The 64,677-nt window shown below is 52.5% G+C and overlaps 4 protein-coding genes across 9 annotated transcripts; 2 read left to right on the top strand and 2 right to left on the bottom strand.

Annotated features, from left to right (window-relative positions):
* Window positions 1-11,466: 11,466 nt before the first annotated feature.
* Window positions 11,467-16,981, top strand: Pla2g3 (phospholipase A2 group III). Its single transcript, XM_036201139.1, has 7 exons — window positions 11,467-12,051; window positions 13,103-13,235; window positions 13,483-13,617; window positions 13,905-14,188; window positions 14,917-15,046; window positions 15,170-15,286; window positions 16,014-16,981. Exons 1-7 carry the CDS (start codon window positions 11,538-11,540, stop codon window positions 16,225-16,227), a joined length of 1,527 nt encoding a protein of 508 aa, XP_036057032.1. The 5' UTR covers window positions 11,467-11,537; the 3' UTR covers window positions 16,228-16,981.
* A 671-nt stretch (window positions 16,982-17,652) lies between these two features.
* Window positions 17,653-28,917, bottom strand: Inpp5j (inositol polyphosphate-5-phosphatase J). 2 transcript variants are annotated; one of them, XM_036201393.1, is made up of 13 exons: window positions 28,426-28,613; window positions 25,696-26,843; window positions 25,306-25,419; window positions 25,072-25,180; window positions 24,776-24,892; window positions 24,313-24,488; window positions 23,821-23,932; window positions 23,569-23,678; window positions 23,251-23,434; window positions 18,862-18,999; window positions 18,633-18,710; window positions 18,400-18,504; window positions 17,653-18,223 (listed from the first exon to the last, which is right to left on the bottom strand). In XM_036201393.1, the coding sequence occupies exons 1-13, from the start codon at window positions 28,528-28,530 to the stop codon at window positions 17,717-17,719; spliced, it is 3,003 nt and encodes a 1,000-aa protein (XP_036057286.1). In that variant the 5' UTR covers window positions 28,531-28,613; the 3' UTR covers window positions 17,653-17,716. The 2 variants fall into 2 exon arrangements, with proteins under 2 accessions (XP_036057286.1, XP_036057287.1); XM_036201394.1 differs by lacking the exon at window positions 17,653-18,223 and adding an exon at window positions 28,854-28,917 and having other exon boundaries at window positions 18,428-18,532; window positions 28,426-28,627.
* A 10,152-nt stretch (window positions 28,918-39,069) lies between these two features.
* Selenom (selenoprotein M) lies at window positions 39,070-41,515 on the top strand. Its single transcript, XM_036201079.1, has 5 exons — window positions 39,070-39,290; window positions 40,466-40,501; window positions 40,691-40,725; window positions 41,002-41,080; window positions 41,161-41,515. Exons 1-5 carry the CDS (start codon window positions 39,162-39,164, stop codon window positions 41,317-41,319), a joined length of 438 nt encoding a protein of 145 aa, XP_036056972.1. The 5' UTR covers window positions 39,070-39,161; the 3' UTR covers window positions 41,320-41,515.
* Window positions 41,516-41,682: 167 nt separating this feature from the next.
* Window positions 41,683-64,468, bottom strand: Smtn (smoothelin). 5 transcript variants are annotated; one of them, XM_036201466.1, is made up of 21 exons: window positions 64,325-64,386; window positions 62,586-62,691; window positions 57,825-57,973; window positions 57,417-57,510; window positions 57,246-57,324; window positions 57,069-57,154; window positions 55,867-56,202; window positions 55,711-55,783; window positions 55,070-55,141; window positions 54,494-54,988; window positions 54,164-54,336; window positions 51,118-51,270; window positions 50,959-51,034; window positions 49,840-50,004; window positions 49,681-49,743; window positions 49,406-49,490; window positions 47,492-47,665; window positions 47,204-47,321; window positions 46,239-46,390; window positions 45,266-45,334; window positions 41,683-42,001 (listed from the first exon to the last, which is right to left on the bottom strand). In XM_036201466.1, the coding sequence occupies exons 2-21, from the start codon at window positions 62,634-62,636 to the stop codon at window positions 41,851-41,853; spliced, it is 2,814 nt and encodes a 937-aa protein (XP_036057359.1). In that variant the 5' UTR covers window positions 62,637-62,691; window positions 64,325-64,386; the 3' UTR covers window positions 41,683-41,850. The 5 variants fall into 5 exon arrangements, with proteins under 5 accessions (XP_036057359.1, XP_036057355.1, XP_036057356.1 ...); XM_036201464.1 differs by having other exon boundaries at window positions 41,939-42,001; window positions 45,170-45,334; window positions 64,325-64,468; XM_036201462.1 differs by lacking the exon at window positions 45,266-45,334 and having other exon boundaries at window positions 64,325-64,468.
* Window positions 64,469-64,677: the final 209 nt, after the last annotated feature.

The raw sequence follows: 64,677 nt of genomic DNA, 5'->3' as shown, positions 1-64,677 counted from the left end.
GCTGGTCTGAGCCTACTTTAGGCAACTCAGCTTGTCTGGGCATGTCTCTCAGCAGTCCTTACTACTTACATACACTTGGGGAGGGAGGGGCCTAGTAAAACTGGTCAGTTTCAGGGACTTCCTGAAGCCATTGAATTGTTTACTTTCAGAGCTTAGTGAACTTCCCTTAGTGAATGTTACACTTGCCCTTAAAATAGCTTTCATTTCCTCTTGCATATCTTAAGCATTAACAAGCTTCCCACCAAAAAGGAAGGTTTTCATCTCAGTGGAAGCCGTGACACAACAGAAGAGTAGACTTCTAGACTTCCCCCATCACATGCTCACAATATGATGTGCTGTTGCCACAAGCCCAAAGTAACCAATGGACTGAAGCCATGAACCAAGACGAAGCTTTCCTTCTTTTAAGTGATCAAAAACATTTTGTCAGTGGCGGGAAGCTGAGACCTCAGAACACAGACGGAAGCATTTCAACAATACAATACATCATAGGTACTCAGTCAAGGAAGTGACTATCCCAAGGCTTTCCAGTGACAGGAAGGGACTGGGTATCTGTAGTTGGCTTTTTTTACCCTCTGGGGGCCTGTCACTCAGCTCTCAAGTAAATACACTGAGACTTATTCTTATTAATGTCAGGCCTTAGCTTGACTTGTTTCTAGTCAGATTTTCTAAATTAAATTATCCTGTTTCTTTTCTTTCTTTCTTTCTTTCTTTCTTTCTTTCTTTCTTTCTTTCTTTCTTTCTTTCTTTCTTTCTTACTTTCTTCCTTCCTTTCTTTTCTTCTTCTTCTTCTTCTTCTTCTTCTTCTTCTTCTTCTTCTTCTCCTCCTCCTCCTCCTCCTCCTCCTCCTCCTCCTCCTCCTCTTCCTCCTCCTCCTTCTTCTTTTTAAATAGGGTTTCTTTGTGTAGTCCTGGATCTCACTCTGTAGACCAGGCTGGCCTTGAACTCACTGGCTTTGCCTCCCACCATTTCTTTCTAACTATGTTTTGCCACTGGGTTTTTTACCTTTCTTTATTCTATATATCTTTCTTTCCTTCTTGCTCTGTGTCTGGCTGGGTGGCTGTGTGGCTGTGTGGCTGTGTGGCTGTGTGGCTGTGTGGCTGTGTGGCTGTGTGGCTGGGTGGCTGTGTGGCTGGCCCCTGGCATCCTCCTCTCCTCCTTTTCTCACTCCCTTGCTCTTCATTTTCTTCCCTAGATTTCTCCTCCTATTTATTCTCTCTGCACGCCAGTCCTGCCTATTTCTCTCTCCCGCCTCGCTATTGGCTGGTCAGCTCTTTATTAGACCAATCAATCAGATGTTTTAGACAGGCAAAGTAACGCAGCTTCACAGAGTTAAACAAATGCAACATAAAAGAATGTAACACATCTTTGTATCATTAAACGAATATTCCACAGCATAAATGAATGGAACACGTCTTCAGCTAATATTCCCCAGCAGGTTTCAGAGCTTTATTAGACCCCTTTAGCAAGCAGGTACCTTCTGTGAAAATGGAAAGAGCTCAGAGTCTGCAGCCCTGGGATCTGGGCCTCCGGTCATTTACACTGCCACCTTTCCTTGCTCCTGCCCTCAATGAAGATCTCATTTCCCAAATGCTACATGACAACTAATGAACTTTACTCCCACCCACATCAGTCCTTGAGCCTATTATTATCTCTGTTTTATTATCAAAGACGAAGGGAAAAACTTGTACTCAGGTCAGTGAGATGGCCCAGCAGATAAAGGCACTGCTTGATGAGCTTGACACCTTGAGTTTGATCTCAGAATCCACATAGTAGAAAGAGAGAACTGACTCTCTCACGTTGTCTTCTGACCTCCATGTGTGAGTCACGGCATGCTCATGTGCCTCCTCCCATGCACATACACATACTAAATTACAAAAAAAAAAAGTTAAATTTGAACTCAAATTAAGGCCTACCTTGGGCTTATTTCCACCTGTCGTTATACTTTGTCCCTATACTCTAGATGACCTGGACCAGCGGGTCATTCTTTAGTGACAGGGTCCTTAGCAGGAGGACCAGGGATGAGGAAATAAGGAAGATAGGAAAGCTGGGACCAGGAGGTCTTGCATAAGCTCATAGCTTATGCCAAGCAAGTTTATTCATGCCAAGAAGTACAACATCTTATATGTGGTTTGCTGGGGGAAATGAGACGCAGTCAGCAGAAAGCCGTCAAACAATGGGACAAAGTTAGCGATTTTGCACAAAGGGGACACAGGATATCTCAAATGTGTCACAGACCACACACTTAACTGCCTTGGAACTGATAATCACGGGTCTTCAAGGGGTGGTGGGGGTAGGGGTAGGGGGTGTTCCCAGGATCTGAAACTACAGCTCTCCCAAGGCCCTGGCCCCCAGACACTACTGGTTCTGCAAAGCGTGTTCCTGGTTTTAGGGGAGGGACCATGTTCCTTCTCTACATATCAGGGCCTTAGGGAAAGCCTGGCTCCTAATACCTGATACGCCCTAAGTGTTGGAGGGTTGATGCGTCCATGTGTGGGTCTGCTGTGGTATGTGTAGGTGAATGCGCATGTGTCCCCACGGGTGTGGAGGCCGGTGGTTAATGCTGACTGTCTTTCCTCGGTTGCTCTACACCTTTTCCCCCCCCCCAAGATCTTTATCTTGTGGTGTGTGAGTGTTTTGTTGGAATGTATTGTAAGTGCATATCTGCTGCTTTCAGTGTGAGCATCATGTAGGAGCTGGGAACTGAACCTGGGTCCTTTGCAAGAGCAGCAAGTGTTCTTAACTGCTGAGTCATCTCTCCCCAGCCCCTCTATTTTCATATTTTGAGACAAGGTCTTCCACTGAACAGGAAACTCCCTGATTCAGTGAGGCTGGCTGACCAATGAGCTTCAGAAATACACTGGTCTCTGCCCTCCATCCTCACCCCAGTACTGGGGTTACAGTCATGTGTGGTCACGCCTAGCTTTTTACCTGAGTTCTGGGGGCCCAAACTCAAGTCCTCATGCTTGTGTGAAAGGCACTTTACCAATTGAGCCCTCCCTGCCTCGTGCCAATGCTTCAGGAGTTTCCAGGTAAAAAAATCAACCTAGAAATATGACAGTTTTGTTTCTTCCTTTCCAAAATTTATATTAAAACACTTTTCTATGTCATTGCATTGGCTGAGCCTCTGCATTATCGTAGGCACCCATGATATATTCTCATTTTATTATTATTATTATTATTAATTTACTAATTTACGTATTATATGTATGGATGTTTTACTGGCATGTATGTCTGTATACCACTTGCATACTTGGTACCCACTGAGACTAGAAGCAGGTATTGGATTTCCCAGAACTGGAGTCACAGACAGTTGTGAGCTATCATGTGGGCGCTGGGAATCAAACCCAGGTCCTCTGGAAGAGCAGCCAGTGCTCTCAATCATGGAGCCATCTCTCTAATTCTGTGTTTCCCATTTCAATAGAATGTTTCTGTGTTAGTTACCTATTGCTATGTTTAAAAAAGCTCTCAGGGTTGGGGATTTAGCTCAGTGGTAGAGTGCTCGCCTAGCAAGCACAAGGCCCTGGGTTCGATCCCCAGCTCAAAAAAAAACAAAAACAAAAACAAAAACAAAAAAAACCCCAAAAACAAACAAACAAACAAAAACCTCTCTTAGCTGGGTGTGGTGGCACACACCTTTAGTTCCAACACTAGGTAGGCAGATGCAGGCAAATTTCTGAGTTTAAGTCTAGCTTGGTCTACAGAACTAGTTCCAGGGCAGCCAGGGTTACACAGAGAAACTCTATCTTAAATAAATAAATAAAGGAAGGAAGGAAGGAAGGAAGGAAGGAAGAAAGCTCTATATATTATATAAAGTATCCATAAACTTTTAAAAAATCACCCCATTTTATGTGTCACAACAAGCATAGGTTGTGGATGGATTAAATGTTATTTGAATTCATACACACACACACACACACACACACACACACACACACACACACACATACACACATCCCATTGCCTAAAATGCTTGAATCCATATCAATCCCTAGCACCACCTCCAGCACCTACTGGGTGTGTGTGTGTGTGTGTGTGTGTGTGTGTGTGTGTGTGTGTCTGTCTGTCTGTCTGTCTGTCTCGGTGTGTCTCTCTGTGTGTTACAGTTTCTGAAGTTCAGGAATTCAAGTAGCTTATTGAGTGGTTTTGATTCAAGACTCATGAGGTTACAGTGGTAATGTCCGCTATGTTTCTCCAAAGATTTCAGATGTGCAAACGGCCAGTAGGCTCTGGGAATATGCTCTGCTTCATAAGCCATCAGGGAAATGCCAGTAAATGAGATTCCACTCCACAACAGGGTAGTTACAGGGGTAGACAGCAGCTAGTGCTTGCTGGCAAGATGCCAGAACTCTCATAGGCTACAGGTGAGACCATAAAATCATATAGCCACTTTGGAGTTCCTTAAAATGTTATATAGTGTGACTTGGCCCAGCAAGTTCACTCATAGGTATATATACCCAAGAGAAAGAAATAAATCATATACAAGCTTGCACATGAACATTCATGGCATCACTATTCATGTCCACCAGCTGACAGATAAACAAAATGCGGTAAATCCATAAACTAGGATATTATTGAGTTATAAAACGTCATGAAATGGGGCTAGAGAAATGGTCCAGTAGTAAAGCGCACTGACTGTTCTTCTAGAGGACCCAGGTTTGGATTCCAGCACCCACATAGCAGCTCCTAACCATCTGTAATCCCAATTTCAGGGGATCTGATGGCCTCTGTGGGTACTAGGTACACATGTGGTACACAGACATACATGCATGCAAAACATCCATACATAAATATAAATAAAACTTGTAAAATTTAAAGGCATGAAGTACTGTTGCATGCCATACCATGGACAAACTTTAAAAACATGCAATTGAAAGAAGCTGGTCATAAAACACCACACGGAAGGCCTCTACATGCAGCCATTCTCCACACTGCCTAACAGTGGTGATCTGCAGATTCCCTGGCGGCCCTATAAAGAATGGAAGGCCTAGAGAGATGGCTTGCCGGGTAAGAGCTCTTGTTGCTAGAAGACCTGAACTCAGTTCCCAGCGTGTCAGCTAGCAGCAACTGCCCTTAACTACAGCTCCATGGGCTCCAACTCTCTCTTCTGAACTCCAAGGGAAACTACATTCTTGTGCCCAACCCTACCCCCTATACACATAATTAAAAAGAAAAACAAAACCATTTATAAAAAGATTAAAATTGCCTAGTGATTTTGTACTCACGGTGCAGGGCACAGTGCATGACTCATGTTCTGTGGTGACAGTGGTACAAAGAGCCACCGCACCACAGGTTCGGAAAGTAGAGCGTATGCAATTATGCATAGTAAATAGCACTGGATAGTTAATGACACATGGCTCTGTCACTGGCTTATATATTTATCGTTCTATTTTATTGCTATTTTAAAGTATACTCTTCGCACTTACAAAAATTTTACTGTGAAAGCAGTATGCCTGTTTCAGGAGTAGCAGCCTCCTCAGCCTCACTGAAGTTCTCTCCATGCATCCAGAAGTCACATCAAGTGACTGACTCAACTCTTTCAGTTTGTGCAAGCACACTCTATAATGTTTGCACGATGACAAAATCATCTAACCAGGAATTTATCAGGACATACCCTAGTTGTTAATACAGCGTGACTGGCCATGGACTGGAGCATGGACTAGATAACTCCATGGAGACATAAAGTTGATTCACAGTCACTGTGTGCTAGAAGGAGGCTGAATAAACCATTACAGGGTTTTTCTTAGAGATTATGAAAATACTCTGGAATTAGTGGTGCCGGTCACACAGCTATGGACATTGTATACTTTGTTTTATTTTTTTAATATTTATTTTGCTTTGTTTTCTGAGTCAGAGTCCCACTATATAATCTAGGCTGACTTTCAAACTCATAATCCTCCTGCCTCAGCCTCTGGAGTACTAGGATTATTGGTGTCTGTGCCACCACACCCTGGCTAGTCATTGCATACTTTGAGTGGATGGGTTGAATGGGTATTTGAATTCATAGATACACACACACACACACACACACACACACACACACACACACACACACACACGAGGTGGTGGGGAGGGAGTTGAATTCCTGTGGAACCTGAACTGCTTCAAGAGTGGTTGGCTCACAGACCTTTCAGTTCGCCTCTCTTCACAGGAGCCTTTTCACAGGGCTGCCCCAATGACAATAACAGGCCCTGCTTCCCAGCGGGAGCGATTCCGGAGCAAGGAAAACAGTACCTTCTCCAAACTGGGAGATTGTCACTTCCAGCACGTTTTACCTGTCAGAGCAAGTCACTGAGTACAGCTTTTACTCAAGCGGGGGTTCTAGGCGCCTCCTTCTGAAGGGAGGAGTTCAAAGAATTGGTGTGCATATTTTTGAACCATCATGGCTTCTAGTGGTGCTCAATGAGGTCCATTGGTTTCTATAATCTCTTACTTCCCCTCATTTCTTGCTTTTTAAAAAAAATTTTTTTTTTCCGAGACAGGGTTTCTCTGTGTAGCTTTGGAGCCTGTCCTGGAACTCACTCTGTAGACCAGCCTGCCCTTGAACTCACAGAGATCCACCTGCCCAGCCCAGTTCTTCTTTCTTTCTGAGACAGGGTCTCATACAGTCCAGGTTGATCTTGAATTTGCTATGTAGCTGAGGAGGGGGAGTTCCTGGTCCTCCTGTCCCTACCTCCTGAGTGCTGGGATGACGAGCATGTGCTACCACAGCCGCCTGCGGCCTCAGATCTACTGTGTTTCTTCCCATTTGCTGAGCTGTCACGTTGGGCCTCATTCTTTATTTCCTCACACTTGGAGCTGGGCACAGTTGTGGTCAGGAGTGCAAGGGACCAACTCCCACCTGGGAATCTTACAGGTGTGTTCTCTACCCAGCATTCCTTTCTCTGGGGCCTGAGATCTCCTCCTGGCCAAGATTGTCCTTTAGTTCCCCCACCCCCTCTCACTGGTCTCTGAGAGAGCAGGTGACTGACAGCCTCCACTGTCAGAGACCACTGTCTTATTGGGAAGCCTCCAGCTATTGGCAGAACAACTGGGTCACTAGGGCTGGGCTGGCTGGGTCCAAATGGGGCTCCTCTACAGGAAATCTTCACACCAGTGCTTGTTGGCTGGCTTAGACCTGAAAGCCTCCTCTTACCTCCCTTCCCATAGATGTCAGAGCTGAAACATGGCTTGAAGGGTTCCCCTGCCCAGTTCTACATCCTCTCCTTTTATCTTTATCCAAGTATTTCCTCCGATAAATCTCTTTTGCTTCTAACTCGGTCTTGGCAGCAGCTTCCGAGAGGAGACAACAGACATTAGGCTCCAGCCCCTCTTCCACTTCCAGCCTCCATTCTCCCAGGGGAACATGCTTCCTACTCCCTTCCCCCTGAGCTTGCTCCCCCCCCCCCACCCCACAGCTCTCAGAAGCATGTTCTCTCCAGGGTCTCATCCTGTGCCTGGCACACAGGAAATGCAAAGACTTTTTTGTTTCTAAGTGAATTGCATGCTCTGAAGCTGGGCACAGCCCGTCCCATTCTCAGAGCACAGAGCACACGGCGCCTTCTGGGTAAAGCTGGGAGTGCCAGCTCTGAAGGCCAGAGTGAGACATCATTCAGACTAATGGAGAGGAAGATGCTGAGGTTGGGAGACTGGGGTTGGGAGGGGGGACAGTGGAGCATCTTCAGGTCCTGGGAAGGTGCACGCCCTCTATGTGCCAGATGTGGTGTGCACTTGGGAGGCCATAGCAGATGGATCTCTGCAGGTTGCAAGCCAACATGGGCCATTCAGTGACTTCAAGGTCAGCCTGAGATACAATTCCAAATCCTCTCTCAAATAAAATAGAACAAAAGCCCCAAAGATACAAATAATAGTGAGTAGCAGAGAAAAGCTATATAACCAACACATTGGGAAGAACAGATAAAAGGTTCAATTACCCCTAAATTCATCTTTGAGTGCTGAGATGAGCTTTAGGGGTTTTGGGGGGGAGGGGGTTTCCAGACAGGGTCTCTCTGTGTAGCTCTGTTTGTCCTGAAACTCACTCTGTCGACCAGGCTGGCCTCGAACTCACAGAGATTCCTTCTGCCTCTGCCTCCCAAGTCTGGGATTAAAGGCGTGCGCCGCCACTGCCCAGTGAGCTTTAGGTTTGAAGTGAGAAAGAATTGGATTAAATTAGAACAAGAATCTACATGCAGAATCTAAGCAATCCTGGCTGTACGAGGTGGTCCAAAGAGGTTCTTATTTGTTTGAGACCAGTTCTCAGGCGACAATCCTTCATATCCAAGGTGCAGCCTTAGCAACATAGACAGTCACCCTCGTTGGCAGGGTGGACTGTCCTTCAAGGATCTGCTGTTCCCGAATCTAAGGTGGCTGCAGGTTCAGGACAACTGGCACCCAGGATAGGACCCTGTAAAAAGTAAGATGAAGTAGGTTGCTCTCTGTGCCTTCAGTCTTGAAAGGGAATGAAATAGGTGAGGTCTCTCAAGTTTCTGGAAGGCCACTCCATGAACGATCAGCACACCTACGTTCAGAGGTAGGCAGGAGACACGTGGGGACTGAAGGCAGAGAGACTCTAGACTCTGGTCCTGCTTTTACCTGTAGTTACCAACGCTCTTTTAGCAAAAACAGCCCCTAAGCATCTGTTACAAAACGGAGCTGGAGATTTTGCTCAGTCGCAGAGTGCTTGGTGAGTATGTGTAAGGCCCTGGGTTCTAGCCCCAGCACCATAAAACAGAAAGGGGTGGGAGAGAGAAGAGAGAGGAGATGGAAAGGAGACCAATCCAGAGACAAATGGAAAGAGGTGGAGAGATAAAGTCAGGGAGATAGGAAGATGGGGCTTGGGGAGGCAGAAATGCTAAGACTTAGCTAGAAAGAGTCCACAGGCAGATGGGGATATGAGCGAGAATCCGAAAGCAATGGAGTAAGGGAGCTGGAGCACAGTGTGCACGCTGGTAATCTCAGCATTCGGAGGGCTAAGGCAGGAAGATGCCGAGTTTGATACTAGCCTGGGCTATTTAGCAAGACTCCACCAAAAAAGAAAGAAGGGGAGCGGGAGAGGGTGACATGACAGGAAAAAAGGCTGCTGGTTTCTTGGACAGACATCCATTCCTTATCCCCCACGAGGCCCGCTGTCAATCATGGTGGCAGAGGCTCAGAGGAAAGCATACACCCCTGTCCTCTCTGCTCCTTTGGAGCCAGGTGTCCTCTGAGGGACACCCTAATGGGACACAAGGTCCAGCTCCTGTCTGTAGACTGATGTGGCCACCCAGGTGGAGTAGGAAGAGAAACACAGTGATTGCTTGCCTTGATGCCTGTGCCGCCCCCGCCTGCCTTCTCGTGGGGCCGAGCCAGGAAGAGATCTCAAAGATCCTCCCAACTATACTTCTCTGCAGAGGAGGGACTCGGGGACCTAGATAAGGCAAAGTTCCCCAGTGAGGCTGTGCCCTAGCCACAGTCCCACGGTCCCCGCCCCAAATTGGGTAGCTATAGACACAGTGGCCCCGCAAACCTTAGGGTTGGCTTTCTCTTGGTGAGCTGCTTCCTGCTACCCTGAAGGCCTTAGTGAGTGTTTTGGATGGCAGACGCTGTGCCTACACTAAGAGGCTTGCCAACATCCTATAGGTATGGGGTTGCTCTGGTTATGCAGAAGAGGAAATCAAGGCTCAAACAAGTTGACTTCTAAGGCTAGGGTCGCACCATCCCAGCTGGGTCTGTCTGATCTTCCCAAAGCTGAGCTCTTGATATGACCACTTCCGGCCTTTCCAGGCGATGGGGGGGAAAGGGTTGGAATGTGGAAAAGGGAGCTGAGCTGGAAGTCAGGCCCCACGGCAAAAGAAAATAGCACAACAATGCCAAAGTTTTTCCCAGAAAGGTTCCACTCGGCTTGTCTGGGTCCCTGCCCTCTCTCCCTCGCTGCCAACACTTCCTCTGCTCCACACCCACCTTCTCCACCTCCGGAGAGGGGTTTGGTGTCTCGGTTAGTCACACCCATTCTCTTTTGACTGTCCTCAGCTATTTTCCCCCAGGTCAGTGCTGGTTCTGAAGCCACAAAGATGGGACTCATGACTGGGAGTCACTCCCATGAAGCAGCACACTGAGCTTCTCTTCCCAGAACTCTGACTCTGCCATGCGGGAAAGAGTGGGAAGGGGCTGGAGGGGGGCTGGGCCCAGTCAGCCCTGATTCCCAGCCTTTAAACCCCCTCAGCCGGGGTTGGGGATTTAGCCCAGTGGTAGAACGCTTTCCTAGCAAGCGCAAGGTCCTGGGTTCAGTCCTCAACTCTGGCAGAAAGAAAGAAAGAAAGAAAGAAAGAAAGAAAGAAAGAAAGAAAGAAAGAAAGAAAGAAAGAAAGAAAGAAAGAAAGAAAACCCTCCATGGAGCCTAAATGCCATTTAAATTTTTATCATCCTTTTGGAGCTTCAGTTTCTATCTTTTTTTTGGGGGTGGCGTGTTGATACTGGGTCTCACTATGTAGTGCTGGCTGCCCTGGAATTTACTCTGTGGACCAGGCTGGCCTCAAACTCAGAGATCCACCTGTCTCTGCCTGGTGGGATCAAAGGTGTGTGCCACTAAGCCCAGCTGAGCTCAGTTTTTGTTTTTTTGTTTTTTTGTTTTTTCTTCATCTATATAATCTACTCTCCCCAGTAGAGAGACCTATGTCTTCTGGAGGACACATGATGCCTTCTGGGTCCCCAGGTGGTCAGACTCCTAGAAAAGAAGCCATGCAGACCTGGCCCTCTGGACTATTTCCTGCTTGTCTAGGGACCCCGTCTCTCAAACCCCCAGTGCCAGCTCTGTTCCAGGCTGTTTTCAGGCCCTACTCTAGCCGTGGGTCTCAACCGTCAGGCAGGAGTATTGGTGTCGGAGCAGATCTGTGCTTAAAGTCCCAGAGGTCCCAGGGGTCCTGTGGCACTCTCTCTGGAGTATGCCAACAGTCTTTCTGAGAAACCAGGACTTGGAAAGAGCACCAGCGTCAATCTTCCTTTCTCAGAAGACTTGGGAACTCCCAGGGTGGGCCCCAGAGCCCCAACCCTGCCCTCACCTCTTTTACCCGCTCCGGCTGAGTGAGGTCCATGGCCTCTTGCCAATCTTGTAGACTTGGGTGTGGCAGCCACAACTAGGTTAGGAGGACAAGGACAGGTTCCCGGGGTCTGCTCTAAGTCCCTGCTCTCTCCTCTCACTCCAAAAGAGACACAGCTTCTCCTCGGCTTCTTTTCTCCATCCCCCACCCTCACAGCAGCAAGGCTTGGGCTCCCACAGACACATCCTTACAGGCTGGCCTGGGGCAGGTGACTGGACCGCACTGAGGGCAGGATAAATGGAGGCGTGGGCCCAGCAATGCATTTCTCAGCCAATCAGCAGCCTGCCCAGCCGGTGGATTCGGTTACAAGCCCAAGATCACCCCACACTCCTGCCTTTCCCCTCCTCCCGCAGCTCCATTCATTGGCCCGACAGACACCCAGGGCCTGCTGGGCATTGCTTCCGATCCAGCCTCAGCAGCTGCCTCCTGGGTTGCCAAAGGCAGGCATCCAGGGGGCTTTGTCTGACCAGGCTGGCCTAGGACAGAATGGGGTTTCTGGGGGTCCTGCTGGGGGTGCTGGCTTTCCTAGGGGTCGCTCCACGAGGCTCCTTCACCCTTCACTGGAATAGTACCTCCTGCTACTTGGTCAAGCCCATCCCTGGTAGCCCTCCGGGCTCCCTGAGCTTCTTGGGCCAAGATGCCCAAGGCTTGGCACTATTCCAGGCCCTCTGGGATGCTCACTACAGGCTGAAGGTATGTATCAGGCAGGATGAAGCTGAGCTCATCAGAGCTTTCAGGGCCCTCTGTACTAGTGAGTCCTGGAGGCACTCCTTCATCCACACCCCTGGACCTGAGCTGCAGAGAGTACTGACCACTCTGCAGAGCCAGTGGGAGGCCTGTCAAGGGTCTGAGGCTAGTCCCACAGGAACCAGGGAGAAGCGAGCAACAGGGCAGAGTGGAGCACCTGACGGAGGGCATGGTCGAAGGAGGAGAGGCTGGACCATTCCTGGCACGCTGTGGTGTGGAGTTGGGAACTCTGCTGAGAACTCCTCAGAACTGGGTGAGACACAGGGTTGTATACATATATGGGGGTGGGGTGGGGTGGGGGTTCGTCCTTAGAGAAGTGCCTGCCCTTTGAACCTCAGTTTTTTTATCTGTAAAATGGGGGCAAGCATGGGTAGCTCTTCACGGCGCACACAAGTGATGTCATGGATGGGAAAGGTCTTACTCAAACCCCTCATGAATCACCATCCAAGGGAGGAGGCAGGCTGGGAGGATCCTGATTCTGCTGGTTCTAAACAGTCTCTACTCATGAGGTACTTTAATAAAAACAACCCCGAAGACCTGGGTTCAGGCTGCAACTCAGCATATTCAAACTGACATTTTTTTTTTTTTTTTTTCCAAGACAGGGTTTCTCTGTGTAGTTTTGGTGCCTGTCCTGGATCTCACTCTGTAGATCAGGCTGGCCTCAAACTCACGGAGATCCACCTGGCTCTGCCTCCCGAGTGCTGGGATTAAAGGCGTGCGCCACCATCGCCCAGCCAAACTGACATTTCTTGTAGCTCCAAGTTCTTATCTGTAAGATAAAGGGTCACTTCCCCTTTGGGACTGCTGTGAGCTTGGCTTGTGGGAAACACCCAGGAAGGGCATTATTGCTTGGGCCGTGGTTGTCTGCTGTGTATCTGCACACAGCTCTGGTGGAGGACCTGACCTGAGTGGGCCAGGATGGCATCTTAGCCACCCGGTGTCTTGCAGTACCAGGGAACATGTTGCACTCCACCTGTCTGTCATTCCATTACACACACTTTCATAACTTGGAGTTTTATTTGGGTGTGAGCTGGGGAACTCTGTGAGTCGGCTCTAGTTCTGAGGAAGACGTGTCCACATGCTGGCGTGTGGGCTTCCTTGCACTAGGAGGCTGCAAGCCTGGATGGTCTTCTCTGAAAATGTTGGAACTATGAGTGTCATATATCCGGAGAACAATTGGCCTGAGGCCACCCATGGGCTGGGATGAGAATGGAATAAACTCTGCCTACCATGGCCAGGTAGGCAGAGCTGGTGCATGGTATCCAGGACCCTGCTCTAGCTGGTTCCCTCTTCTCTCCATGCAGGTATGTTCCACGGCCCTGACCTCTGCTGCCGGGAACACGACCAATGCCCACAAACCATCTCACCTTTGCAGTATAACTATGGCATCCGAAACTTCCGATTCCACACCATCTCTCACTGCGATTGTGATGCCAGGTTGGCAGCAGAGAGGGCCTGGGGCTCAGGGGCAGAGCAGAGTTATCCAGTCCTTGGGTATAGGGACTAGGAATCCAGAGAGTTCTAAAGAGCAGAAGCTGGGGGCCCTTCCTCTTCCGACCACCCTCAGTGCAGGTGGGCAAAACTGAGGCCCCAAAAAATGAATGTTCAGCTGGTAGTGTGGGCTGCAGAAGGTGCCAGGAGGCTCTCTGGGGTCCTGGGACCTGAATTCTGGTTCTGCGGGCAGGTTTCAGCAATGTCTGAGGAGCCAGGGTGATTCCATTTCTGACATCATGGGCGTGGCCTTCTTCAACGTGCTGGAGATCCCCTGCTTTGTGCTGAAGGAGCAGGAGGCCTGTGTGGCATGGCACTGGTGGGGAGGGTATGTGGCTGCCCCACTTGAGTCCTTTCCCAGACAGCAGGGCAACTTGGGCTCCAAGGCTAGGGAGGGAGGGAGGGAGGTTTGTCCTCTAGGAACCATGCATTCTGGAGTTTGTCCTTTCTTTAGCGCAGGGCCTGGGGTTTGGACCCTTCTGGGGTATGTCATATCTCACAACCCAGTGGGGTGGGAGATGGGAATGGCAGAGATTTAGCCTCTGTAGAGATGACCCTGGGGGCATTGGGAACGGGAATTCTGGGTCATCAGTTGCCTCAAATTGCCTCCTTCAGGTGCAGGGCATATGGCTCAGTGCCCCTTGCTCATCTTCAGCCCAGGACCTACTACAATGCCTCCTGGAAGCCTACAGCCATCTCACCTACTCCCAGCCCCCAGAGTCCAGCCCCCAGCCAACACTCCCAGAAGAGGCGCCCACAGCAGATACAAGCCGGGCACCAAAGCACAGCCACCACCACGGCCTTCCAGATCCCTGCAGTCTCCTCCATGCCTGATATGGTCCCCAGAGCCCAGCCAGGAGTTCCCCATCCAAGCTATCAGGGTGGCCCAAAACTTCAAGGTGAGTTTAAAACCAAGCTTTAGGGGCTGGGGTGAGTGGGTGTTCTTGCCTCTGCACACAAATGTAGGTATTGCTTCTTTTCTTGTTCTAAACACCTCCCAGGGCACCCCAATTTTCCTCATCAGATTTATGATAGCAAGGGACTTCCATGTTCCATAAGTTGGGTCATGCCACGTCCTGTTGAGTCCCTCACCTCTCACAATATTAGCTGACGAAATCTCAACACTCAGAACCCTCAGGGCCTCTGGATTCTACTCTCCAGTTGAACCTTCAGCTTTTCACAAACTACATTTGCTTCCTCAAATGCCCACTGCAAGGGTTAGATGTACCTGGCTGGATGAACCCAGGGGCGAAGCTTTGCTCTACAGCATGCCTGGCCCCGGGTTCCATGCGTAAGCCTGAAAAATACAAAGCCGAAGCCCCCACAACGTACTCTGACCACCACGCTTTGGCACATGCTCTCTTCCTGTCGGAAGCCCCCTCTCTCTTCCTCTCCCAGACTCGGCTTCCTAGTCTCTATGTCCAGGAAGCCTTATCTGGGATTTCCAGACAGTAACTGTGCATGGGGTGGGGGTAGTTCATTTTATGTGGGTGACATCCTGTAAACAGAGGGGAGGAGATGAAAGAGGACAGTGTAACTGTACTGGTGTGTCTCCTGGATGGTGGCAGGCACCCGGGGAGGCCTCCCTGCTGGGCCAGGCTCTCTTTATGACCACATCTGCCCCCAGGTGCTCACCGAGTCTGTCGAACCCTTCGACACCTAGACCGGTGTGAACACCAGATCAAGCCTCAGGAAACCAAGTTCCATCTGCTCAACGGAGCCCAGATGCCCCTGTTCCATTGCAATTGCACCCGCCGGTGAGGCCTGCTGGGGGGTTTGGGGGGAGGGCGGTGTGGTGGGGCGGGGAGCTGCCTGCTGCCAGATTGTGCAGAGGCACCTGGCAAGGTTCTGGCACGGCCTGAGCCTGCATCTACCTTCAGCCTGGCTCGTTTCCTGAGGCTCCACAGCCCACCTGCAGGCACCAACAAGGTCTGGGAGCTCCTGGGAACCACCTGCTTCAAGCTTACCCCCCAACTCGACTGCGCTGAAGACAAAGGGTGAGCCATGGCAGAGACAGGAGGGGTGGGGGGCCTTTGCCAAGGGCTGGGTTTGCCTGTGTAGAGACCAATTGTGTGCCTGGGACAAGAGGCCTGGGAAAGGGTCAGAGGGGCTCTGAGCTCCATTTGTCGCTGTTCTTTAGACTCATGCTGCCCCGGGCCCAGCTCTGCAGCAGGCCTGGGTGGGTGGGGGATGTGTGTGTGCCTGGGCTCTGAGATTTAATTCTTGTATATCCTTGATAAGCTGATTCACCTCTGCAATCCTCTACTACTTCCTCATCTGTAGAGTGGCTGTAGGAAAGCCAGGTGTGGGGTGCATGCCTGGAGTGCCTATACTTGGAAAGCCAAGGCAGGAGAATGTACTTTGAGGCCCAGCTGGGATAGACAGCATTTTTGAGACCAGTCTAGGATGCACAGAGAGATCCTGTCTCAAACAAACAAACAAACAAAAAGATTGTGCAAGACAAGGAAATAGTGGATGTGCTGTATATAGCTCAAGACCTGCTGGATACATGAGCTGGGGAAACTGAGGCTCAGTTACTGGCTTCAGTATGGAACCTAGGCCTCTGGGTACTAGCCCAGGTTAATTCTGCCTCTTCTGGAAATAGCCATGCCCTCTCTGGCTTGCTGGTGACCCTGGCCTCACACCTGCTCCTCTCTGGGCCTTGGCTCCATTTTCCAAGCAGGGTGGGATTCTGCTGGCTTTGACCCCTTCTCTCCCCTGCAGCTGTTCCAGAGACCACAGGGCCATCAAGGTGTCAGCTCGGCACTTGCGGAGGCTTCAGCAGAAACGGCTCCATTTCTGGGATAAAGGCACAGATGGGACTCTGGCCTGGCCTCTGGAGCCTTCAGGGACCTCCAGGTCATTCTACAGCCAGTGCCTGCAATTAACCCCAGCAATCTGGAGAGCTGGTGGACAGAAGAAATTCCGGAGCTCATGACCTCAGGCTAGCAGCCTGGGCGCCAGCCTGGACCTCCTTCCTGGCTTTGCTATGTTCTGGGAGACTTGGTCTCTTCTTTGAGGAACAGCGTGGCTCTCGTGGACAACAGGAGGCTTGATAGGAGGAGCCTCAAGGCCCGAATGCTGGGCCATATCTGCTGTACTGGATGACTGGGAGCTGATGCTACAGCTACTGTGCCTGGATGTGGTGTTCAGGAGGCTCTTTCTGAAGTCTTGGGTTTAGACCTTGCCAGGCAACATCATACACAGGTGGAAATGGGGGACCAGAAGCAAGTACCTGACTGTCCCTGTTGCAAAATTAACACGTCTTGAGACCTGCCTCGGGGAGGGAGCCTCAGCACCTGGCTGTGAGGCCTAGAGCTGCAGGTAGGAAAAGAGAGCTACAGCAGAAATACCCGGATGTGAATCCAGCATGGGGAACATGCTCGGAACTCTCCTCACTGGAGACCCCTTCTTTTAATAGCTTCTGGGCCCTTCCTAGCCTGAACTAATATTTCTGCTCTAACTCTCAATTGAAATCTCTTCTGTGCCCTTGAGGAGTTAGGACAAGGGACCTCCTTTCTCCACCCTGAGCCTTAGTTTCCTCCTCTGAAGAGAGGAGGGGTTTTGTTTGTTTTTGTCTGAGCCAGGATTTAATTGTAGCCCAGGCTGGCTCTGGCTATGTACACGAGTATAACCTTGGACTTCGGATCCACCTTCCTCTACCTCCAAGGGCTGGGATTACAAGACTAAGCCATCACACCAAGTTTTATGTGGTACTGGGGATGAACCCAGGGCTTCAACCCTTCAACCTGGGGTTGCTAGGCAAGCATGCAACCAACTTAGTTACACCCCCCAGCCTGAAAAGGGGAGCCGTAAAAATGAACTACCTCATAGGGTTGCTGAGGAGTAAGTGAATTAATAAACACATCTACAACCAGTAAGCATTCTCTTCTTCTAGTACATAGCCAGAGTTTTGTTGTCTGCTCTTGAGACGCTGGCCAGACTTCTTGGAGGCTTCAGTTTGCCCATCTGTGAAATGGGTCTAAGAATGGCACTGAGCACTCAGGATTATGGTGGAGATGAAAGGAGATGGCATGTTTCCATACACAGCTGGTGCCTAATATATGTTAGTTCTATCACTCCCTCCATCTTTAAGTCCTACCACCCTCCATCTCCAGACTACTCACAAGTCAGGAAGCAGCCAGGAGTGAAGCCGGAGAATTTAATTCCTAATGGATGACCCCCAAGATCGGAACATCTGCCAGAGTTTCCCCCCACCATCCCAGATGGGGGCCCAGGAGAGGCTTTGCCTATTGTCACAGTTGAGGTGGTGCCAGGACTGAGTTTGGGGAGCCCCAGTTGGCCACTCCTGGCCAAGACAGAGTGGCGGGTGTGGTTGAGGGCTGGAGCAGCAGCAAGAGAGGCAGGCAGGTTTGTGGAAGATAGGGGCGGAGTGAGGCTGTCCAGGCCCATCTGCCTAACTCATGTCAAGGCCCCAAGCCTCCTTCCTCTAGCCCCAGGCGGCCCTGGGGGCTGGGGGACAGGCTGTTGGGGTCAGGGACCTCCCGGTCAGGTCCCCAGGAGCCTCCGCCACCAGGGTCTACGGTCTCCAGTCGCAAGGCTGGAAGCAGGCCCAGGCTTCGAGGCACAGCCGGTGGGAAGGCCCAGGGGCCAGGCAGCCCAGAGGGCCCCTCCTCACTACTCCCGCGGCTGCCACTGCTGTGACCCCTGTCAGGGGCTACCCGAGGCAGCTGGCGGCTCTGGGGTGAGGGACTACGGCTGCCACCCCGGCGTTCCCGGGATGAAGGACGGAGAGCCAGACTCGGGAAGCGGGCTAGGCCCGGGCTGCGGCTGCGGTGTCTCTTGGACTTGCCAGGGCTGGGGCTGCGGGACTTGGGTGCCAGCAGCTCCAGAGTGCTGTCATCCTCGCCCTCCGAGCTGGTGCCTGAGCTGTCGGTGCTGCTGCTGGCTGATTCTGAGGTAGGCAGCGAGATCTGGAGAGAACATTAGCCACTTGGGGCAATCCCACTCTCTAAGCCTGCCCACTTCCTCCCTCGGTGTTGGCAGACCAGGGGCGACCGGTCTGAGGTCACAGAGCAGAACACAGAAGATGTAACATTTGCCCAGGACTTCTCTGAGGTGCTTTGGCCCTGGAGTCTGATCTGTTTACCTGAAAGGGTTCAGTGACGCCAATGAGGATGCTGTGGAGATGGCTATAGTACCCCAGGATGAAGTCTCCGTGGCCCTTGGGCAGTGATTCCTCACTGAAGGTCACCTGGTAGGCACAGGGGTAGAGGCCCAAGCTGGGGCCAAAGGGTAGCCTCAGGACCCCTCCCCCAAGCCGAATCCTGGTGTCTCCAGGGCAATGGGGCCTTTTTCCAACCCTCCTCTCCTTGTAAATACCTGGTAGATATTCCCATCGACTTCTTCATGTTTGGCCCAGACATAAGCCACGTAATCCTTACAATGGCGGAAACCCACCTAGGAAAAGAGGAACCAGGGACATTAGGTTGGGACAGCCTAATGCCAGCAGCCTCCCAGCAGAGCATCAAACACGCACAAGCCAGTGATACTCCAGGATGGCTGCAGGCCCCCTCCTTCCTTGAGAGCCCCAGACTCTTGTCCTTCTCACCCGGTACAAGCCGATCCAGTCCCAGGAGCTCCGAGCAAACACTGTTTCCATGCGGTACCTCACCACAGCCTGCTCCGGCCGTGCCCATTCATCCGCTACCTCCAGCCGTACCAAAGGCACATCATCCCTGTAGGCAAACTGCCCAAGCAAGGCAGGGACAGAGGACAATGTCAGAGGAAACCCTGTAGCATCTCACATACCTAGGGCTCTTGGGTAGTGACTCATGCTTGTAATGACGGTATTACTGGAGGCTGAGGCAAGAGGGTTTATAGTTTGAGGACAGCCTGGGCAACACAGCAAGTTCTAGGCCAGAACGGGCTATATAGTGAAACACTGTTCCAAAAACCTGGTAAAAACTAAGCCAAACCCAAACAAACAAAAATTCCTGCCTTCATTCTGGGCCCCTTTTGATCCTTAGCTTTCTTAGGAAGCAAGTGGAACACAGCTCTGAAGCCAGCCAGTTTTAGATTTGGCCTTGGCTCAGCCATTGTTGGATTATACAATGGGTCACTTCCTTAGCTTTTCTGAACGGCAGGCCCTTGTCCATAAACTCAGAGGCCCTTGTCTAGCTTTAATTTTTTTTAAAAATTTGCTTTATGTGTATGAGTGTTCTGCCTGCATAAGTGTCTGCACACTATGTGTGTGCCTGGTGCCTGAACCTGGAGTTACAGATGGTTGTGAGCTGCCATGTGGGTGCCAGGAATTGAACCTGGTTCCTTTGAAAGAGCTGCTAATGAGTACTTTTAACCATTGAGCCCTCTTCAGGATCTTGTTTTATACCTGGGACTGTACTACTACTGATTCCCTGAAATACAATTTGTGAGTGCTCACTCACTAAATAATTTGCCTAAATGCTAGCAAGGGAGGCAGGTAAAGTCCTGTGGTACATGAGATTCCTGGAGCCAACGAAGGCCCAGAAATGGATGGTTGGAGACCTCAGTTCATTTTCCTGCTCTATCACTAAATTGCTGTGTGACCTAAGACAAGGCCCTAGCTGTTCCCAAACTCTGTTTCCCCATCTGAATTTTACTATTAAGGGCCCGCTAATAGCGGCCTTTGTCGTCAGTCCATGAAGATAAATTATAATCACGAGTGTTTTCCCCTAGGACCAGCAGGACAACCAGGAGAGTCACCTGGATAGGTGGAGTTTTTGCAGTGGCAAGCAGCCAGAGTACTGGCCACCTGTGTCCCTAAGAAAGAGCTCAGGCGGTGCCAGCCTCAGGCCCTTGTCTGGTCCCTGTTGATCTGGTGTCAGGTTTCCTTCCCTCAGCCTCTGAGCCTAGCTGTTCCAGAAGAAACCAGTACATTCTTTCCCTGTCCCAGGTTCCTAACAGAAGGGCAGGTTGAAATGTGCTCCAATGTTTTACAAGGTCAAAATCCCTACAGAGGCATAGAGGTCCATGTCCATAACCTTAGCACTTAGGTGGAGGCTGGTGGATCAGATTCTCGGATGTCCTTGGTTGGAGGCCAGACCAGGCTATAAGAGACTCTGTTCTCAAAAAGACAAGAAAAATAAAACAAACAAACAAACAAATCCCCAACCAACTAAAAAACAAGTCCTGTGAGATGGCTCAGTGCATAAAGACGATTTATCCTAAGGATGACCTGAGTTAGTCCCTGGAATCCACATTTGGAAAGAGAAAACCAACTCCCAAAAGTTGTCCTCCAGCCTCTTCCAGGGAGCACACACCTATGCACATAAATAAATGTAATTTAAAAAAAAAAATCAAAGCAAGGGGCTTGAGAGATAGATGGCTGAGTGGTTAAGAGCACTGTCTGCTCTCTTCCAGAGGACCTTGGTTCAATTCCCAGCACCCAGATGGTGGCTCAAATCACCTAGTTTCAGAGGATCTAATTAATACCTCTTCTGGCCTCCACAGGTACCACCAGGTACACAGAAACACACACGACCAAAACACCCCTATGCATAAAATAAATAAATAGCCTCAGTTTCTCCCATCAGTAAAATAGGGAGGAGATGCTGGACCTTTCAGAGCCTAAGGCATTCAGGGGTGATGTATGTACACAGCCTAAAGTGTAGAAGATACCTGGCAGGTAATTTGGGGTTTTGTTTTTGAGACAGAGTCTCAATATATTCCAGGGAGGCCTGAAACTCACTGTATAATTCAGACTGGCTTTGAACTTGAAACTCTTCTGCCTCGGCCTCTGAAACACTGTAATTAGAGAAATTCGCCACCGTGCTTGGTTCAGTTGTAATTTTCATTGTTGTTTGACCCGGCTTTCACGATGTGGCCTGGGCTGGCCTTGAACTCTTGATCCACCTGCTTCACTATTCTGAATCCTGGAATGACAGGTGTAGGCCACCAGCCCCAGCTTACACCAACTTTTTAAAAAGCTATTTTCTTTTCCTTGTAGTTCTTTTTGCAATGCTGGGATTGAACCTGGTGCCTTGCCCATGCTGGGGAAATGCTCTACCACTGAGCTGCACCTCAAGCCACAGGAAGGATAGGGTAAAAGTGCTGGGAACCTCCAGGTGAGGCCTCTAATTCAGGGCTGGGGTGTGGTGGCACATGCCTATAACCCCAACACTTGGGAATCCGAGGTAGGAGGGCCATGAGCTTGAAGGAGCCCAGTACAAAGCCAGAATCAATCTAAAAACAACAGCAGCAAAAGCTCCCACCCCATCCCTGTCCCAGAGTTCCCAGGAGGCCAGGCGTGGGCTGATTTCATCCCCAGCTGAAGTAGTGGCCCACTGATCACGTGACAAAGTTACCAAGGGAAACATTCTTTGGCCTGCAGGGCTCCTTCTTATCTCACCAAGAAATCCAGAAAACACAGCTTAGGTTTCAAGGTTGGAAACATGGGATCTACCCTGGTCTGTTTCTGCCACCAAACCTTTACGTGACTTGGGGCACACAACCGTCTTGGTAGGAGCCTAAGGTTACCTCAGAGTAAATCATAGAGTTAGAATACATCATCTGCCAAATAGCCTCTAAGACTATGGAACTGCTTTCTTTCCCTTGGGCAACTGGAAACCTCAGCTTTTAACACAATAAAGTCATTCCTGAGCATCCGAGTGTGTTTGGTTTCCCCGATAGACACTAAAACCCAAGAATGCTGACATGCCTCATGTAAAACATGTATATGCATGTAACTTGTACATCCCTCTATATACTTTAAATTCTAGAATACTTATGATACTTATATAATATAATAACATATAATATACAAATGGCATGGAGGTAGTTGTTACACTGTACTATTTAAGGAAAATGACAAGAAAAAGTCTATATATGTTCAATATAGGTACATGGTTTTTGTTTGTTTGTTTGTTTGTTTTGTTTTTTGGTTTGGAGCTGAGGACCGAACCCAGGGCCTTGCGCTTGCAAGGCAAGTGCTTTACCACTGAGCTAAATCCCCAACCCTGGCACATGTTTTAAAACAATACTTTAAAATTATTTTTAAAAATGTGTGTGTGTGTGTGTGTGTGTGTGTGTGTGTGTGTGTGTGTCTGTAAGGGGGGTATGTGCATGTGTGTGGGGACCTACACAAGCTAAAGGCATCAGATCTCAAGGATCTGGAGTTATAGGTGATTGTAAGCTGCCCCATTCAGGTGCAGGAAATGGAACTTGGGTCCTCTGCAAGAGCAGTAAGTTCTCTTAACCGCTAAGCCATCTCACTAGGTCCCCAGACACATTTTCCTCCAAATATTGAGATCTGGAGATCTGGAGATGTGGAGACTGTGGCATTAAGCTAAAGTAACTATTTTGAGTTTGTGGTGCTGAGATGGAACCCAGGGCCTTGTATATGGTAAGTAGGCAGACAATCTGCCAACCGGTATATCCACAACCTGTCTTTGTATTTTTTTTTTCTCTTTCTCTTCTTCCTCATCACTGCCCCATTTCATAATTTCTGTTCTATTGATTAGGTGATAATTATTCAATAAATTAACAATGAATGACTGTCACCTGGGCTTTGAGTAAACATTTTGATTTGCTGGTCTTATTCTATATATGAATTTTTTTTTTTTGAGACAGGGTATCATATAACACAAACTGGCCTCAAATTCACCATGTATCTGAGGCTGATCTTGAACTCTTGATTCTCCTGTTTCCACATTCAAATTTTAACTTGTTGCCTTAGACATTTCTTGGAAGAAGGAAGTCAGTTATAGATAGTGGAAAGATATGAGTTCTGCAATCAAACTGTCTTGGGTTCAAATACTTCCTTTTCCTCTTACTTACTACTTACTGTGTGGCCCTGAGCAAGGGAGGTTGTATCTTAGTCACAGTCTCGTTTGAAAATGGAAATTATAACCCTACCTCCTCCTTGTTTGAAAAATCGGATGCTGTTAAGGACAGGTTACTTGTGGATAGAGGATGCTCAGCTTGGCCAAGCATCATGAAGGGAGGATGGGCCAGGACTCACCTGCAGAATGAACTGGGCAGCAACAGGCTTGTGGTCACTGACAGTGTACTCCATGTGGCTGCGGTAGCTGTGCTGGGTCACCTGGAGCCTGTGACTCTCTCGTCCTGAGGGGCTAGGACCTCCACCTGGAGCCTTGACCTTCCACAGAATACGGTCTGTCCAAGCTGGCTTCCGCTTCTTGGCACTGAGGAGAGAGTAGCCTGAGTTTCAGGGACTGGGGTGGGGGTGGGGAGGGTCAGAGCACAGCCCCAGGCTTATCTTCTGCCCCTGATTCTCACAGGCTCCCTTTCCCTCATCCCACCCCATCTCATGGCTTACCTGGTATCATATTTGTTGGTACCCACATCAAACTTGAAGGTGGGAGCGAAGTTAAGGGGCCCTTCCTGGAAACCTTTCAAGATGGGCCAAGTGTTCTTGGCCATGTTGAGCTGTGGGGGTCCAGAAAGACAGAACAACAAACTGCTTGGGCCTTGTAGCATCCAGAGATGGGGTGGGACAGATGAGGGCGAGGGCAGAAACCTGAGGTGCTGGTGGAGTTCAGGGGTGAGGGAGGGAGAAGAGGAGTCTTACCTGGTCCTTTTCCCAGAGCTGATGGAGTTGGTTGCTGTCTATGGCAAGCTTGACAAAGTGTAGGTCGTAACTCTCAATGCGGAAGTTCAGGTCCCCAAACCAGAATACAAGGCTGCTCCGGGGTGGAAATGGGGGTCAGTGGGTCCATGGGGTACAAGGGCTCAATCTAGATCTTTTCTGGCACCTATGCAAGCCCATAACACTGGGGCCTTTCTTTAGAGGTGCCAGTGGGTGGGAGCTGCCAGAGCCTTCAGTCAGCCAGGAAACGGAAGAAAATAGGGACAGAGGGGTAAGAGGGTCTAGAGAAATTAGGATAGGACCCTCAGCAAGAAGGTGCCCCTCAGCAAAGATCCACCTTGCGGGACCCACCCCTCCCCACCAAACTGCTATCCGCCTCCATTTTCCTACCGGCAGTATGGGTGGGTCCCTCACACAAGTCAATAGGTCACCTCTCCACACCCACCCCAGCCAGCAGTCTGCAAACTCACTTACTCATGATCCAGGATGCCGTGTGCACCTGGTCCCTGGAACTGCTGGAGGCTGAGGATAGTTTGAAAGTTATCCTTGCGCTGCTCCGCCTTGTCCATGTGTGCTGGCAAGTGGCAGTTTAGGAAGCACAGCATGTGCCCGAAGGCTGCTAAGCGCACACTTACTCCTCCCTTGTTACCCTAGGGGTGAGGTTTGACAGGTCATGGGCCCCGACCTGGGAGGAGAGTCACTGGGCTGGGCATAAGAGCAAGTGAGGAGCAGAGGAGGCTTAAGCTTAAGATGGGATGGGTTCTAAGGAAAGAATCAGCATGCTGGGACAAGGAAGGAGCAGAGAAGGGGCGCAGTGTGAGGGAATGGACGTAGTAATGAGTGGTGCTTGGGTTGGGGTGGGTGGGCCTCAGGGTTTAGGATGCAAGCGTGAAGGGGGGATCGTGCAGACCACACTCAAGCCCATTCCCACACTCACCCAGTAGCCACCCAGACCTGTCCTCGTACAGTCCGTCTGCACGTCCCGCAGGAAGGGCAGGTGGTAGTACTTGGAGAACAGCAGCAGGATGACACCCTGCATCCTCACGGTGCTCACCTGCAGGGGGAGACCTGTTGGGGGACACTCCCCATACACCTGTCCCCCAGCCCCTGCCTCTGCCTCCTGCCGCCCCCCCCACACTTCATCTCTAATTCAAAGACCCAGCAGTCCCCCCAGAGATGGAAGTGGGAATCCAAAAGGGTTTCTGCTTCCCACGAGGGTGTCGGTGTCGTTACCAGCACGAAGTTGAAAGGCCCCAGAGCTTCCATGAAGAGCTCGCTCCACTGGTCGGTGAAGAGCGCATCCTTGAGTCGCTTGTTGATCATGGAATTGACTTCTTGCAACCTGGAAGATGAGGGGGAAGGGACCAACCATCAGATTGGAGGGGCTAGTTGAGAAATTCCTTCTAAGGGTGCGCGTCCAGGAAGGTCAGAATACTCAGGAAGGGACCCACCCACACGGCTCCTTACCCTATGGCAATCATATCTGCACCGTCACTGTCATGGCCACCGCCCAGGTGAAGAAGAGATGTGACATCATCGGGGGGCATAGCAGTCCCCACGTTCCATGTAACCACAGTGATCCTGGAGGCAGGGGCATGGGTGACTTTACTGCTGGGCACCATTTCCCCACCCTCCCTTTCTCTCTCACAGGACTCTCTCTGGAGAGTTAAATAGAGGCAGGTAAAGATCTGAGGGCCCTTAGAAAGGGCCCTTCCCCTTCCTGGGAAGATAAACTGAAGGACAGTATCTTCTAGGGTCCCAAAGTGGGCCTAGCAGTGCCCCCCCACCAGGATAAATTTTTAGGGAGGTAAACTGAGTAAAAATACCCCTAACTTTCCATGAGAGAAAGTCCCTCACCGGAATCCAGGGTCACTCTTGCAGGTAGGCTGAGCTGACCAAGAGGAAGATGGTGAGGTGGTGGTGGAGGCTGGGCTCTCTTGTGCCTGTAGGTTAGGGCTTGGGGACCTGCCAGGCCCTACATTCTGGGTGCCAGGTCTTGGGAGTGCCATCTCAGGGGCTGGGGGCACACAGGGAGAGCGGTTGGGGGAGCGGCTGGGAGAGCGGCTGGGAGACCGAGGTGGCTTGGGCAGAGGCGGGGGCACAGTCTGGTTTGAAGGAGCTCCTGGCCTAAAGGTGGGGGACAGAAGTCCAGGGGAGCGGGTGCCAGGCTCTGGAAGGCCTGGGCTCACATCTAAGGGCAGGGTCTGTGGCGGCGGCGGCAGGACGGGATCCTCCGGGCTGTGGCGTGGAGCCTCTGGTCGGGCACGGAAGGAGGGGGAAAGCCGGGGGTCTGAGGAAGCTTGGGCCCTTGGCGGAGAGGTGGCAAGAGTAGCTGCCTGAGCTGGAGTCTGGAGACACCCCTCTGCGGGGGCAATGGGCCTGGGGACGACAGCATCCTTCTGTCTAGCTGGCAACTGTCTCTCAGAATGTGGGACAGATGTCACAGATGCTGGAGTTAGGATCTGCTCCTGAGAGGGTGACAGAACAGGACTGGGCACCGGGGAAGGACTGGAGGGGGATTGCAGAGGCTGCTCCTGAGACGCCAGGGCCAGGCTCAGGCCTGAGGCTGCCAGTGCTGGCTTAGGTCCCACGGAGGTGGGTGACAGCTGCTTCTGGTCCCTGGAAGTTGGAGATAGGATGGGCCCCAGGGTAGCTGCAGGAGGCCTTGGCATAGCAGAGGCGGATATTACTAGCTGCCCAAGAGACTTTGGAGCCAGGATGGAGACTGAGGCGGCTGGTGGAGGCTTTGGTCCTGCAGAGGCAGATACCACCAGCTGGCCCACGGATGTTGAAGCCAGGTTGGAGCTGCGGTGGCCTGGAGGTCTTTTCTGTTCTCCATGGGTGGAGAGTGGAGCTAGGATGGGTCGGGGAGATGCTAAAGCTGGCCTCGGCCCCTCTGAGGGAGGTGATGCAGCTGCTCGTGGTCCCACGGGTGTCAGAGCCAGCCTTGGTTCCAAGGGTACTGGGCCTGTGTTCTTTGCTGGGAGCTGAAAACTTGGGCTCACCTTGTAGAGGACAAATCAGTGACTCAGAATGACTTCAACCAAGGGCTCAAGTCTCCACTTCCATACAGACTCCAGCAGACCCATACAGCTAAGAACAACACAGTCCAAGGAAATTCTTCCTGCTTTCTCATACTAACCTACTCTGCTCTAGGTCAGTTTCTCTCTCAGAAGGGATGGGATACACAAGCCATGTTTCTATATTAAACTTTAAAGCCCTTTTCACAGATGGGCAGACTAAGACCCTGAATGGACTGAGCAGAGCATGACCCTGAATCTGAAGGCTCTCCTAATCTTCTTGGCTGGCATCGACTCCACCTTGACCAGCATCCAGAATGGCTCTCACTGGAGCCCCTGCAGCCTCTCCTACTGAGGGCTGCTGACTGGACACCCCAAGTCTGTCCCTGTGGGTATGGGGATACAGGGTCCACCCAACTGAATGTCTTTTCCTTCCTCCACAGTGCCAGTAGCCCTTAGGTGCCCCTCACACACCACCTGGCACTCCTGACCCCTTGGTCACAGCCCTGCCTGTGCAGATCGGTTCCCAGTGCACCATGCAGGGTCAAGAGCTGGCAGCTGAGACTGTCGTATGCATTCCCATCCCAGCTCTGTGTGATCTTAGGCAAATGCTCCTCTGCCTACAGCCTGTCTCCCCTCTGTTAAACAAGGGACCATAGGAAGGGCCCCTGACCACACTACTTTCTAAGGTGTGTGTGTTCAGGGTGAGTAGCCTGTACTTCTAACCTAGCACTTCCCGGAACTTCCTGAGTGCTGGAGAGTAAGCCCACCCTCCCGATGAGTGTGGTCTGCTGCCACGCCTCTCCTTGCCCAGGCTGTGCCTTCTTATCTGCCAGTCCTCTCCCCACAGGCAGATCAGTACCCTTTATACCTGATGGGTGGAAGGACAATAGCTCCCCTCCCTTGTTCATTCTGTTTACGATGTTCTCAGTCTCCAGAGGCCAGGAGAACTCGCCCTTTGCCAGGGAGGACAGAAGAAGGTCTATATTCGCCCCAGGGTGGCCCCATGCTGCTCTGGAGACAGCTCAGTCCCAGTCTCTGTCCCTGTCCTTCTCGGATCAGAGAGCCTGAAACTCTATCTCCACTTCCCTCAGTGAACTCCGCTCTTTGAGGCTGCATTTTGGATACTTTCCTTGGCTCCAAGTGTCCCACTGTGTGCCCCCTCCCCCCCAACCACCATACCGCCTCCAGCACTAACAACTTAGACATCCCAGATGTCACAATTCTAGTCTTCAGACACAAACCCCCTCATTTTGCATTGGCTCAGAGAGGACAAGCAACTTGCCCAAGGTCACACAGCAAGGCTGGAGAACAGCTGGAGCCCCTGACAACCATCCAGAGAGCTTCTGGGGGGGTTCCAGGCCATGGCTGATTCCATTTCTCTATGGGCATCCCATCACTGCCCCTCCAGGGTGACCTTTTTGCCCAGTCCCTGGTTGGTAGGCACAGAAAAGTACCAGTCCCTTAGCCACTTAGCTAGGGGCACTAGAGTGCCTGCAGAGTGTGTATGGTGGGGGAGTGTGAGACCAGGGATTAGGAATAGGAGCTAGGGCTTGGGGGTTCTTACCTTTGAGGGTGCCCCAGCTTGCAAAACCCCATGGGGCACAGGCAAGGGACCCAGGCCAGTCCTGGTACCTGGCCTGGCACTACCACTGCTGCTCTGGCCCTCCATGTCTGCAGCCCCCGGCAGCCCAGCCTGTCTCCCTTGGGTTCTGGCTCCAGCTCCTCAGCTCCCGGGAACCAGTGACGTCATCAGCCATTTCAACCTGCTGAGAATTTAAAGGCACAGGCACCTACTTCCCATATTAAAGGTGGCCAGGGCTAAGTAGCTAGTCCCTAGGAAAACTTCAGGCTGGCTGCTGTTGCTGGAATATCCGTGGGTAATATAAGCACCTATCAGCCTGGCACTAATCCCTCCTGGACGATGGAGGAGACCCCCCTCTGTCTGCCCCACCCTCCAGACCCACCCTTCTCCAGGGAGGGCCACAGACACACCTGCAGGCAATGTAGGGACCAGTGGTTCAGAGGTCAGCAGCCTCTTCTAGGCCTCAGGAACACCAGAGTCCCTGCCCTGTCGTTTTCCTGACTTCCTCATTAGCTCAGGACTTGGCTTGGCCCCCACCCTTGCCCCATTTTTAAAGCCTTGGGTCAGCTCCCCCTCCTCCACCCCCATCCCTGTCTGGCTTATTCTTCCCATACCAAAACCAGACAGTCAGGCTCCATCCACTGGAGTCTTCTCTCTTTCAAACTCAGTGCCAGCCCCTCCTCTTTTGCAGACATCTCGTTGCCCTCAGATGTCCCCACACTCAAGCCTGCCCCAGTCCAATCTCTACCTCTCTCTAACTAGCACTCACTCACTCACTGGCTGTGGCTCTGAAAGGCACTTGTCAAGGTCACTGCATGAACTGAAGAGGTCCTCTGCATTTCAGTGGCGTAACCCAGGAATCTAACCAACATGAACCAGTGGGGTATGTGGGGGAGGGAAACTGGGGAGAGAGGGGTCCAGCAGTAGGAGAGGGGCTTGGCAGGAGAGTTAAAGAGAGGCCTGCAAAGCTTAGGGGGTTGACACATATTATCACCCCAGCACCAGGGAAGCCAGTGTAGAAAGCTTACTGAGAGTTTGAGGCTAGCCAGAGCTATAGCGTGAGTTCAAAGCCAGGCCAGTTTGGCATGCATAGGGAGACTTCGCTGAAAAAGCCAAAACCAAAACCAAGCCAAAAGCTCACTAGGCTTCCAAACCTTAAAGACCCAGATCAGGGCCTGGTGCCCAACAGGTACAGGGGTGTGTTTGATGAATGAATGAACGAATGAATGAATGAATAAATGAATGGAGAAGAGTTGAACCTGTAATTTCAGCACTGGGAATGTGGAGACAAGAGAATCAAGAGTTCAATGCCATGGTGCGGGAGAGACAGCTCAGCAGTTTAGAGTGTGATTGCTCTTCCAGGGGGCCCAAGTCTGATTCCTAGAATCCGTATCAGGTGACTCACAACTGCCTGTGACTCCAGCTGGCTTCAGGGGACTTGATCCTGCAAGTACCCACACATATAACATACACACACATACACACAGAATGAAAAATAAAACTTCAGACAGAGTAGGCCGGGCGGTGGTGGCACATTCCCTTAATCCCAGCACTTGGGAGGCAGAGACAGGTGGATCTCTGTGAGTTCCAGGCCAGCCTGGGCTACAGAGTAAGTTCCAGGACAGGCACCAAAACTACACAGAGAAACCCTGTCTCGGAAAAAAAAAAAAAAAAAAAAAGGTTCAGAGTCACCTTTTGCTATAAATATTGAGCCCCCCCTGGGCTGTGTGAGACCCTTTCTCAGTAAAAATAAGAAAATTCAAAAGAAAAGAAGAGAGAGTGGTTGGAGAGGTCAGATTCGGCGAGATAAACATGGGCCTTTTGTCCTCTCCACTCTGACTGCTCTCAGCCAAGTTATCCTTGGAATCTGAATTCATCTAGGATTACCAGATCGAACCAAAGACAAGCGACACCCAGGTCAGGCAGAAAATGTTCAGTCTTTTGTCCGTTTGTGTGTATGTGTGCTATTTGTGTATTTGTGTGTGTGTGGTATATGTACTTGGTGTGTGCCCATGTGTGTGCAGGAGCATGTGCCCAGGTACACACATGCGGAAGCCAGAAGAGGACCTCGGGTGCCTTGCGCTCTCATTCCCTGTCTTATTCCTTTGCGATGGGGTCTCTCAATGAATCTTGAACTAATCTGACAGCCGTCAAGTCCCAGCAAGCCCCCTGTCTGCCGTGCACCTGCTCCGTGGAGGCTTTCAGGTGCACACAACCATGCCCAACTTTTTACATGGGTTCTGGAGAGTTGAACTCAGGTCCTCAAGCTTACACAACAAGTTCTCTTATCTACTGAGCCATTTTCCTGGCCCCAAACGTTCAGAGTCCTGTGCCCAGAGTCCTTGTAGGTCAATGGCCATCTCTGCATTTTCATCAGCCTGTGCCAACTCCTATTTGAAGTTCTTGGGATCAGATACTGCAGGCGTTTTTTTTTGTTTTGTTTTTTTTTTGTTTTTGTTTTTGTTTTCTGGCTGTGCTCGATCTTCCGGACTCGCTCTGAGTAAGGCTTGGGTATCCCGCATCAGCGTTTTTGTAAGTAAGGCTGGAATGCATGCGTAGGGACAAAGGCTCAGGCCAGTGTAAATCGTGGGGTAGAAAGGTATTTCGTGGGTAACGGGAGGAGACGACTGTAGTGGTGGGTTGGTTATTCACCTGATTAGGATGGTAGAATCATGGGGCTGATGGCAACAGTAGTGGTGGAGTGGAGGGATGGATGGTAAAGGTGGAGGCCATGGTGGTGAGGATGATGGCGGTGCAGGTGGTGGAGTGCCCCGGCCAGCGGGGTCTTCAATGGGGGACCTGAAGGGAGGGCCGGCGAAGGAGAGGGACAAGAGACACAAATAAGAATAAGAGCATGACAGGATGTCTGATCAAGCTCCAAAATTGTATTTTCTTCTTAAGGCATATCTGGGGTGGGCAAAAGGGGGTGCAAGCAAGGAGGGGACTTTAATAATAAGTTGTTCAGCCAGCAGGGAATGTTGCTATGTGGATTATCTATTCTTGCCTAACTGCAGCACAGTCACCTGATTTCCGAGAAGAGGTTCTGGTGCTATGGAGACTTAGCAAGGCCTAGCTCTAGGAAAAAAGGAGAGAAGCCCAAATATGGCTTAGGCTTATGGCTCCCGTCAGTGGAGGGGCTGATGGCAGATGTAAGTGAGAAGGCACAGGTGGAGGTGAAAGAGACAGTGACAGTCTTTGGTGGTGGGCGTGCTGAGGTGGAGGAGGAACGGAGCAAGGTGGGAGCGTGGCATTGGTGGAAAGGGTGCTGGGGAATTGGAGGTGAAGATGGAAGTGTGCGCCGACTGTAGTCACCGAGAGGGAAGGGAACCTGGAGCTCACCTTGTCCAGTCCTTCAGCTCCTGCTTTACAGATGGGTAACTAGGATCCTCAGGAGAGCCGGCCTCTGATGTGATCCTGGCAGAGTTTAAGGGTGCAGATTCAGGCCTCCAGGACCAATCCCAGGGCTCAGAAAGGGGCACCTAGGCCCTTTGAAAGCCACGCAAATATCATGAAATGAATGTACAGGTTAGTCCTCTGCCAACCAGGATTCCCCACTGTCCCTGTTCGCTGGGCTCAGAACGCTGCTGGAACTTTGCTTCTGTCCCTGTCTTTACTGATGTACTTGGGAGGTCACTGAGAGTCCTGATCCGGGTAAGGGAAGTAAAACACTAGCTGCTTCCTGCGTTTGCTGTGGTGATTAAATAAGCTATACATCGAAGAAGTTAGCTTGGGGCATGGCAGAAGCAAGCTGTTAGTAAAGCTAGTCTGTGGTCATCACCATCACCACCATCACCATCTGTTCCAGACTACCCATTTAGTGGATATGGAAACTGAGGCCTGGGTTGGTTGTATTCTGGGAAGAGAAAGGAAGGGGAAGGGGGTGGCAGGGGGTGGACCCCTGCTGAAAAGAAAGCTGGTAGGAGCTATATTTGAGCTGCTAGAAGGAATGACTAAGGAGGTTGATAACAGGCTCCAGGGCTCAGGGCGGCAGGCCGGGGGCAGCTGCCAGGGAGAACCGCCCCCCTGGAGACGGCTGTCTTCAGAGGCCCCTCCTAGCTCCCTGCTCTGTCTTACTGAGGAGTGTGCCAGGCAGAGGAACAGCTCAGCCTGCCACTTTCTGGAAACTTCTCACACTCCCCTTCAGACTGTTGAGGTCGGGGATAGGAAGGGAGAGTCCTGGAGGGGGAGAGTAGTACTCCAGCCCCCTCCCCATCACCCTGTGAGTGAGCCTGCTCAGAAGGTCCCCAGTGCCAAAGGGAGACGCTGATGCTTAGGGGAGTACAGGGTGGGCAGTGCTCCTCGGGAGGAGGGAGAGGGGTGAGTCTCCCCTACAGAAGAGGTCATACGACTGTTGAAGCCTTGCTTGGTAGAGGAGTCTGAAGTGACAAGTAGAAGAGGAATGGACAGCTTGGGTGTGGAGGAGTCACCTGAGAGAGGATTCAAAATTCGGTTCCGTGCCCTCCTGACCTTAGAGCTCAGATTAAACACAGGAGCGGGCAAAGGAGAGAAGGCCTTTCCCTTTTCCTCCTCCTCTCCCTCACTCCTCCTGACTCTGCCCTTCACCTTCCTCCCTGCATCCCAGATCAGACCCACGGTGCACGAAGTCACAGCGTGGCACTATGTGGGAGATGTCTAGAAAGGTCCGGAAGCAAGCACCAGGGAGGATGGAGGAGCACTCCTCCCCTGGGGGTCCTCATTGGTAGCAAGTGTCACGTTATACATCTGGCTCCTCATTCTCCTTTTGTGGGACAGACGGATGTTACCCTTGCTCGAAGGCTGTTACTCCACCCAGGAAGTGGGCTGGAGGGGTGACTTTCCCAAGGTCACACAGCTGGGGCTGAGCTCAGACATCCCTCCTCCCTCTTCTCTGTTCCCCTCCTCCCAGGCAGCCAGGCACCCGATGTCAGCTGCTCTGAAGTGAGTGGCTATTTTTATTCTGGTGCCAGGGACCTGAAACAGCAGAGCCATGTAGGTTAGAAGACTCTAAGACACCAGCCTCAGCGGGCAAGGAAAAGTTTGTTGCAGTGACGGGACTGCTAAGCTTGCCTGGGGGGAATTCTTGTCCCTTGCAGACTGCCCTATCCTGGGCTCCCGGGTCTCCAAAAACATCTTCGTTGGAGGTCAGAGTAAAGCATAGAACCAGAATAAGTTCGTGGCCCTCATCCCATACCCAGCGTGAACTCTAACCTTGACATTGACTGAGACTTGATCCCATGCCAAGTATGACCCTCTACTCTGGCTCTCAAAAGAGCTCTGGCCATCACTTTAGAATTATTCTTTGGCAGGTCACACACTGACCTGACCTAACCTGATAGGCTGATCCTGTCTTAAGACCTTCATTCTGGACCCAGACTCAGCCCTGATCCTAACCTAAGCGTTGAACCCCACTCACAGAGTGATTGCTAACCTCAGCTTGGATTAGTTCTTGTTTGAGACAAAGTTCTGGCGCTGATATAAGATGAAACACTGGTTTTGGTCCCAGAACCCTAAGCTTAATCATTGACCAGCCCTTGATCTCATAATGAATTCTCACCATGTATCATGCAAATTCTGTTTATTTTGGTCATAAATGGAGCCCTGAACTTGGTCAAAGTCCAAGTCCTGAGCTTTATTGTTGACTGAACCATAATGCTGGTCATATACTGAGCCTTATTCCTGGCCAAAAACTGAATCCTGACTCCATCCCAGGTTTAGTTCTACACTTACTGTGCTTTTGTTATTGCTATTGCTATTGGTGGTGATTATCTATTTGTCTGTCTATCTATCTATCTATCTATCTATCTATCTATCTATCTACTACCTAATCTATCTATATCTTGAGAAGACCTCACTATGTAGCCCAGGCTGGTCTTGAAGTTGTGACCCTCTTCCAGCTATCTCCCTCCTCCTCTTTCTCTGAGACAAAGTTTCTCTGCCTGCCCTGAAACCCACTCTGTAGACCAAACTGGCCTCGAACTCAGAGATTCCCTTGCCTATGCCTCCGGAGTGCTGGGATTAAAGGCATGCACCACCACTGCCTGAATCCTTTCTTAAATCTTTGCTGAAACTAAAAACAGTCCCTGACCCTGATGAGCCTAAACTCATCACAGACTAAGCTTCGCTCCCAGCCTACCCAAGGAAGCTGCTGGCCTAGACGGCACACAACCACCAAAGGGGTATGAGTTGGGAGCAGGTTTCTGTTCTGGAATGTCTTGTGCTGCTGATGCCAGGATGTTCCTGGTATTGTTGCGGCCCTTGTCTCCACTGCGGGTCCCACTAGCTGATGGTTAGCCCTCAGCAGGCCCAGCTGTGGTCCAACAGCCACAGCATCCAGGTTAATGCAAGAGAGTGGTTTGGTGGCATCTGTCCAGTGAACAAGGAGGGCCTATGGGGCCCTGAGGTTTGGGTGTGTCAGCAGAAAAACCACAGGCTCTGTGGGGCCTCTGGCTGCAGTCGCCCTGGGGCCCTTATTAAGACAGATGTGGGGGTGGGGGGTTTGGAGGGAACTAGTGGGTTATGTTCCGTTTTGTTTTGTAAACAAAACTTACTACTTGTGTTTAGCTGGCATACACTTACGGAAAATACAGAAAAAGGTACAAAGGAGGAAAAAAGTTACCATAATCTCAGCCTCCAAGAGACAGCCATTTTTAGTCTTGGATTTTTTTTCCCTTTTAGATTGTCTTGATCTAGTTAAATCTATTTGTGCATTCACATTTTATAAACTCGATTGGCTGCTATGTTGGCCATCATCACATGTGTTACCAGCTACGTCTTTCTTAACAGGAACTGGGCAAGTGGCTGACCTTGTTCCCAGCTTTAGGAATGGGTCAAAATCAGGTTATTCCTATGAGAAAGTCTCATGGTACATGATTGGATCATGGAAAAGCTAGTAGGATATAAGGAGACATTTGCTGGGAAACTGAAAAAAGGAACTTAGTTTCCCGTCCTGGGAAGTTTGAAAGAAAGGAAGGAGAGAGGAAACCCATCCTCCCTCTTTCAGAAGTGGATGATGTCATCTTCATCAACCATACCTTTACTTATTTATTTTTTAGTTTATTTTATTTTGGTTTTTCGAGACAGGGTTTCTCTGTGTAGTTTTGGTGTCTGTCCTGGATCTCGCTCTGTAGACCAGGCTGGCCTCGAACTCAGAGCAATCTACCTGGCTCTGCCTCCCAAGTGCTGGGATTAAAGGTGTGTACCACCACTGCCTGGCACCTTTTTTATTTTTTAAGACGGGCTCACACTGCATTGCTCTGGTTGGCTTGGAACTCAGAGAGATCTACCTGCCTCTGCCCTCTGGGTGCTGGGTTTAAAGCCTTGTTCTACCACACTCAGCTTTAAGATTATTTGTTGCATGTATTTCTTGTGTGTGGACGTGGGCATGCCATGGCTTGCTTGTACAGGTCAGAGGACAACTTTCAGGAACTGGTTCTGTCCTACCTTGTGGGCTCCAGAGATTGAACTCAGGTCGTCAGGTTTTGTGGCAAACACCTTTTCTTTCTGGGCTGCTTAGACAGCCCTTCACTTTATTTTTTGAAATGTTCTATCTCACTGGACTTAGAGCTCACATTGGGCTAGCCTGGCTGTCCAGCCAGCCCATGGTATCTTCCTGTCTCTGGATGCCGATTACAAACATGGCCTGGTACACTGGCTTCTTCTATGGATTCTAGGGATCTGAACTCAAGTCCTTATGCTTGTCTAGCAAATACATAACCCACTGAGCCATCGCTGCAGCTCTAAGCTTGTTCCAAAATCTTAACAATCAAGGCAGTGAGGAGCAGATGGAGGGGCTTCTTACTCTGTAGCCAAATTTGGCCTTGAGTTTGAGGCAATTGTCTTGCCTCCACCTCCTGAGAGATGGGATTACAACTGTGCACATCAGCACATAGCTAAAATCCTTTGTGTATGTGTGTAGTATTTTTAAAGATTTATTTTATTTTATATGTTCTGATGTTTTGTCTGTATGTAGATCTGTGCACCACATGTGTGCAGTGCTCTCAAGAGGCCAGAAGAGGGCATTGAATACCTGGAACAGGCATTAGATGGAGATGGTTGTGAACTACCATGTGTGTGCTGGGAACTGAACCCTGGTCCTCTGGAAGAACATATTCATACTCTTAACTCTGGGGCCAGCTCTCTAGCTCCTCTGTGTATGCATGCGTGCATGCATGTGTGCATGTGTCTGTGGTATTTTTGAGTTGGGGTCTTATTGTTGGTTAAATGTTGGTTAAATTGGCGGCACTGCTGGTGGCTGGCCTCAGCCATGCTGGTGGAAGAATCACGAGTCATGGTTACCTTTCTAGAGCTTTATTGGGAGAGAGGGGAGAGAGGGGGAGAGAGAGAAAGACAGAGACAGAGAGACCACACAGAGAGCAGAAAGAGAGAAGGGGGGAAGGTGGGCACAGAGGGCCCGCCCACTTTTTAGGCTGTCCCGAGTCCCAGAATGATGATGTAATTAAGGCCCAAACCCTTACACTTACAGGTTAGGTTGGCCTTGAACTCCCTATGATATTGAGGATGACTTTTTAATTTAATTTTTATTTATATATATGTGGATATTTTGCCGGCAAGCAAGTCTGTGCGCCATATTTGCTCCCCCGTCCCTGCAGAGGGTAAGCTAAGGCATAGGATCCCCTGGAACTAGAGTTACAGACAGTTGTGAGCTGCCATGTGGGTGCTGGGAATCAAACATGGTTTGTCTGAGAGATCATCCCGTGCTCTTACCTGCTGAGCCAGCTCATTTGAGGAGGGCTTTGAACTCTGATCTTCTTGCCCTGTCTCTTTAAGTGCTTTCATTTCAATCATAGTCAGTTTCACACTGGTGTGGGGATCCAAACCCATGTCTTCATGATTGTGCAGCAACTGAGCCTACAGGTTACGCTGTCTCCCCAACCCAAACCCATTTTTTTTTTACATTTACTTGTGTGTGTGTGTGTGTGTGTGTGTGTGTGCGCGCGCGCGCGCGCGCGCACACACGCGCTTGACACCACACACATGTGAAGGTCAGACGACAATTTGTAGAAGTCTCCTCTCTCCTTTTGCCATCTGGGTTCTGGGAATTGAACTCAGGCTTGGCAGCAAGTACCTGTAATCACGGAACCATCTTGCTGGACCCCAAAATCCCATTTTAATGTGCATTTTTAAAGTGGTGGAATAAGCTCGGGAAGGCAAAAATACCTCGGATCACAAAGCAGCCTTGGCTCAGTGTTGACAGGGTTCTCTCGATTCAGTGGGAAAGGGCACAGTGCGTTCTTGCTGTCTGCCAGGGACTGGTTCCAGGGCACCCTTCCATACCCAAACTCGAAATATGAGGATGCTCAAACCCATAGATAAAATGACTTAATATTTCCTTAAAATCTGTGTGGCCCTGTCTTGTACTTTACATCATCTCTTGATAATTTATAACACCTATTACAATGTAATGCTATAAATAGTTGCCACACTCTATCGGTTGGAATAATGACAAGAAAAGAGTCTGTACATGTTCAGTACAGAGGCAGTTTTTACTTCCCAATATTTCCAACTTGAGACTGGTTGAATCCGGGGTGACAAAGAGCTGACTGTACTTTCTGTGTCTGATGGAGGCGTGAGGAGGTGAAATGGTACCTGTGTTGTCTTTGGTCTGGAGAAATGATCCAAAGAGGTGTTTAGGGTTCAAACTTGGTCTGTTTACATTTCTGAAACAGTTCCTAATCTGCAAAATGGAGTTCCTTGGGTGAGGGGGAGTCTTGATGAGGAAAGGGAAGAACGAATAATGGAAGGCAGCACAGCCAGAGTCTGTTCTAATAATTAATCTCAGTCCTCAGGAGGTTGAGGCAGAAGTATTGCTTTCAGCTCAAGGACAGCTGGGGACAGGTGTGTGTGTGTGTGTGGGGGGGCTGTACAAAGTGAGTCAGACTTCCCTTATTCCCCACCCCCTATCTCTGATCAAATACTGTTCTAATAAGATGTATTATGTATTAACCCTTTCAACCTTTCTAGTTACAACTCCTTTTTAAGAATTTATATTTATTATTATTATGTGTGCGTTGTGATCCGAGGTATTTTTTACCATCCTGAGTTTATTCCACCACTTTAAATAAATATATTTACTATATAGTATATCTGTGTAGGCACGCTCATGCCGTGGTGCGCGAGCAGGGAAGCGTCCAGAGCGGAACTTTTGGGAGCCGCTGTTTTTCTTTCACATTTTTGCAGTTGGAGGATGAAGCTCAGGTATCAGGCTCACATGGCAAACACTTTTACCCGCTGAGCCTTCTCCGGCGAGGGCATAGGTAATAGTCCTCTCTACAACGTGGGCTTTGGGAAATTGAAGCTTTGATCAGAATGAATCTCGTTCAAAGACATCAAAAGAATATAAAGATTTCCTAGGTTTCTGCTTCCTTAAGTCTGACCCAGATAGCCTCGTGTCCGCCTGCGGCGCGCCTGCGCCCTCTGGTGGCGCGAAGTGGCGCTGTCCCTGGCATCCTGCGGGAGCCTACTCTCAGTGGGCAAATACAGTACGGAAATTGTCAGCACGGGGAACACGAAGTCTGGAGCCCCGGAGAGTAGCTGCGACAGGGCTGGGGGTTAGTAGGAGGCGCCTGCACGAGCCTGGGTGGGGCGGGGCTTCTAGCTCTGGGGGCGTGGTTTATGGGTGGGCGGAGCCTTTTAGCTGGGGCGGGGCCAGCCTGCAGGCCAGACGTGGCGCTGCGGCCGAGTTTGGGTGCAGCTTGCGGAACGTCTCCCGCTAGGCACAGATGAGCATCCTACTGTGGCCGCCGCCGCTGCTGCTGCTTCTCGCGGCCCTTGTGGCTCCAGCCACCGCCGCCACCACCTACCGACCGGACTGGAACCGTCTTCGAGGCCTGGCCAGGGGGCGGGTGGAGGTGAGTGCGCCTTTTCCCAGAACCATCCCAGAACCTCGCAGCCGCTCAACCCTGGAATACTCTGGCCTCAGGAATACCAGAATCCCCGAATCTCCCTCTTTCCCTCCTGCATGGCGCCGGAATCATCCCTTCTATTTCCTAGCCACCGGATGCACAGAATGCAATGTGGGAGCAATAGACGTCGACCTTGCGGCCTAGCACTCCGAACCCTTGCTGGGCTCCCGATTTGGCCGCACCGTGGGTCTCTGGACACCCAGCCCCCTCTTTTCCTGGCTAAATTCTCCTAAAACTGCTCCTTAGAATCCCCCCATTGATAACCCCACTTTTTCCTATTATTCCTCCCCCCACCCCGATTTAGTGTTTGGCGTTTAAGAATCTTCTGGGGGGAGAAAAAGACCTTCTAAGCTCCTCCCCTATGTACTATGCCGGAGCTGGAGGAGAGGGCAGGGAAACGAGATACCAACGCATCACAGCAGTCTGGACCACCATCCTCATCACCCCACCCCCACTAAGGAATTGCCCTAGAGTCTTCCTAAGTGATTGAGATGCTTACAGACTCTTCATGGGCTTTAGTTATTTTTTGGGAAAAGGGAATGTAAGGGAAGCCTGAAATAAGTGGTGGTGAGGTCTGGACTTCCTGTCAGGAGGTGGCCTCCCTTCAGGGAGTACCGAGGGCCCTCTCATCCTCATGGTCAGGGAAGGGTAGCCAGATGGTTTGTGGAGCTGGACCACAGGTGGCTGGCAGGGCTAACTCCACATGGGGTGGGGTAGGGACCAGATGGCAGGTGCCTCTAATAGGGCCCTCAGGGCAGTTCTGGAGCTGTCTCCTTCTGGTCTAACTCTCCCACGAGGCTTCAAGGGCCCAAGGCCAGGTTTAGAACTCCATTGGAGGAAAGGAGAATGCTGTAACGTGTGTCTCCTGGGCATTGGTCAGCTCTCAGGAACCTGCAGGCAGAAACCCATGCCTAGTTCTTCTCCCTCGTCCCTTACCCTGTGTCTGTAGGTCTGAGTTTCCCGACCTGGGTAGAGATCTCCTTGTCCACAGGACCTTTTCCTCCATAGCTTCATGCTGCTCTTCCAGCTCACAGCCTTACCCAACTCAGTCTTAAGGATAGCATGGTCTTGGCTGTATAGTGACAGACTCCTGATTTAAACCATTCTCTCTCTCTCTCCAGACCTGTGGAGGATGACAGTTGAATCGTCTAAAGGAGGTGAGTTTGAAGGAAGGGGTCCCCTTAGGGAATAAGCAACATTGCTTACTAACTGGGGGTCAGAGAGGAATCCCTGTACTTGGAGGTGGGAGACTGGACCTGGCTTGCTCTGTGACCTCAGTGGGCCTCATTTCCCCATGTCTAGAGGGTTCTGAGGTCCCATTTTCTGATGCTGTGGTTCCTCCCCAGGTGAAGGCCTTTGTCACTCAGGACATTCCTCTATAGTATCCTTCTCTTGTTCTGGGCAAGGGGGATGAGGAGGGCACTTGGGAAAAGCTTCAAGTTTTCACAGGGATAGGAAATAATTGTCGTCTGTCAAAGAGGTTGATATTGGCCGTCCAGAGGATTCTGAGGAAGTCTCGAAATTAAGTAAGCAAGAGAGATTATTAGTGGAAAGAAGGGCCCTTTACTTCTTTGAACCCTAATCTCATAGTAAATGAGGACTGGGTGCCCACCTAGGCTCTTTGCCTCTGCTCCCACCCCCTTGACATCTCCTCCAGCCACAACCTGGTGATGAAGCACCTCCCTGGGGCAGACCCCGAACTCGTGCTGTTAACTCGCAATTACATGGAACTAGAGGTGAGGCATTGGCGGGAGGGCCCCCCTCCGGGGGGGGGGGGCGGTCCTGAAATACTGACCCGGCCCTTTCTCCATCTCAGCGCATCCCACTCAGCGAAATGACCCGCGAGGAGATCAATATGCTGGTTCAGGAGCTCGGCTTCTACCGCAAGTCGGCGCCGGACGCGCAGGTGCCCCCCGAGCACCTGTGGGCTCCCGCTAAGCCTCCCGAGGACGCGTCTGAGCGCGCCGACCTGTAACCTGGAGCGGCAGTGGAGCTGGGACCCCCCTGCCAGCGCCCCGGAGACAGAATGAAGCTCTCAGTATCCCGGGAGCATCTCCCTTGCTGAGGGCGGACGCCAGTCTCCAAAGCAACGGAAATGGGGTGGGAGTGGGGGATTCCTCTCAATCCTTCCTTTTCCCTCCCCAGCTCCACTAAACAGCCTTCTGCCGTTAGAGGCTCGTCTCTTTACTTGCTGCGAGGTGATGGTGTAGGAAATCAAAACGGAGTTCCTGAACATCCCAGGGTGACTCCTCCCACTGCCTGGCTGTGGGCGTCGGCGACATTTTGGTATAATTCACAACCCCATGCCCTTCCCCAAGACAGCAGAGAGAAGTCAGGATCGTTGAAAACCAATAATTTATCAAAACGCTGCGTGTGTACAAGGAGGGGAGGGGTGTTCCGACAGACCGGGCGGCGGTGGGCAGGCGCACTGAGAGGAGGGAGGGGACGGTGCCGGGGTGGGATGGGGGACAGCCTGCAGCGCGGGCCGGCGGTGTGAGCAGAGTGGCTAGACATTCTTGCCACGCAGGCGCAGCTCATGGCGCCGCAGGTGGTTGTACAGCGATTGCACGTAGGTGAAGACGCACTTGGGGTCGGGCTTTTTGCCCATGATCATCATGTCCTCCACCTCCACCAGGGGCACACAGTCCACCAGCATCCTGCAGGGGAAGGGGCACAGGAGTTGTTATCAGCGCCGGCCTGCTTTTTGCTGTGTCCCTCTGCCCCGAGGTCTGGTCTTTGCCTGTTGGTCTTTTCATAAACTCCAGACTGTCCATCGACTACAAACACTTTCCAGGAACGGAAAGCTACAGCCAAACCCAGGGACTATCCTGCCCATAGGCTAAGCAGATAGAGGAAAGATGGAGCTGGGGAGTGAGCCATGCCCCACCTCAGGCAGGCAGGTTCTGGCTCTAGACCCCAACTCCTCTCTAGAGGAACACCTCCTGCTCATGTATTAGTTAGTACACACACACACACCCCTTTGGTAGTCTCAGCTAGGCCATTATACCCCTGGGAGCCATCATCCCCTTTGGTTAGTGTCTATGGCCAGGATTCCCTAGTGACCTGCTTTCTCCTAGGAAACAGGTTTTCTACTGGAAATGGAGGCCAAGGGGTATATGTCAGGAGTGGTCCTTTAGCCCTCATCAACTACAGTGGGTGGAGCAAGGGATGCCGATGAGGACCCCAGCCGTATCGGCTGGATCATCCACACCCTACACTGTGTCCAGTGTGCAACAGCCCTCTGATTCTCCAGAGTGCTGCACTTTGCTCGGCCTCACAGCTAGGAAGGTGCCAGGTTAGACCTGGTACGGGATACAGGTCCTCAACCCTGGGTGTTGGCAACTGCTCCTCGCAGCTTTAAGATGGGGTACAAGCTCAGCTTTACTCTCCCTCCGGTCGCATTCTGCTCTGCCTCTAGTTTTCACCAGCCCCTCGTGACTGTAGCCCCTCGTTACTGCTGCCCAATAAGCTTCCTTTGGCAGGGAAGGCAAAGGCAGATTGCTGCTGTTCCCCAGACACGGGATAACCCAGGTTAACTGGTACCTAGACCACTTTTGTGTTTTTGTGGTGCTGGAGATTAAATCCATGGCCTCAAGCTTGAGACACAAGCTCTTGACCACTGAGCTACATCCCTAGCTCTTTCCCTTTTGAGATTGATGGTCTCAATAAATTGCTGGGGCTAGTCTCGAAATCACTCTGAAGCCCAGGCAAGCCTGGAATTTGTGATTCTCCTACCTCGGCCTCCAGCGTAGTTGGGATCACAGCCCAGCTCCTCACCATGCTGAGAAGCAGAAAAGTTTCTGTCCAGGTTTTACCTCTGATCACTTCTAGGTGCTGGATAAGACTCTGCTCTCTCCCGTGACCCTGCCCCTCCCCCATTATTAGTCATTCCCGTCCTCATTTGAGACCTTGGAAGTACTCAGGATAAGTGACAGGTACCTGGCTCTACTTATGACATATGTCACCCCACATTTGGCTTGTTTACCCAGCTGTACCATGGTGAAGAGGCGGCCTCTCTCTGGAGCATCTTCCAACTGCAACTATCTTTCCAGGGATCCCAGCCTCCCTCCCCCAGTCCGGAGCTCCCTCCTGCCCGTGATGCCTCCCTGGAGACCTTATAAAGCCATTGTTTATACTGGGGTACATGGTTCAGGCTACCCAAGTGACAAGCCAAACACCAGGCAACTAAAGCAACAGCACGGAGCTGAGTCACACTTTCCTACCCGATCAGAGCTACAGCAGCCTCTTCTTCAGAGTGGCCTGCTAAGCAGCAAAGTCCATATATGACCGAGAGACTGTACCAAGTCTGTTTTTCCACACCTGGACCTGAGTGTGTGTGCACACGTGTTCCTTCCCACCAGGGACCCTGGCCCAGGTGGGTACCCCAGGGCATCCTTGTTGACTACCTCTGAGTCAGGTATCTTCTAGCAATCCCGTGGCTCCCTTTGGACCTCTATCTTTACTTCAGGCCTGGTTCTGACCCCTTGTGGATGCTGGCTAAGACTCTGCCGTCTTCTGGGACCGCTGCCTCCCACCTGCTTCTGTCTACAAAACTGGTGGGAATATAGTGGTGGGGTTATAACAGGAATCACAGGATGGAGAGTCTGGAGCCATTCTGTGGCCTGAACTTGCTTTCTGAATTCCTTATCTGTAATGGGACAGTCAGTTCAGGTCAGAATTCTTTCCTGTGGCCCTGAGGTGAGGTGACCAAATGGGAAAGCCATATGGCTTAGGGGAGCCAGCCAGAAACAACTTCCTCTTGAACTGGCCCCATTCCCAAGCTCCCCATTTTGGAGAGGGACACCACCAACTCCCCATATGGCACATTCTGAGTTTGATTGTGTCTTGACCCTCCTTTCTCCAGATCAGGGGCCCTGTCTTTCTACCTTTTTTTTTTTTTTTTTTTTTTTTTAAAGACAGGGTCTTGTAGCTTGGCACACATCTTTCATCCTAGCACTTGGGAGGCAGAGGCAGACGGATCTCTGTGAGTTAAAGGTTACAGGCCAGCCTGGTCTACACAGTGAGTTTCAGGACAGCCGGAACTACTCAGAGAAACCCTGTCTCAAAAAACCAAAAGACAGAACTCGCAAGGCAGAGCCAGGTGGATCTCTGTGAGTTTGAGGCCAGCCTGGTCTACAGAGCAAGATCCTGGACAGCCACCAAAAACTACACAGAGAAACCCTGTCTCAAAAAACCAAAAAACCCCAAAAAGACAGGGTCTTGCTATGTTGCCCACGCTGGCCTTCAACTGTGGCCCTCAAGCGTCAGGCTCCTGCATGCACCACCACATCAGGGGCTTGCAAGCATGCACCACCACATCAGGTTCTGCTGTTGCTCCATCTGGACTATTTCAAGTTTTACCCAAGGATTGTTCTAGAATGCTAGCCTGAGCACACCTCTCCTGTTTGGATGCCTTTGACTCCTGGGTCCTCCAACTGTGGTCTCCTCCTTCCACCTCTCATCAAGTCCCTCCCTTCCAGGTTATGCTACGTTCTCCATTTCTCTTGTCCCTGGCCCTGTGGGGCCTGTTCCTGTGTCTGCAGCTCCTTCTCCTCCTGAACTGTTCAGATCCCAGCTGAGTTTTTCTCTTTTTTATAGATTGCCATCCTGGGCCTGAAGCCTGAGTCTGGGGCCTCTGGGCTCTGCTATTGGACTCCTCCCTTGTCATCACTACCCACTGGCAATAGTGTCATTAGGGTCCTGCCTGTCTCCTTTGGCTTTTCTGAGGCCCCCCCCCACACTCCCCCGTTCCCCTCACCCCTCTCTGTGCACTGATGAGCAGATTCCGGTGAAATGGGACAGGTGGAAAAGGCGACATGTCTCACCGTGGGGCCCCAAGCAGGGGTTAGGACTTTTTGGTTTTTACCAGCCCCTTCTGGACCAGACACCGGTAGAATTCCTGGATGTACGTGTACACGCACTTCCAGTCAGGCTCTCGAAGCCGCACCATGTCCTCTGTATCCAGGAGCTGCGGGCAGTCCGCATGGGTCCTGGGGAGGGTAGGGGGCCAGGAAGGGGCAGGGGGCAGGACCCGGTGGAGGAAGGAGGGAGAGAGACCAAGAGAGGAGGAGGACAGAGACACACACAAATACACACACAGAGACATGAGTTCAGTTACGTTATCAGTGCCGCATCTGCCAGCCTCCCGCATGCCCCCTCCCAACGGTGGACGTGCTGCTCACTACCCATCACTAATGGTGTGCGGTGCAGACAAGGGTGGGGGGCCAAACCAGTCACAGGTGCAGAGAACTCTTGGGGCAAGCGGGGACGCGGGGGGGAAGGGGGCAACGGCATTGGTGCCGAGGCTGGAGAGGAGGGCTGTGCCCCATGGAGGGGGGGGTGAGGGAGGCGTGAGAGGAGTGGGGGAGGAGGAGGAAAAATCCTGGAGGGAACCAGAGAGAGAAGGGGAGAATAAGAAATAAGATGGAGGAGGGTGCTTGGGTGCAGTGTGCAGAAGGGGCACGATTCCAAAGTGGAGGGCTTTTGATGTCCTATATAGGCCTATATAGGTCACTCCGGCACGGTGCCTGGGCCAGGAGCCTCCTTTTGGAATCTCCAGCCGGGATCCCGTGGGAGCAGGAAGCTCTGGTGGTAGTGGGAGGGAGAGCAGGACAGAGAAATGGAGAGCGGAGGGACAGGGGCAGAGGGAGGAGGGAGAAGTTATGGACAGGGCCACCTGGTGGGCTGTAGCCTGGTTGGTAGGCGAGCCTGCCGCTCCTTCCTTCCGGTGGGCACCTGGCACACTCAGCAACAGGTGGGCATGGGTGGAGGAGGATGGAAACTCTCTGGGGAAGGGGGTCTCGTCTGCAGACGCACAGTACCACTGGCCACTTCCATGGGGTCTCAGGGCTGCTCAGCCCAGCTGACGCCAGGAGGCATGGGGCCCATACTTACTCAGCAGATGAGAAGGCCATCTCAAAGTTCTGGCGCCTGTTTTGTGGGCTAAGCTGCCCATAGTCAAAAGCCTCTGGGAAGAAGTTGTGCACCAGGGCACAGAAGGCCATCCCATCACTCCAGCTGGAGGAGAAGTTCTGGATGTCCACATGCTATGGCAGGTAGAAGCACTGGTCAGGACCCTGCGGGGCAACCTTCCCATGTTTGCTAACCCTCTCAGCCCAATGTTTTGGCATCCCAGACCTATGGCAGTTGGGTTCAGACAGACCTTGTAGCTTGCTCAAAATTTTACAGTAAGTGAGTAGTCAAAACATGAGCCTTGGGGCTGGAGAGATGGCTCAGCGTTAAAGAGAACGGGCTGCTCTTCCAAAGGACCCATGTTCAGTTCCCAGCACCCACATGGCAGCTCAAAACTGTCTATAACTCCAGTTCCAGGGGATCTGACACCTTCACACCAATGCATATAAAAATAAAATTAAATAAATTAAAAAACAAACAAGGGGCTGGGATTTAGCTCAGTGGTAGAGCACTTGCCTAGCAAGTGCAAGGCCCTGGGTTCGGTCCTCAGCTCAGACAAAAACAAAAACAAATAAAAATAAAAAACAAACAAACAAACAAACAAAAAAACCGTGAGCCTCTTCCAATTCGGTATATGAATCCTCTGAGCTGTGATTTTTAGGAGGAGGGGATACTAAGGCTATGGGCATGTTCCAGTCATTCCTCGCTTACATTTACCCTGTGTAACGCTGGATGGACTCCAAGAGCAGGAGCCGTCCTTGAATCATGCCCACCAACCCAAACGGCCTTCACTGGGCCCTTCTGGGATCCAGAACAGGACATGTGGTCTCCCTGATACTTAGTTTTCCCACCTGAGAACACTTTTCATGTTTCCTGGCAGAGTACATGGGAGCTGTGAAATAATTCTAAGGAGCGGGCCCCAGGCTGAGGAGTTCCACTGGGCTCACCTCGTAGCCACGGGTCTTGGCTCTGCACCAGTCCAGCAACATCTGCTTGATGCTATTGGCATTGGGGACTCCGAAGCTGGTAGAACGCTGTACAGCTGTACGGGGTGTGCCAGGACTGCTGTGGGGGTAATGTGGGGAGGAGGGTCACAAGACTCCATTAATGGGCCAGCCTCCCCTGTGGACAACCCCTGGTCTAATCTTCCCTGACTTTCAGCCTTTTTATCACAATTGCAGCTCCACCCAATGCCCAGAGCATCCACTGGCCAACTCATACCTCCTACCACTCACCCTGAAGAACCTTCTTTCTCCAGTTTCTCAATCATGGCCTTGCGTGCTTGGGATGCTGAAGTCTTGGGCAGACTCTGTGCCTTCATTAACTCTTTCTTCTTCTCTGCCTGACGTTTTTCAAGGGCTGCCAGGCTGCCAGGACGTGGGCTGGCTTGGTCCTCTCGGTCGAAGATGCTGGAGGGTGACAAAATGAATGTCAGGGTTGGAGGAAGAGTGAGGTCCACTCTCTTGGCACCAGACGAGGATCATTAGCTTGATGTTGTTGGTATTGGAAACGCCAAAACTGGTGCGGCTCTCTGTACAGCTGCATGGGGTCCTCCTGGGCTGCTAGAGAGCAGCATTTAAGAGAAGTCTTATACTGCATCAACTACCACCAGTGACTTCACTAACAAATGAAGGAGGGTAGAGGGAGTAGAGGGTGGTCTTTACAGTGGGGAGTGGGTGTCCTTGTCATACCCATTTTACAGAGCAGTACATGAAGGCACAGACACAGGAGGTTGGCAGCCAAGCTTGTTTGACCAGGCTTGATCCCCAGGACTTTTCTAGGGGTGTGTGTCCTATTGCCAAGTTCTCAGCAAGCTCAGAACCTAGGCATTATCAAGTAATAACAGTGAGCCAGACCTTGTGGCATGGCCTAGGAATCCCAGCTACTGGGGAAGCTGAACCAGAAAGACTGCAAGTTTGAGAACCATCTAAGCCACCTCTGGATGAGTTATGGCAACTGACTCAAAATAAAAAAATGAAAGGGCAGGGATGCAGCTTACTGGAGAAGAACTTGCCTAGGAAGCACAAGGCCCTAGGTTCAATCCCCAGTACCGAAACCAAACAATAAAAAGTAGTGAAGTGAGCAGCAGGAGAAACAGTAGTAGCTCACACCTCCTAAGACTTCACTGTGTGCCCTTTTGTTACTTCTAGTGCTGGGAGAAGGAGTCCAGGTCTCCTGTGTGCTAAGCAAATGCTCTACAAATGAGCTACACCCTCAGTCCTCCCACTGTGCTATTTAAACACCACAAGGGACTTTGATGTGTTGCTGTGCTCCTGGAATCCCAGAACTCTGGAGGTTGAGGCTGGAGGGTCACAAGTTCAAAACCAGCCTGGGCCACACAGTGAGACCGTCATGTGCCCACCTCTCCCCACACCGCAAAAATCCAAAAAAATTAAATGTAAGCCTATAATTCCAGATACTAAGGTAGCTGACGCAAGTTCATAGCCTGGTGAACCACAGAGAGAGTTCAATGCCAGTATAAGCAATTTAGGGAGAGACCCTGCCTCTAAGTAAAAAAGCGAAGAGAGGCCAGAGATGTAGCTCAGTGGTACAATGTTTGCCTAGCATACATGAGGCCCTAGGTTCTAATACCCAGTAACACACACACACACACACACACACACTCCAGACAAAAATTAATAAGTATGTAAACAAATAAACTTTACAAGGGGTGAGAGGAATCCATACTATTTCCATTGACAATGAAGAAATCAAGGCTGCTTTCATAGGATGTCAGAGGACACAGTTGCAGGTCTGGAATTTGCATTGCAACTCGCCAATTGAGAGCTGGAATCATTGTGGTCTGCTTTCTTCCATCCCTGTATCCTCTGTACTGTGGGGTATACCTCTCCCTCACAAGTGCCTCAAGCCATCAACACATGACCCAGATGTGGCTTGCAGATGTTGGAAGGTGGCAGACCCAGCGAGTGGTGGAAGGTCACTCTCTTAAGGCTCAGTGTGAAACCTGTAGCAAGTGTCTGGTCTCCACCCCTGCCCTGTGGTGTGGCTGAGGATTAAGAGAGATCCCAAAGCAAGCAGGATGTGTTTGGGACCTCCCTGACTGCATGCTTATTCTCTCAGTAGGTCAGCCGGCCCCTCTGCAGAATGGGTATGCAGTGAGGTCTCCATCGGCACCGCCCCATGCTCACCTGCCCATCTTTTTGGATGAGGAAGAGGAAGAGGAAAAGGTCTTGGTTTGGACTGTGGTGGTGCTGCTGCCGCCACCGCTGCCGTCTGTGGAAAAGGGAGTGAGTTGAGGACCCGGGCTGGACCTGAGGAAATTCGAGGGGAGGCTGCCACAGTAGAGAAGTGCCACAGTGGAGAAGTAAAGGTGAGGGTGCAGTTGAAGACACAGTGCTTAAGGAAGAACTTAAGGAGGTGAGCAGGCAGGCAGGCAGGCAGAGGAGGGAGCAGGTGGCCTTACTCTCCGAGCGCCTCACGAAACTTGACTCCACCGTGGTGGTGCGGGCCGTCTGTGTGCCATCGTCTGGAGGGACAGGAAACAGGACAAAGAAGCGCATGAAAGGCACAGGGAGTCACTCTGAGCTCGCCCCGGGGCCCCAAGCCCTGCTCAGCCTCTTACTGGAGTGGACAAGCCGCTCAGTCTTGGTAACTGTGCTGACAGCTGAGCCATCCGCCGCCCGTTGACTGTGCCTCGTGGTGGTCTCTGTAGCCACATTGCTTCGGCTCTCCCCTGGCCGGGCCCGTGCTTCTCGAAGTCGCTGTTCTCGTTCCTTGTCCCTCTGGTCTGCGCAGGGGATGCCCCATGCATGCCCAGAAGGGCCGCCCAGCGCCACACAGCACACATGCACAAACACAAGGAGCACACGGGATGGAGTGGAGGCAGCTTGTTAGAAACACCAATGACGCAGGAAATCAGGGCCTCTCTAGGGATGGCTGAAGGGGGGGGGGCACGGGGAAAGCCATAACTTGGCACGGAGCTGAGTGTATGTTGGGGGTGATGGACTCTGCAGGCAGAAGAGGGAACATGGAAGAGCTGATGTCACGGGGTATTTGGATCCAAGACAAGTTTCTATGGGAAAAAGCAGCTGAGTCAGGAGGGAATAGCTGACCCAAAGAGAGCTGAGTGGACGCAGCAGTTGAGTGGTAGACCTTCAAACTAGCCTTAGGGAGGAGAGGAGCTACTAGAAGGCTACCTAGACCCAGGAGAGGGTTAACTGGAAGAAAAAGTCAGCAGGCGGGGAGAGGGGACATCAGGGCATACATAGCACAGCGGTACAGCGCTTGTCGGGGACGCATGAGGCATTTGACTGCCAGCTGGGAGTGGGGTGGGGTGGGGGAGTAATTGTTCTCAGAGAACAACTGTTCCAGAAGTAAATCTAGAGTATGAGGGAGACAGGAGCTGAATCCAGAGAACTGCAGGAAGAGGAACTAGCCACATACAGGGGCAGAGGCTAAGGGAGGCAAGCTGGGGAGAGGAGCAGCTGGGGGATTACCTAGATTGAAGCAAGGCGCACCCGACAGTGGGCAGCAATTAGACGCAAGGGGAGAAGGGCCGAGGGGAGTGACTGGGAATGTACAGCTGGGCACAGGGCAAGGAGGCCAGGGAGCACATGGCTCTCAGGCAGGTGACATGAGGAGGGGCCGCTACTGAGCTGCAGTGTCCACGGAAGGACTCCAGATCGAGGGGTGCAGCCGAGGGATGGAGTGGCTAGATCTAGGTGGGCAACTGGCTCTCTACCTCTCTTTCTTTGTCGGAGCTCACGCAGTGCAGCCCGGATGAGCTTCCGCTCCTCAAAGTTCGTAGTCTGGTCCAGCTGTAGATAAAACAGTTGTTTGTGTCCCTGGGGCCTGCCGATCCCTGGCCTCTGCCAGCCCCCGCCTACCAGAGCTAACATACCATCTTGTCCAGAACTCCTTCATCCTCAATGGCCATCAGCGCCTCGGCACTCAGGGGGCTCCGCCCCTCTGGGGCTTTGTCCACTCGAGTCTGCTCTGCGCCATTAGCCGCTTCCACGGTCACAGAGGCGGGCTCGGCGGGCTCTGGCTCCATCTACAGAGAGTGGAGAGGGTGTAGGGTTTATGCAGGAGTGTGGGTGAAACCTGGGTGGGAGAGGATTAGATTCTGGGGCTGCGGGCATAGCACTGGAAATAACCATCAGCCTGCTAGGCCTGCTAATGTAGGTTGGCCATGTTGGTTTCAGGCTCACTGTAGTAAAACTGGCAGCCTTGTATAGAGTTTCCCGCATATCGGAATCATATTGATCCAAATTGGTAGCATTAGTAGCAATGGTTTCCATTCAGTAGGAAATACCTGTATAAGCACCGGGGATTTCATTGTCCCTGTTATGACACAGGGGAAACTGAGGCTAGGCCCTCAGTGACTGTGATATGGCCTGGGGGCACCAGGTCCCAGAGGCTCCTAAGAAGGTGGCTGGCTGGGGCTACCCCAAGCCAAGAGCTCTCTGGAGCTCCATACCACTTTCCTTCTTTGCCCACCTTGCTGGGAACCAGTATCTAAGGGGCACCCAGCACTGACCTGTCTCCCCCAGGGGAACTCCCTCCCCCCTCCCCCTTGAAGCCAAGGCCCAGCTCAGCTACTGCAGCCCTCCTCTCCTAGCAGGGCCTCTGTCTGTCATGAGGGCAGGGAGAGCCAAGGTAGCAGCTGCAATGCAGAGCCTTGGCCTGGTTGAAGCTGCAGGACAGGCACCAGGGGAAGAGCCCGGCACCTTCTTGCCCCAATCTTAGAGTACCAGTGCCTAGTCCTCTGTACAGTGAGGTAAACTGAGGCTGAGACAATGTTGGTCCATCTACAGACACTCAGCAGAGCTGGGCTCAAATCAAGTCCCTCCCACAGACTGACTTACGAGACTGCTCCTACGAGAAGGACCCACAGAGGAGCTGCGGCGGGTGCTAAAGGCAGGCGGGTGGGCCACAGGGGCCCCGGCATCCTCGGCTGCCTGGAAGAGGGCCTCAGGGTCGGCAGCAGCCAGCAACAGCTCACTGGGCTCTAGCTCAGACTCCAGGTCCGGCACAAGTGGAACCCCCAGCCGCAGGCTCAGCACCTCCACCTGCCTGGTCAGTGTGTCTAGCCGCCGGCTCAGAGCGGCCGTCTCCGCTCGAAGCTCTTCAGCTGCCTGGGCCACTGGCTCTACAGTGGCTAGGGCTGCATCAGCTGCCTGGGTCACGGCTGACCGGCCTGCTTCAGCCACCGCCTGCAGCTCCTGTAATGCCTGGCTCAACCGTTCCTCAAAGGCCTCGGCCATCTCAGGCCCGGGCCCTGGTACTCCTGGCATAGTGCTAGCGGGGACTCTTTGGGGTACAATGGTGAGGGCAGAAGCAGGGGCTGCTGTCTACGCTGGCAGCATCAGAGTCTTTGCAGCTGGTCTGAGGGCAAAGGCAAGGGCAGTGAGCTTGCCCCGCCCCTGCTGGCCTCCCAGCCTGCTACCAGCCAGCTGGAGCAACTGCCCAAATAGAAACCTATTCTGGGCTCATCCATGGAGGAGATGGAGGGGGATGGGTAGCCTGCGCAAACAGGCAGACAGCCTGCTGCACGTCTCAAGGATTACCGAGACCAGAGCCCCGTGACCCACAGGTAGACCGGTGGGAGCAGGGAGCAGGGCATGGACTGAGACACCATGTACATCAGCTGCGAGACTTCTATTTGCTGGACTCCTGCACAGCTCTGCTCTCATGCCATGCTGTTTTAGAAACCTTTAAACAAGTCAGGGAAGTGGAGGCTCAAAGAGGTGGGATTTTAAGCAATCTGCTGGAATGGGGGCTTGGCCCTGAGAGACACGTCCTCTAGCCCAGCCACAGTGCTCAGAGCCAGCCCCAGACGCTGTGCAAGTCAAGTGCATTATGGGCACCTCATCTGCTCTCCTCAGATGGGGAGACCGGTGAGTTGTTAGTGCCAGAGCCGTCTTACCCTGACACCTTCCATTCTTCCCAAGAGCCCCGTCTGTAACCATCCCTCAGGACATCCACCCCCATCTGTTGGGTCCTGCTCTGTGACAAGAGGGTGGCTGTCATTCCTATTCTCTTCCTGTTAGCCCTCAGAAGACCCAAAGCTAGCTCCGTCTGACCACCTCACCTCAAAGTCCCATTCAGTCTTTCATACTGCACAGAGGGCATTACCTGGGTAGCCCACTAGGAATCTCTTCCTCAGCTGAGCTCCCAGCCAGTTGATCCTGGGCTTGGGAATGAATAATAGAAGGAATACATCGTATTCAGTTCCCGTGGCACCTGCTAGGCTGGTGCCTCACTTGCCTGGTCGTCCCCCCCTGCCTGTCTGTCTTCATCAGCGGTTCTGCCCTGCCCCCCATGGCGAAGATGCTAATCAACAATCTCCTAATGGACTAGGCTGAGCTGGCATTAGCCTGTGATCTGATCTACACGTTGGGGCTGGTGTCCAATGTTGGGTGGAAACAGGGGTGTAAGGGGTGCCACAGGAAGAAGCCCCTACCACCTTCCTTGAGCCTCAGTCTTCACATTTGCTCGTTAAGAATGAACTGATCAGTTTAGGTACAAGGATCGGAGATCAGCAAATGGATCCAGGCATGGTGGCTCACACCTGTAATGCCAGCACTTGGGGTGGGGGGGTGGAGACAGGAGGATTACCGAGTTCAAATTCAGCCTTTGGCTATGTCTTAAGATCCTTGCCAACCCACGGTACAAGAGACTCCACGTCAAACAAACTGAACAATAAAAGGCTCAGCACATGGGAAGAATGACTTCAGATACGGCTTTGGGTGATACAGTGGTTCCATCTTAGCCATGCCACCATCTCCCTGTGGACCACCGGCAGCGACGGTCCTCTGGCCTGGGCTGCTTTGCGCGCATAGTGGTGGAGGAGCATAGCGGAGAAAGCCTGCTAGCCCTGCACCCTTAAACCGTCTCTGCAGGTGGGGGATGGTGAGGCTGGTGGAATGAGGAGAAAGGCTCACCTTGAAGTTGCAGCCTCCTCGGTTACCAGGGGAGGCATGGCTGAAGGTGGTGACGTGAGTGACGCTGCCCAGTCGGGTCACAGTGCCAGGGCTGCTAACATGGGTGATGGCGCTCTTGCCCCCACTGCTGGTGCTGAGAAGGGTCGGGGGTGTCCGCAGTCCCAGTGTCAATTCTGGTTGGGGAGAAGGGTGGCTGTTGGAGCCAGGTGGAGTGAGGGCAGTGCCAGTCAAGGTGAGTGACACCCTGGACACTGGCCCTGGCCCTGGTCTCCCATGCAGAACTGGGAGTGAGGGGTGGCAAGGACTCTGCCCCAGCAGTGAGAAACCCACCTGCTCTCTGGTTGCCTGTGGGCAGCAGCACCCGGCCTGTGGAGGCCTGGCCACGGCCATCCTTGATCTCAATGGTAAACGTCGTCTTCATACTGCCCCCAGATTCCCCGGTGCCGATGCCCACAGGCAGCGGGGTACTGGGCTCTTCTGAGCAGGGCCTGGGCCCCCCTGCTCTGTTTTCAAGGGACCTGGGAGCCAAGCCCCGCCCCTCAGGGCCCTCCTCTTGAGGGCAGCTCTGAAGCTGGGCCAGGGAATGAGCAAGTTCTCTTTGCTTCTTGTGGGAGGAAGTGTCCCTGGGACCTCGAAAGGAGGAATTGCTGGAGGAGGAGGCAGGGGTGGCGCTGACCAAGGAAGGGCCCAGGAGCCTTGTGGGGGTCAGTGAAGTGAGGGCTGATCGGGGTGGGCCATCCTGGAGCCTGGCAGCCACAGGAGAATCAGATGTGAACTTGCGGACTCGGTCTCTCACGGAGCCAGCCCGCTGGAACTGGGATGGTCCTGGAAGAGACAAGAAGGCTGTCAGTGGCTGGGTGGGATAGGGACTGCCCAGAAGCTGGGGATGGCAAATATGGGCAGTACCTCGATTTGGGGTTGGCTGTTGGGGACTGAGCACAGATAGGGAGCGTTGGCAGGGTTGTGGTTCAGCCAGATCTGGTAGGTTGGTGAGTAGGTAGCAGCCATACCGGGGGGAAGAGAAAGAAAAGTGGACGGTGGGGTGGTGTCCACGTCACATTTCCCTCAACCCCTCCGCAGCCTCCTCACCAGTCAGCACACCCACTGCCCAGGCCTGTCTACTCAGCTGCAGCTCTCTTGGAGGCTCCTCCTTTCTCTCCTGACTGACCCCAGGATGACGTGGACACTCTTAGGAGCCAGGGGTAAGTTTGGGCCAGAGGAAGGTATCCAGATTCTCCTTACTGATGAGACTAGGGGGACAGCCCCCCCACCCCCCAAGCCAGTACTGCCCATAGATCCAGCTGGGTGATGGGTGTACTCCCTTATTGGGGAGAAGAATGTGCCTGAGGCCTGTTGCCTTTCAAGGCTGTAAGGAGGCCTCTGGCCATGGGTGGCAGGGGCGGGAATACCTCAGGGGCAGTGGTGGGGAATGTCAGGGATTGCCTGAACCTGGGGAAGCTAGAGCTGCTGAAGCAGCAGAACTCACCCTACAGGCAGGGAAAGGGAGGCAAGCAGAAGCCTGTAGCAACCTGTACAGGGGTCCTCACCTGTTCTCTTCCTGCTGGAGGAGCCTCTGGCGGGGTCCAAGGTGTTAGAGGGCTCTGTGGGGCCAGGCAGGGGCTGCAAGAGAGACACCACATAGGAAGGGGCTCGCAGACCAAGGAACTCACCTGCCTGGCATCCCTGCCCCCCACCAAACTCACCTTGCTGATGACCTGCCCCTGAGAGCTGGGGGGTGCTGGTGACATGGGGGGCTCAGGGCTGGGAGACCTTGAAGGGCGAGGAAGTGACTCAGAACCATCCAGAGTCTCGGCAGCAGGGCACTGGGCTCCAGCGGGTTCTATCAGAGGCTCAGGAGAAGCAGTGGTGGGTGAACCATCAGGTGAGGCAGGTGGTGAGCTGGGCATGCCCCCAGGCGGGGCTCTCAGCAGGAGTGTCACCGTGGTCACATCCTGGCTGGTGTCCTCAGGGGCTGGGGTTGGGGTTGGGGTTGGCTCTGGTACTGCTGTCTGCTGTTTCTCTTGCTCTTGCTCTGGTACCTGCAGCGGACCCACAGGATGCAACCAAGGTTTCTCTGACTCCGAGTGCTACCCCCACCCATGGAGGGCCAAGCTGACAGAGCAGGCCATGCAAAGCAGAGGGGCTGGGCACGGCTTCCTGTGGGCACACCTGTGTGAGGAAGGCTAGTCAGTGCCAAAGGTGGTTGGACAACAACCAGATCCTAATTCAATGGTTGGTGCTAACAGGAGACTGGCTGGGGACTCCTATTCCAGCTCTGGCCTCAGACTGGCTAGTCAGAGAGAAGTCGAGTTGTGCAGAACTGGGCAGCTAGCATCCTCTGCTGGCCCTGAGTGGCGATGGCATGTCTTGACTTCTCTCCCACACTACCTGAAGAATGACACTGAGCGCCGCTCAGCAGGGGCCTGACGCCACGCCCTGGTGAGGTAAGGATGCGGGTTGTCTGGAGGGTAAGGGGCAGCAGCTTGGGATGTGTCTAAGCAGGGGAGGTACCAGGACTAGACTTGCATTTCTAGGAGATCCTACCGGCTGCTGAGCACAGGCGGGGTGGGAGGGGCAGGGGTGGGAAGCAGGGGTGGAAGTTGGAGAGGGGCCAATGTATCCATAAGAGCAGCGATAGGGAAGGAGCAGTAACTTGGAGCTGTGCAGACCGGCTGGCTGGCTTTGAGAGAAAAACCCGAGTTCAAGGTCTGGAGTGGAAGGCACATGGCTGGAGTTGCCTGAGAGTATAAGAAATGAACTCCAGGGTTTCCTCCAACACTGGCCAAGGGCCAGCTCCCAGTCAAACGACAGTGTAGCAAAGGAACACAGGCACTCTGCCCTGTTCTGTTGGCAACAAGAGGCACAAGACACTGGCCCATCCTCCCTCCACACCCACACTCCTTACCTTACCAGGGTCCAATCTGTGAGCTCCCTGCCTCCTGCTGTCCTCTCGGGAGCCACTCCTGCACAGTCTCCCAGCCAAGGTGGCAGCTGGAAGAGCAGAGGCAAGAGTCAGGAAGTGAGTGACATGCTGTAGGCAGCAGCTTGCAGGGCAGGGGTGGGTCTAGGACAGGGCACCTACCCTCAATCTCTTGAGCTCGCACACGGCGGATGGCAGCTCGGATCAGCTTGCGTTCCTCGTACTCACCGGCACTCCGAAGCTGTGGGTGACAGGCAGGCCACAGGGGATAGACTGTGGGGTCTACGTCTTCATTTACCCTTCCCCTCCCCCTTGCCTCCCCCCGGGCCTCACCAGCGTGGTCAACTCCTCCACGTCATTCATGGACTCCAGCCTCCCTGCCAATCGTGTGAGGGCAGCCTGCTGCTCAGCTTCCCGCTGTTGAGAGCTGCAGAGACATCATGAGTGTGACTACCATTGCGTGACAAGGTCTGGAGGATGTGAGCCCAAGGAAAGGGTCAGGGTCAGAGGCCTGAACCTTGACAGAGAGACTCAGAGCTGCCCAGGAAGAACCTCTGAGCAAACATCCATATCTACACATCTGTGGTCACAGGTACGAATGCCACATGCTACCCATACTGTACAACCACAGTTGGCACTTGGTCCAGACCCACAAATATCCCGTGCACGCCAATGCTCACAGGCGGCGGTCACACCTGACTCCACACTTGCATTTGCAAACCCCGCCCCTCTGCCACTCACTGTAGCCAGTTCTCCTTGTTGTCCTGCCGCTCCGCCCGGAAACGTTTGGATGCCAGAGCCCCCTCTTCCCGTTCCAGCTCCTGTCGCTGCAGCTCCCGGATGGCGGAGCGGATCCGCCGCCGCTCTGCTAAATCTGCTGTGACCTCCAGCTGCGACGCAGGTGGGAATGAGGGGTAGGGCATTCTGTCAGGGGCAGAGGACTGGCACCAGCTGCCCACAGATCTGCCTGGGGCACAATGAGAAGCTTGTCTCCAGCCTCTCTACCCTAAGCCTTCCACGTGCCTGCCTCCCACTTAAATCTTTAGGAGAGACCTAGCTCATGATGCCAAAGATCCCGAGGAGCCCACTGGGCACTGTGGTACACAGACCACCTTCTGTGAGCGCAGAGCCAGCAACCACCCACCCAAGCCAAGCGCCAAGCAGTCAGGCACTCCTTTATGTGACTTGACACCCGATCTCCTGAGTCTTTCATTAGCCCACAGCAGGAAGAGTGTGGTCACCCTTCTGAGCTAACAAGGTCCCTGGAAAGGGGAGGGTGATTCAGGTAGCTGAAGTCCCCTGGTAATCTAGTCCCAGAGTAGCAGGGCCCTGCTGGGAGAGATGTTAGATAGGGAAACTGAGGCAGAGGAAGGTGGTGCAGAGTCCTAGTTCCCTGGCTGGCTAATGGTTACTAGCCCTGGGCACTATGGAAGAAGTCATGACCCAGAATGGGAAGGGCTGGTCCCCTAGAGAAAAGAACGAGGCAGCTAGCACTAGGCTGTACCTAGAACCCCTGGAGGTGTCCATAGAATACAGGAGCTGTCACCAGCGGCTCAGCTCAGCAGCTCAAGGAAAATTGGGGACCTGATAGAAACGGGCTCAGAAAAGCGCACTTCGCTGTGGTGTGCAGGCAATCCTGGTGCCTTCCGCACACCACCTGGCCCAGTGCCCCCTTAAAGGGATCTCTCGGAAGAGGCCTGGCTCAGGGCTGGCTTACAGGGCGGTGGCAGAGCCAAGCCTCCAGTGTAGGTCTGGTAGGCAGCGGAACAGGTGAAGTGCCAGGTGACTAGCTCTCCCTTTTCAGTCTCCCTCCTGGTTGGTCTTTCCTTCTCATTTGGGGAGCCGGGGGGGGGGGGGGGTGCAGGTGGAGAGCGGGCAGAGGTGAACAGGCTTCAGTAGGGAGTGTGAGCTGGTCCAGTTTCGCCACTAACCAGCTTCTCTTAATCTGAAGAGAGCGGGCAAAGCCTTGGGGGGCAGTCCTCCAAGATCCACATTCCTGAGGAGCTATGGAGAGTCGGTCCCCCGAAGCTCAGGCCAGAGGCCCTATCAGGTCTCAATCTTGGCTCTACACTCAGGGCATATTCCTTAACCTCTCTGTCACTACTTCCTAATTTCCCAGGTAGGACAATGGCCTTTGGGACAGAGCAGGAGCTGGGAAGGGAGCAGAGACTCAGAGGTGGTCTCCCCTGCCTGTACAGCATGCATATGCAGAACACATCACCTCTCCTCCCTGTTCTAGCAGCCAGGAGTAGAAGGCAAAGACAAGACAGAAATATTGGTATATTTATTGAGACCTAAACTGTGTCGGACCCTGCACTGAATCCCCACTTGTCATTTCTGTTGGTTTGTTTGTTTGAGACAGGGTTTCTCTGTGTAGCCCTGGCTGTTCTGGAACTCACTCTGTAGACCAGGCTGGCCTGGAACTCAGGGATTCGCTTGCCTCTGCCTCTGGAGGTTTTTCCTTTTTTAAAGATTTACTTGTATTTATGTGTATGCTCCATGTGTATGGGTGCCTGTGGAGGCCAGAAAAGGGCATCAGATTACCCAAAGCTGGAGTTACAAGTGGTTGTGAGCCACCTGATGTGGGTGCGGGGGAACCAAATTTGGGTCTTCTGGAAGAGCAGAAAACGCTCCTAACTGTTGCGTTCACCAGCCTCTTTATCTATTCTTGATACATTATTTCTATCTGATAAGAGGGAAATGAATGTCTTGTTTATGGTCAAATAACTTAAGAATTTAAACATCAGTCTCTCTGACTGCAAGGTTTGCCTAAGGCTGAAGATAACAGTAATGCTGGAGTCTCTGTCACGGTAGGAACTTTGATGTTCCATACTGAAGACCCCTTGAGCCTGGTCTAGAAATGTCAAAGCCTTTGGAGACCTTATTACAACCAAGGGAACGATGCTCACTTCCCCGAAATATTTGGAGATGGGTGGCCTTGGGGGATAGCTGGTACAGAGGGTAAAGGCCTGGAGATACAATAACTAATCCTTTCTATCATGGGTCCCCATTTCCAAACCCCGGACAAAAAGAACAAGATAGGAACTTGGACATTTCTACAACCCCTGGTACCTCAGTGTCCCGAGCTGGAAACTGGGATCCTCCCTCTGAATCCCGTAAGTGGATGGCGTGGCTGAGAGATGGACCTCATTCTGCTGGCCACTCTCTGGCATGATCTTTCCTTTTGGGACTGCGGGCAAGGCTATGACCAGTGTCCCTGCTGTGTCTTGTGTTCCCCACCCTCTCAAACACCAAAGGTCAGATCACAGTGTTCCTACTGTGTCCAGAGTTCCCCACCCTCTCAGTAACCCCCACTGTGTGTAGAGGGGACTGTGGGAGGGAGGGAAGGAAATACAAAGAGCTATTGTCCACCAGGGGGAAGGGGACGGTTTCCGAAACTGCCTAGTGAAATTCTCCTGGGAGGAAAAAGGGTGCTTCCTCCTCCTGCGGGAGGCTGGAGAGGGGGCGGGACTGGGGCTCCCGGCGCTTTCTACTCTTGCTGCTGGGGGCGTCTGGCTGACCTAGCGTCTCTGTAACTTTAGTCTCTCCACCTGTCCAAGAAGCGATCCTTCTCCAAATCCTCCCTCAATCCCAGGATCAGAGCTGCCTACAGTGTTGAGAGCAACGGGAAAACGCCTCGCCAGGGGGCGCTGAAGGGCCGCAAATTGCGGCCACTAGCGCGGGGCTCGCCCACGCCCCACCCACCCAGTCTCCAGCCGGGCGCTGCGGCTAGGAGCCCGGCAGGAAGCCCCCTGCTACCGCCGGCTTTAACGTCCCATCTGCAAAGGAAGGGAGGTTCACAGCCCCTAAGCTGCTTCCCCAGGTCACCCGGCCGGGAGGTAGAAGGCGTGCAGACACGTGGCAGGGGGCACACGCGGGCGTGCTTGTCCCCGGGTGCCCCTGTCCCACGCAGCCCACCACCCCGACCTCAGGAATGTGCGGGAGCGGGGCCGGAAGCAGCTGCGGCTCCCCGAGTCAGCTGGGCACAGCTTTCCCATATAAGGCCGGGCCCCGCGGGGAGGAGCCGGGCTTGGGACGCCCCCGTTCCTGCCACGAGGCCGGAGGGTGGGACCCTCACACAGCTCTGGGGCGCAGCCATGGCGGGCGCGGGGAGGTGGAGGCGCAGGGCCGGGGTGGGCCTGGGGCAGCGGGGCCCAGACGGGGTCGGGTCTCGCTTGTCCTTTCCTCCCAGGCCCCGGGGCTGGGAGGAAGTGCGTCGGTCAGCCACTGCTCCTGTTCTTCCCTGTAACTTTTCCCAGCACCCAAACCTAGCGTGAGTGGGATCTGATGCTGGAGAATCTCAGAGATGAGGGTGCATGGACACCCAGCCTGGCTTTCCACGAGGACTCTGACTTCTTGAGGGACGGTGAAGATAACTGGCGGGCGTCTTTGGAGACCCGACCCCATCTCCTGGCTGCTACACAAGGAGTGGCTGCCCTGAACTCTGGACGAGGTTAAGAGGCTGGCCCCGGGACACACAGGCCAACAACTGCCTAGGGGGATGAAGGCAACTAGACCAAGAGGTCCCAGCCTCTGCCTCTTGGGGCAATAGGGGCAAAGATGGGTGGTGCTGTGGGACACTTGTAGCGAAAGTCAGTGTCTACTTTTCTGCCTTGAACAGAGATCAGGGTCTGGGTGGTGGCCGCTCTCCCCATGGCCTACTTGTATGGCCTTGTGGATGGACACACATCACTGCCCTGCTGTGTTTTCCTACTGCCTCTCTGTACAAAGGATTAGGAAGAAGGTGGTGAACAAGGATGGAGTGGACTACTCCAGCCTCTATCCTGAAGTTAGGGCCATACCTTGTTTCACCCCTGTGCTAACACTACCAACCTTTTTTTTAAAAAAACAAGTTAAAAACCAAAAACCAAAAAACCCTGAGGCTAAAAGAAGAAAACAACAGACTAGACATCACAGAACCCGTAAGAGCCCACAGTCTATTTCTCTCTCGTGGTTCTTCCAGACTCTGGGTATCCCAAGATCCCCTTTGGAGTTTGGACCCTGGTAAAGCTTTTAACCTGGAGCGTTTGGGTATGTGATTTCACCACACAGAGTGGCAGTATCCTGGCTCTCGGAGCACGTGTGAACATTCTGTAAGATGGTGAACTCAGCAACCTACTGCTGTGCTCTGGTTTATTAATCATTGCTGCTACATTCTCATTGGGCAGGCTTCCAGGGGTGGGCAGTGCCCAGGCTGCCCAGGAGAGGCAGATCCAGCCTTCTTCCCACACCTGTAGCAGCCCATGGGTGAGTCCCCAGAAGTTACTGTTTAAACAAATGACAGTTGGAGGTGGGTAGGGACCAGGTCTCAGCACCGGACACGGACGGGCACATGCCACAAGGGCCTGTGGATCGGCCAAATGGAACCAACCTGGCGCCGTTCCTTTGCCCTCTCCTCCAAACCCCTCCCTCTTCCTAAGTAATGAAAAGTACAAAAGTAATGGCCCTATATCCCAGGGTTGGCTCTTGCCCACCCCATTGTACAGTAATAGGGCTACTTACCAGTTTTCGGAGGGCTCCCTCATCCAGCCCAGCTAAGGCCTCGTCTGCCATCTTGCTGGCCCCTAGTTCCTTAAGTGCGTCAGCTCCTGGCGGCACTCGAGGAGTTCTGCAAGAGGCAGATGTGAGTTAGATTGCTGGAGCTTGTAGAAATCTCAGTCCCTTGGGTTTTATGCCTCGATTTCCCTCTCTAGTCCATGAGCATTCATTTCTGTCCTATCCTACCCTATGTGGCTCCTGGCTAGGAACTGTCTTCTGCCCTACAGTGGTTTGCTGAAAAACTCACTAACCAAGAATAGGTGTTCCTGTTCCAGCCTTACCAGCTTGGCTGCCAGTCTGCCCTGTGGTCTAAGTTGGCATCCTGACTAAGCCCTAAACAAGGAGGGCATGGACGTGGAATTGAGAAAAGGAATCAGCAAGGCCCACCCAAGCTGTTTACCACCAGGGGGTGCAAGCCATTCCCTAGCTTCCTGTCACACCCACTCATCTCTAGGGCTGCCCAGCCTAGCCCTCTACCTGCCTTCTCTCCACAAACTGGGCATCTGGCTGTGGGCTGAGTCCACGTCCGAGTCTTTCTGCTGCTGTCACTAACTCCCATAGGTCTGGGCGCTTCTTATCTTATCAGTTGTTGGAACCAGCCATCTGCCTACCTCCATTTCACTCCCTGTGACAGCAGCTGACCTGACTTCTAGAGCCAGGTGTCCAGCTCTCCCTGTTGGCTCACACACTTAGAATCCAGTTACAGTTCACTTCCCAACTGAAGGGCCTTGGGGAGCTGGGCCACCCAACCTCTGGACTTCAGGCACACTGACTGAGAGGATGGGAGAGGGCCAAAGATCCATCACAGTAAAACTCAGTAAAACTCAGAATCAAAGGGCAGGAAGAATCTAGTACAAATTGTGCCTATCCCTGCCTTCTGAAGTCCCTCCCAAAAATGCCGCCAAAACTCCAGGATGTTTGTTTCGTGTCCAAACGCTGCCCCATCAAAATGGATCCCTAAACCTGGTGCCAGCCTTCCAGCCCAACTCTCTCCTTCCTGGAGCCCCCGGAGTCTGGAATTCGAGAATCCGTGGCCTAGCACACCTGGACACTTAGTTAATGTAGTGACTGAAATGGCCTCAGGACCCCCACCTCCATTGATTCATCCCTTCTCTCTACAACAGTCACTTGGTGTGAGTCACCCCATCCGGTGAATGGGGCCACAAATTGGAGTCTGAAGAACCCCATCTGCTCAAGTCACTGCTTGAGCTGCCAACCATTCTTAGGGTTTTTGCCTCCTAATCTAGCTACTCTGTCTGGGGTAACTCCTCCCCAATGTCATTTAATGGTCACCGGTCTTGGATATTGTGGACATGCTGGGCTTCCTCATGTTAGGCAAGGGTGTTCCTAGTGCCACTGTGCTCAGAAAATCTTGTCACTGCTTGCCACCATTCCCATGGCTTCATGCTACACAGTTTGAGGTCCTGGAGATTGTTAAGACCCCGCGGGAGTCTTCCTCAAGGTATCAGTTCCCCACAGACTAGTGTCTCTGGGGATCGTGGAGCCTCCCTCTTCAAGGTCCATAGGTGACTTTCCTAAGGTCTCAGACTCTTAATCCTGTGGCTTAAAGCTCCTGTAATTTGGTGGGGGCTCCCGGACCTGGGAGTTCCAGAATCCCTGTCCAGACACCCAGGTTTCACCACCCCACCCCACCCCCGGACTCATCTTGACTCCTAGGGTCGCCCCGAGATCCTCACACCCACCTCTCAATCCGACCCGCCCTTTTCCGTGCGGGTTCGCGTTAGTTTGCTCGGGACCGGCAGATGCAGAAGAGACGGCGGGCGGGCGGGAGGCACAGCCCGGGATCCCAGGCCGGTTCAGCAACGTCCCCCTGGACTCTGCCGCAGACGCTGTCCCGCGGCGCCAGCCAGCTGGCTGGCCCCGCCCTGCCAAGCCGTCCCAGCCAATTCTCTGCTGGGTCCCGCCCCTGCTCGGGCCCTATTGGGAAAATTCAATTTTTGGGCCCCGCCCCCGCTAAACTCCCGCCCCCGCCCCGTCCAGGGATGTTGGGTATTGTAGTTTTGGGGGCTGCTACCGCGATGTCTTCGTCCTCCTG

This window comes from Onychomys torridus, chromosome 10 (assembly GCF_903995425.1).
Source record: "Onychomys torridus chromosome 10, mOncTor1.1, whole genome shotgun sequence".
Lineage (NCBI taxonomy): Eukaryota > Metazoa > Chordata > Mammalia > Rodentia > Cricetidae > Onychomys > Onychomys torridus.
Note: the sequence above shows the minus strand (reverse complement) of the source record. Positions and strands in the feature narration are given on the sequence as shown.

Coding starts and splice junctions, on each gene's coding strand:
- Pla2g3 (XM_036201139.1), top strand. CDS start 11,538: ATGGGGTTTCTGGGGGTCCTGCTGGGGGTGCTGGCTTTCCTAGGGGTC. Junction 13,236..13,482: donor CACTGCGATTGTGATGCCAG/GTTGGCAGCAGA, acceptor TTCTGCGGGCAG/GTTTCAGCAATGTCTGAGGA. Junction 15,287..16,013: donor GACTGCGCTGAAGACAAAGG/GTGAGCCATGGC, acceptor TCTCCCCTGCAG/CTGTTCCAGAGACCACAGGG.
- Inpp5j (XM_036201393.1), bottom strand. CDS start 28,530: ATGGAGGGCCAGAGCAGCAGTGGTAGTGCCAGGCCAGGTACCAGGACT. Junction 24,489..24,775: donor CAGGTCTGGGTGGCTACTGG/GTGAGTGTGGGA, acceptor CCTCACCCCTAG/GGTAACAAGGGAGGAGTAAG. Junction 18,224..18,399: donor GCGTCACTGAACCCTTTCAG/GTAAACAGATCA, acceptor TGTTCTCTCCAG/ATCTCGCTGCCTACCTCAGA.
- Smtn (XM_036201466.1), bottom strand. CDS start 62,636: ATGGCAGACGAGGCCTTAGCTGGGCTGGATGAGGGAGCCCTCCGAAAA. Junction 54,337..54,493: donor CACAGGCAACCAGAGAGCAG/GTGGGTTTCTCA, acceptor CTCCCCAACCAG/AATTGACACTGGGACTGCGG. Junction 51,035..51,117: donor AAGGAGTTCTGGACAAGATG/GTATGTTAGCTC, acceptor TTTTATCTACAG/CTGGACCAGACTACGAACTT.